Source organism: Cydia amplana, chromosome 13, assembly GCF_948474715.1.
Source record: "Cydia amplana chromosome 13, ilCydAmpl1.1, whole genome shotgun sequence".
Lineage (NCBI taxonomy): Eukaryota > Metazoa > Arthropoda > Insecta > Lepidoptera > Tortricidae > Cydia > Cydia amplana.
The window spans coordinates 15,534,642-15,598,259 of record NC_086081.1 but is presented as its reverse complement, the minus strand read 5'-3'; the positions used below and the strand labels follow the sequence as shown (position 1 = coordinate 15,598,259).

The 63,618-nt window shown below is 39.9% G+C and overlaps 3 protein-coding genes across 4 annotated transcripts; 2 read left to right on the top strand and 1 right to left on the bottom strand.

Annotated features, from left to right (window-relative positions):
* Positions 1–11,264: 11,264 nt before the first annotated feature.
* LOC134653556 (RUN domain-containing protein 1-like) lies at positions 11,265–14,201 on the top strand. The gene is made up of 2 exons (XM_063508938.1): positions 11,265–11,829; positions 12,709–14,201. Exons 1-2 carry the CDS (start codon positions 11,381–11,383, stop codon positions 13,898–13,900), a joined length of 1,641 nt encoding a protein of 546 aa, XP_063365008.1. The 5' UTR covers positions 11,265–11,380; the 3' UTR covers positions 13,901–14,201.
* Positions 14,202–17,167: 2,966 nt separating this feature from the next.
* On the bottom strand, positions 17,168–46,522 carry LOC134653606 (fumarate hydratase, mitochondrial-like). Of its 2 annotated transcripts, none has more exons than XM_063509004.1 (10): positions 46,306–46,522; positions 41,058–41,174; positions 37,668–37,749; positions 35,411–35,532; positions 31,841–32,073; positions 30,824–31,029; positions 29,328–29,531; positions 27,332–27,493; positions 18,328–18,458; positions 17,168–17,300 (listed from the first exon to the last, which is right to left on the bottom strand). In XM_063509004.1, the coding sequence occupies exons 1-10, from the start codon at positions 46,417–46,419 to the stop codon at positions 17,169–17,171; spliced, it is 1,503 nt and encodes a 500-aa protein (XP_063365074.1). In that variant the 5' UTR covers positions 46,420–46,522; the 3' UTR covers position 17,168. The 2 variants fall into 2 exon arrangements, with proteins under 2 accessions (XP_063365074.1, XP_063365075.1); XM_063509005.1 differs by lacking the exons at positions 17,168–17,300; positions 18,328–18,458 and adding exons at positions 24,452–24,626; positions 25,757–25,887.
* A 357-nt stretch (positions 46,523–46,879) lies between these two features.
* Positions 46,880–54,828, top strand: LOC134653539 (plexin A3). The gene is made up of 3 exons (XM_063508916.1): positions 46,880–47,177; positions 47,618–47,708; positions 48,598–54,828. The coding sequence occupies exon 3, from the start codon at positions 48,660–48,662 to the stop codon at positions 54,345–54,347; it is 5,688 nt and encodes a 1,895-aa protein (XP_063364986.1). The 5' UTR covers positions 46,880–47,177; positions 47,618–47,708; positions 48,598–48,659; the 3' UTR covers positions 54,348–54,828.
* The last annotated feature ends 8,790 nt before the right edge of the window (positions 54,829–63,618 follow it).

The following is a 63,618-nucleotide window of genomic DNA, read 5'->3' as shown; positions in this document are numbered from 1 at the left end:
AAATCGGAACCAATCCTTGGCTTTATAAATCGGTGAGAGTCAGAATGGCGGGTGTATGTAAACAAAAGTAAACAAAAAGCATACCATATTTTAGTACCTAATTTGTACTATTTGGTACCTCATATAAAAAAATTAGTACCTCACGGTATTTAAAGTTATTACCAAAAAACGTTACACCCGCCAACCTGACAGTCAGAATGGCGGGTGTATTTTATTACGCTATGATCCCGCGATTATTGATAAATTCTATAAAAGCCAAATTTTAGTACCTTTTTAGTACTTTAATATTCAATTATAAATTGAGCCATTTTATTTGTGGTTTCCGAGTTTTACACATTTTACACTTTGCATTGCTATTAAAAAATTTCAGGCGCTTTAATTTTTCACCGTATCGATATCGTTTTTAAGAAAAAACGCTACGCTACAACTATTTTGATTACGCCAGGATTTAGTACCTTTCATGTTTAATCTGTTACCCTTTCACGGTTAATCTGTTAGGTTCAATTAACTATGAAAATTACGTCTTACAAATGGCCAGGCGCCATGTCAAAGGATTCTTCCTAAAAAGAAATTCCGCTCTTCATTGTGCATGTAATTGTGTACCTAATACCTATTAACAATTTTTTCAATTTCAAAATATACTTTATTCATGTAGGCCTAGCAACAAGCACTTATGAATAGTAATTAGGTATTACATAGGTACATATATATTATCTTAATCTAATTATCATAGCAATTTATTGATGTTAACCTACTACTAACCCACTCTTAAGTACATGGTGATTAATCAAATAAAACCCGCAAATTATGTCTGTTTGTCGGTATGTTAGTCTGAATAGTGTGATGTACATCCGAGATCCCACAAAGAAGTATATACTTATAAGTATATCTCGTAGTTTCTTAACTTATACATAACTTATACATAAGTTAAGAAACTATAACCAAGACGATAGTTATGTATAACTAACATCATACCACACCCGGTGGTATTTTCATGTTTAATTTCCAAAAGGTTCTATGTCGAGTACCTGCTAATGTAATTTCAACTCTATTCTTAAAACAGTAAGGATGTTATCTGTGTGGAATCATTTGTGACGTCCCACGGGTAAAGGTACCTTATGGCCGTTGGCGCTTACGCTATTATAAACGCCGCCCCGCCGCCGCGCGCTATTATTTTTGCTGCGCTATGCGACGTAAGCGCCAACTGCCATAAGGTACCTTTTGCCGTGGAACGTCACATTGGTTGTTATTGCATTTCATTTTGCACGCGTAATTAGCGGTTGGGTTTAACAAAGGATAACAATGCGATTCATCGCCAGGTAATCTCTCTATTATAAGTATATAGTAGATTCGGGCATTTTAAAACCATCCTACTATACGTGTCTGAACATCAACAATTTAAATTTAAAAGTGGAAAAATTACTGTCTTGGGTGAGACTTGAACTCACGGCCTATGGATCGATACTCCAGCGCTCTGCCATCTGAGCCACCAAGACCTCATCCATAGCCAGCAAATCTTTCCACCATATGGGTCAAGGGGACCCGAGTAGAGATGGGCGCCGGCGGGTAAATACCGGGAAAATACCCAAAACTACCCAATCTACCCGATATTTACCCGTATCTACCCAAATTGTTGGGTATTTAAAATTTGTTCGTATAATTGAAGAAATTCATTATATAAATAAGATATATCAACATTATTATCGTATAAATATGAAAATAAGTTAAAATAAAGTACACAAATCACAATCACACAACTTTTTTGTACACAATTAATCTAAATTTTTTTCGACGAGTGCATTTTGTTCACTGATTTGTGTAATTTGTGTTGTAGGAATGTTAATTTAATAAAATTAAGCTATTGTATACCGTATTATTTACATTTCTTTGTTAATTTGTGTACCTATTATTATTTTATGTATTTATATTTTTCCTTTTTTTTTCATTTATTTTTATTTTACCTACTATTTTTAAATTATTTTCATAATTTGGATTTGATATTTCTACATTATATTTTATTTATTGTTTAATACAGTAATTTTATCGTTAGATATACGGCCAAATTTGATTTACTGAAACCGGTATGGATGAAATTTTGTCTGTATCTAGATTGTTTTAAAACACAATATGATCCAGTAGGTGGCACTGCTATAGGTATATAGCCAATTCATGAAGTTATATTTTTTAAACTGGAGCGAGTTGTCACTTTTTTTGCCATACTAATTTGAACCTTATCACCGAGACAGAAAGTTGTTCGTACCAGACTAGAGAAAACGGTCCACTTGAGATAGAAAAACCCGAGCCCTGTGTCTCACTCGCACATGTTGCCAATGTTAAAAAGATACCATTATGGTAGAAATTATATCAATAAACTACTGAATTTAATTACCTTCTTATACAATTTTAGTGCTATATTCAGACTACAGTTCTGATATCTTTTAAGTAATTTGTAAATAATTATGATGCCAATTCTTGCTTAACTGATTAAACCAAGCGCATACACAGCAAAAAAAAACTAAATTTTAGTATGGCAGAAGTTGTAGTAACTTTAAATATTAATTGGTATCCCCAACTTGATGACATTTCTTCAAAACACGTGAATGCGAAATTTCTTAAAAATTGTGAAGAAATGTTGTGTTAAAGGTTGTTGGAGTGAAATAATAGCTAATTGTGGAATATTGTTTCACAAGAAAGCCACAATTATTACATTTTACTATAAAAATACAAGACAACATTGTCAAACTCATTAGGGTGACTATGATGTCGGCACGTTTTGAATCGGTCTCACAGAATTCTTATTAGTTATTATTAACGTAGGTAATGTAAAAGTAAGTTTAACATAATAGGTACCTTATGTCTTTATTTCGGCATGTTTAATTTAAGATTTGTTGTAGAACAATTGAAGGGATGTTTACAAAAACAACATAACTGCTTAGACCGGTTGACACTTTTTTAAGAACATTGTTAATCGTTTCAGGTGTCAACCAGTGTAGTCAGGTATGTTGTTTTTGTAAACATCCCTTCAATTGCCAAAATTTAAAACCAAAGTGCTTAACTCCTTAAACATTAGAGACTCTCATTTATACATAATATTTTGTTAGGTGTGTTAAACTGTTTATATATGACATCGATTCTTTATAGGTAGGACACATTTCCGTCAATAGAAAAAAGGCACCAACTTTAAAAAAAACGTCATATTTGCTAAACAGATCTTCAATGACGCTTATACTTAAAAAAAACTGAAGTGGACAAAAGGGAAGCCTACCTTCATGAACATACCATGAGTGAGTGCGAAAGAGGCCGACTACAAATGAAAAAAAAAACCTGACCACTTAAAATTTCACTTTATTTAGAAAATGACACACCCTACTGATATATTCCATGTTATCCTAATATCCCACATACAGATGTCTTATGGTCACCCTAATTAGAACGAGATGCAGGGCTCTAGTTTGACTTCTCATGTGGACACACTTTTTGGTCAATGTACTCGATCCAGTTTATTAACTCTAAATCCGTGAGCCAATTAGATATGAGCGCCGATAGGCATTTAGCCGGCGGCGGCGCGCCGGTCAAAATTGGTCGGCGGCGGCGGCGAAACGGCTTCGTGGCCTTGAAACACCTTCGATTAATGAAAAAAGAATTCAAACCAAAATTTTACCGACAAAACATGTCTTTGCTGTAAGAAAGTCATGAAATAAATGCATTTTTTATTTTCAATGATAATTTATTGAATAATGGTACGAAAAAAATTGATATCGTATAAACTGTGGATAAACGGTATCGCGCGGCATCAGAGGCGGTCTTAACCTTGGCGAGGTTCTCCGGAAGATCTTAGCGAGGCCCTTATCTTTTGTGCTAAGTTAAAAATTGCGGATTGACTGTATCAGGGAAACGTCTTGTCGACAGTCCAAAGAAAATCGAGATCCGTCATTAACCAATATCGATTCAACAAAACCGATTTATGTCAAAAAGTGAGGCCCAACGCCGAGCTCCATGTAACACCGAAGACTTGATTTCGACGCCTCCCAATGCGAGGCCAGAGGTCATCCTCTGGCCTCGCATTGGCAGCTCATGCTGCAGGTAAGCATACAGCTAAGAATCGAACGTCAAGTGTAAGCTTGGCTGACGGCCGAACGCCTGGAGCGCCGATTGCGGCGCGCTTCTGTGCGAGGCCGAGCTGCAAGAGAGCAGAGCGAGGGCGCAGGCCGATAAAGACTGAAGCCATAGTGTTAAAGATCTGGAGCTTTCCTGCGGGCGCATTCGTGCGACGCCAAAGGCCGAGCTGCAATGGAGCTAAGATCGGATAAGGACCAATGCTCAAGCGTTTTAAAACAGGCCGAAAGTTGAGCTCCAAACAGGGCCAAAAACTTGCAGGTTCAGATAGCGGCTTAATTCCATGCGAGCGATGCAAGGCCAAAGATTGAGCTGCGAGAGAGCAAAGCTTGAAATTTGAACAGTGGCCAAGTTTAATTGAGACCCGATTCCGACGCTCTTCCAAGCGAAGCCAACGGCCGGACATTTGGACGTGGAAACGCTTAATATCTCAAAACTAACCCCATTTATTTACAAACAAGATATATACAGTGTATTACTAAAAGAAATTAAAAACTAGCTTAAATCTAAAATAGGCCCTAGACCCCATTTTATACCTTTTAAAGACGTTTAACCATGCTTGCAATGGTTAAATTCGCGGTAAATGTAAATGACTGACGGCGCCGCCGCCGCCGACAAAATTTTGTCGGCGGCGGCGGCGCGCCGGCGCGGCGCTCATATCTATAGCCAATAGTGTCATATCTATAGCAAATATATGCACAAAATTTCATCCAAATCGGTTTCATTAAATAAAATTTGGTGATATACCGACAGCAGCGCCACCTACCGGGACCAATAGTTTCTTCAAACAATCCAGGTATCCGTTGGAATATTCCAACGGATACCTGGATTGTTTGAAAAAACTATATAAAATGTATATACATATACACAAAATTTCACCCAAATCGGTTTCAGTAAATCGAATTTGGCTATATACCGATAGCAGCGCCACCTACCGGGTTCATTTGTTTTCCCAACCCTTCAGGAGCCCATTGAAATATACACACAAAATTTGATCCCAATCGTTCCAGCCGTTTAAGAGGAGTAGAGTGACAAACACACGTATTGTAGAATGTATGTATTAAGATATTAAACATTTGACAAATTCCTTAGTCAATACAAATATTATACATTTTATAGAACTACATGAGTATCAAAAAAACTGTTATTTACATTATCTCAATTCAATTTATTACTCCGTTTCCAACTTTTATTTATACCCACTCATTTGGGTAGAAAAGGTAAATACCGGGTAGATTGGGTAAATACCCGATAAATACCCGATATCTACCCCGGGTATTTACCCGCCGCCCATCTCTAGACCCGAGCGATATCTACCGTAAGAGCGTAAGACAGTAATTTTTCCACTTTTAAATGTATTCTAACCTTAATAGCATGGATCGCAGACGTTTCTGCTTGTTAAAAATTAAAAATCAACAATTTAGTCGAGTAGTCGGCGAATTATTCGGGTTGGTCTCGGACTGTCTAGAACACAAAATGACTAGTGTAATATTTTGCCTATGTCCCTTTTAGTCTACATCGCAAACGGTCTAGAACACAAAATGACTACAATTATTTAGACCTTTATTTACCTACATTTCGTCGGTTTATCTTTACGTTAGCGATGTCGACGGAGCCTATTTCTGTGCGGTTTGGCCTTCGGCCATTTGAAGATACCTAACGAACCTAACCTACCTATATGTAGTCATTTTGTGTTCTAGACCGTTTGCGATGTAGACTAAAAGAGATATAGGCAAAATATTACACTAGTCATTTTGTGTTCTAGACAGTCCGAGATCAAAGCCCACTAACTCTTACTAGTCTCGACTAGTTCGAGTAGTTGCTAGTCTTAGTAGTCTTAGTAGTCGTAGTTTGTTAGTTAGTGGTCTACTGGACTACATTTTTGGTGTTCAGACACGTTTAGTAACTAAAATACTCGCCACTTGACTAAATTAACGTAGTCTTTACTTACTTGTAACTCGTTCATCTGTAGCGCGAACGATTTTTGGTCAGTTGACCGATTTTAGTCAACTAAAATACTCGCCACTCGACTAATGTAGTTCGAACTAGGCTATAGTGAAATCTTTTCAAAAAACTGTTTTAAGGCATAGTATGTAGGTACATGTACAGGCATAGGCTATCAGATTTTGGAACGTTCTCCCACTCTCTATCGGGCAAGCGCAGACCAAATTCACATTCAATTCAAGCGCATGCTGCGCAAGCATTTCCTTGACAAACTTTCTTCTTCGTCAACTTTAATTAATGATTCACACTAGCACTAGCTAGGTATAGGTACATGTTGGCCTAAAAATAAGTGCATTCCCGTTGCCAGGGAGGTTTTGGGATTATACTGAGCAACTTTTACTGATAGAACCAACCCCGAAAACGAGTTATTCCCACTAGTTACCACCAAGTCGTTACCGCTGGTAACTACTGGGAAAAATAATTCCCAATAGTTACTAAAAAAAAAAAAATTAAAATTGAATCTGTTTATTTTCAATCAAGAGGTTAGTTGTACAATCAATCTCAGTTACAATCTCTATATTTGGAGATTACACATACTACCAACTCGGTTTGGTGGTACCTACTGAGTAGATACCACTGGAACACGCCATACCTACATCAAAAATCATTTGCGTTTATATTATTATGTGTGCACGACACGTCTGTACATGCGTCATTGTGTGGGTAAGTAAGTCGCTTATAGGGCTGATGAGGGCCTTTCATCCCTTGGTTAACAATCTACTAGTAACACACCTTTGTTTTTATTATGAAATGATGTAAAAAAATACCCCGTTATTTGAAGTCGAGTGTGAAAATTATTATTTCTTGTAAAGATTAATAGAGTCTGTGCGGAAAGAGAAGAGTCGTGAAATGTATGGGCTCCCTTACATTCCACGACTCTTCTGCACAGACTCTATCGACTAGTATGATTCGCCCGGATTATCCTGACTGACCATAATCAAAATTGCATATAAAAGTGCCAAAACGCTGAGCGTGACGTGCCTATTTCTGTAAATTTAATGAATGTATAGAGAATGTATACTTAGTGAACAAAAGCTAGGTACATTTATTAAGTGATTGTTAATAATAAATAATTACAGCATTCGTTTATTTGATTTGATTTCTAATGGTTTAAGTATATTCCTAGCGTTGGTGTGGAAAGAAATGTTTAATTTGGTAGCAAAGGTTTTTTTCTAAGCCTCATGCTCTGAAGTTGAAACCCTCGCAACTTTCAAGATTCCTGTACTTTTAGAACCACGCGCTACGCTCATGGTTCTATTTTTGGAACTTTCACTTACTCGTGTATCAATATTAGCACGAGGATATAAACAAGAACTTTGCCCCTTGTAAAACAATTGCACATTAATGTGCCCAATAGGACGGATAGTTATTGTATATTATTATAAATATTATAACGAGCCTTAACAAAACGATCACGTGTACTTTAGGCATTCTTATTGGAATAATTACATCTATCCATTTTCGGGAAACTTTCTGCTGAAAGGGACGGAGAAAACTACTGCCCCTATTAGCAGCAAGTTAGCAGAAAAGTGTCCGGAGGAAGGTTGTATGTGTAACATGAATTATTATTTTTATTATTATAAGCCTATACAGTGTCCCACTACTGGGCAAAGGCCTCCCCACGATCTCCATCTTATTTGATTAATCACCATGTACTTAAGAGTAGGTATTATAGGTACACAATTACATGCACAATGAAGAGCGGAATTTCTTCTTAGGAAGAATCCTTTGACATGGCGCCTGGCCATTTGTAAGACGTAATTTTCATAGTTAATTGAACCTAACAGATTAACCGTGAAAGGGTAACAGATTAATCATGAAAGGTACTAAATCTTGGCGTAATAAAAATAGTTGTAGCGTAGCGTTTTTTCTTAAAAACGATATCGATACGGTGAAAAATTAAAGCGCCTGAAATTTTGTAATAGCAACGCAAAGTGTAAAATGAGTAAAACTCGGAAACCACAAATAAAATGGCTCAATTTATAATTGAATATTAAAGTACTAAAAAGGTACTAAAATTTGGCTTTTATAGAATTTATCAATCATCGCGGGATCATAGCGTAATAAAATACACCCGCCATTCTGACTGTCAGGTTGGCGGGTGTAACGTTTTTTGGTAATAACTTTAAATACCGTGAGGTACAAATTTTTTTATATGAGGTACCAAATAGTACAAATTAGGTACTAAAATATGGTATGCCTTTTGTTTATTTTTATTTACATACACCCGCCATCCTGACTCTCACATAAATCGGTTTCAATGGCCAGTACCACTGACTTAATATAAAAGAAATAGACACACAAAGCAGAACAAAAACGTCAAGAAATGTGGATCCCAATGACGTTTCGCACCATTTGCATTGATGATAAAAACGCTTTCGTAAATTTTGAGTTAAGATAAATGTTTCGTACAGAAAAGAGCTTAATGTCGTAAGCATTAAGTGTCAAATTTGCAAACATAAGTACCAACACTGTTAAAAAATTTAGTCCGATGGCACTAAACGTAACGTATTTACGTCAAACAACGTCAAACGAGAATAATGAACGAATGGAGTCACTTTGGTACACTTTAATATGTATTACTGTACAGGAAAACCAATTGAAGTAATAAATAAAACAAATTTAATTTAATCGGGAGCTCAAATAAAATTAATTCGTGGTTCAAATTCAAACAAATTAAATTTTTAATTCGTAAGTATACGTCTTTAAATACTAATTTCCTTGAAATAAATTCTACTTATTAAATAACTGTGTATTTAAGATCTACATTTACTCATAGCGCGGGTGCACGGGGACATTTAGATACTGATTGGATTTTTTTTATAAAGTCTACCTATACTTTATAAAAAAAATCCTGTGGTTGTCACTGTGTTCCGACAGGTTTAGCATTTACAGTTAGTCGATATAAGCCCTTATTGGTGGTGTATATGTCGGAAACAGGGAAATGAGCCGGACACACAAGTGCCGTTTTGCCTTGTTTAAAACTGCATCACCCCTATCTCTTGCTATAATTAAATAGCAGTCCACTTTGCACGTCGCATAGGTTTTCTTGGAAATCTTGAATTTAAACATAATATTATTTCTTATGAATTCCATATAAAAATATAAAAAAATATTGACCTCACATCGACTCATTAGATTTTTGTTCCTTAACATCCCTTCTTTGGTACTAACAAATTAATTTATTCAAAACCATAAAATTACCACCAGATTACATAAATTATGTAATGCTATCCAAAGAACTAACCGAAAGAAATACATTCCATCCTTTTTCCTTGTTTTATCATTGTTATTTTTACATATTTTAACGGCACATTTCGTAATTGTTGACAACTTCACATTTGAGCGTTTCAAACAAGACTAAACGAAAAAGTAATGCATGATCTGTTTTGACATCACTTTTGTGGGGCCATTTTTGGCGGCTGATTGGGTATCCAGTTCTTTATACTATATCAATGGCCAGTACCTTTTAGATGTATATTAATTAATTATTATTATTATGTACCTATTTGTATAAAATAAAATATAGAAGGATAAAGTCTCAAGGATAAAGTACCTATCTTGAGTTCAAGTTTGACCCAAAAATTGAAAAAATAATAAACATTAACATTTTTTTTTCGTTTTTTCATTAATTAGAACTCTCTGCTGTTAAGTAGGTACCTAATTACTTAAGTACCTAGATCTTTAAGATCCACTCAAGGTGATTTCAATGTTATTTATAAGGGGTCATCCATTAATTACATCACACGTTTAGGGGGTGGGAGGGGGTCAAGAAAATGTGACATATTGTGACATGGGGGAGGGGGGAGACACAAACTTTGTGACGTCACTTTCGTTTTTACACGACTGCTCAAAAAAAGGAGTGTACCTATTGTTTTTATTCGTTTAATTTTCTTTCCTAAGCAGTTTTGGGTTATAAAATTACTAATAATATTTATATCGTCAAAAATATTTTGATAAAATATTAATAATACTTAGGTAAGTACTTACTTAATTCGATTTGGCGATTTCGTAGAAAAAATGTGACGTCACACTAGGGGGGAGGGGTTTGCCAAATGTGACCAAGTGTGACAAGGAGGGGGGGGAGGAGTCAAAAAATCTAGAAATTCGTGTGACGTAATTATTGGATGACCCCTAATGTCGTAGAAATTAAAGATACCTAATTTTAAAGGTTATACCGTGAAAAAATTGGGTCAAGTTACCAGAGTATACGGTATGTTCTCAAGAACACGAACCTACTGGGCCTTAAGATACTACTTAGGTAGGTATGTCAGTAATAAATAGCTATTGAGAAACCTATGAAGTCGATTAATGTTTATTATTCGGTAGCTTGTATTGGTTGTTAGAGCCGGAGACCGGATTTCGAATTTTCCTTCAATTTTGCACTGAGAAACTGAGGCGAATCGAAACATACTAGTGACATCTATATGCGGCAATATAAAAGTCTTGGCGTCTATAGGTACTCAACATCCAACTCATTTCCAACCATGTCGTGGACCACAAAATATTTCTGAACTTTGTCGTTAGATGGCGCTATTTAACATAATATGCATAATTATGATGTAAAAAATCATGAATATATACTTGGTCAACCAGATCTTGACAGTAGAAAAAGGCGGCAAATTTGAAAAATGTAGGCGCGAAGGGATATCTTGTCATAGAAAATTTGAATTTCGCGCCTTTTTTTACTGACAAGATTTGGTTGACCAGCTATAGTATTAAACTGGATTGGGCACGAGTGGTGGGGATAACTGACAGAACGGGATAGTCTTATCTTATGTATCTTTCACTTCATTTCATCACTTATTTTTTTATTCTCCACCGTAAATTAGATGCATGATTGGTCGAATTGATTTGTTGCCCACCATAACGAATAAATTCCACCATTCATAGCGTTGCAAGCGTATTTCTTTTAAAATAGGTATTGCCAACACTTTTTTTAAAGTAAGGTAAATTTAATGGATACTGAACGCGACTTTATTGACATTACATAAAAGTCATTCGTTCACCAAAGTTCAAACCATTCACTCATTCGTTCAATTATCGAGTGACGTCCGTAATTTTCAGTGACGTAAATCGTTTTCTTTCAGGTTTCAGTTCAGGGTTGTTTTCAGTTTCTGCTTAGCTAAATCAGCTGAAAAGTCTAGTTTTATCCTAAAAGACATTACAAATGTGTTAAATTATACTCCAAGCAAAATGCTTCCAAACACAAACACGGCAGTTTTATGATTCATCCGAAAACTGTGAGCAAAATTAAGTCATGGATGTAAGCGATAGTCCCAGCGATTATGATGACGGTGGCGAGATCCCTATCTGGCAGGAGCCCCGTCGGGAGCCCCTGGGGGCTCCTAAGGAGACGTTATGCGACGAGATGCAGGCGCAGAACTCTGGGGACAGATTGCACGCATTGGAGGAAGAACAAGAGATACTATCTTCGTCCGTGTTTTCGTTGTCCTCGCACCTAGCGCAAGTGGAGTTTCGTTTGCGACAGATATTGAAAGCGTCGCCGGAGGAGAGGGATGCTATGTTGAAGGAGTTGGAGGAGTTTACGTCGCGCGGAGTGCCCGGGGCGAGGGCCGCGCCGCAGGGGAGCTCCGGGGAGGCGAGTTGCGCGGAATGTGTGGAGCTGGAGACGAAGATACGTCGACAGCGCACCAAACAGGCGCATTTTATTGAGAGGTTGCAGACACAGCTGAAGGAACTCGAAAGGTAATAGTGGGAGTGGGTCCACTTTGAATAATTTTACGGTTAAGACTCACTTGTTTTAAGTTACTGTTTCGGAGAGCCTAGGTACACGATACACGGCCGTCGTGAACGCTGCTCACACTTAGTGCTTGAGAAAGGAAACCTAGGCTCTCCGAAACATGTTGCGCAAGTGACTTAACACAAGTGAGTCTAAACCGTAAAATTATTCAACTTTAGTATGTCTCACAACAGTTTAAATTCGATTGGGTCCACTTTTTTGTCTGTCAATAAGGATGAAAGATGATGCCACAAGCGCCTTTGTTCTCAACTGAAAACATGGATCCTAAGCATGGCTCTATAGGTTTTTTTACATTTATTCTTACAAAAAGTGTAATTGGTCAGAAATTAGTTATGTAAAGATATTAACCTGTCATATCCCAAGGGCTCAAATAGGAGCCGTAAATAAATTTTCCAGATTTACCACGATATTCAAAATTTCAACTCCCACGGCTCAAATGTGAGCCATACTGGGAGACAACGACAAAATTAGTTTTCGGGTCGCGGGATCGGACAAGTTAAACAGATTTTTATGCTAGAGAAGGCTGTTTTGGAAAAGTTTGCAGCTAACTCTTTACAGCCTTCTTGCCCAGTCAGTAGTAACTTGGTTCAAATCCCGGTAAGAGCATATTTTATTTGTGTGTTCAAGAATATTTTGTTCCTAAACTATGGATGTTATCTAATCTACGTATCTAAATATGTGTTTCTCTATATAAGTAATAATGTAGACAATAAATATTAAAAGTAGGCATTTTTTTTTTCTTATATAACAGTGTGTCTACTTGAAATAAAAACAAATTAATTTAATTTGTTCTAATACTTCTATTTTTTTTTTCTTGTTTACAGGTTTTCTGCTGATCCACAAGCAAGTGACAAACAGCACAGAACTCTTATAGAGCATTTACGATCTGAAATAGACCGCAGTCTGGAAGAAGGTTGTCACCAGCCACTAAGCGCCGAAGAGCTTAGACATCAGATCAACTGTGCCGTCCGACAATATGTTGACAAACAGCTTTCCAAAGAAGAAATTATCTGCAAACTACAAGGACATATCGAAGATATGCAGAAGTTTATAAAACTCATGAAAAATGAAGATTTGAAAAACTCAAAATCTAAAACACCAGAGCCAAAGAGTACAAAGTCGCAGAACTCTTTTGACAAGACATTTAACAAAAACAAAGCTAATAATGATGATCTTCGGACAGAGACTATTAATTTAATGAGGAAAGCAAGTACACTAATTCAAATTTTCACCGTCTCACAGTTTGGTTGTTCACCAAACTCAAGTAGAAAAGTCGAGAAGCAATCGTCAACTATTGTCACACACTGGGGTAACCTCAGAGCGAAGCTAGAAATGTCTATTGATGCCGTTCTCCATCTAGTCTCCCGTAACAGACAAAATCATAACATAATGGACACATATGACAGTGAGTCCGAAGAAGGCGGCATTGTAATCAATGATATACCGTTAACAACAGCAGTAAGAAGACATTTAGCTGTCAATATCCGTGATTTGCTTCAACACGGCCTAACAGGACCGGAGTCCAATTCTCTAGTCCCTATAATAGGTTGCTTCCCTGTCCGGAGATCATCTAGTGCTACACATGTATGGGATCTCATCTTGCGTTACTATGACATCAATGATGGTGACCGATTCAATTCTACACCTGCGAGGAAACTAAGTCAGAGTTTTAACCTAGATATTGTCGGTGGAAATGCTATTTCCAACAAACAAAGTCTATTAAGCGCTATTGGCAGTATTATAGCTTCTCACACACCTTATAAGAGAAGTTATGATGCTCATTTTAAAGCGTTTGTCTGTGCCGCTTTAAATTCTCACAAACTAGTGTTATGGTTGAATATTATACTTAAATGCCGGTCTCTGGTTGATTCTTATTACTCGTCGACCAGTTATGTTGTCAATACCGGGTTTCAAGACGCTCTGCAGAGCCTAGACCGACTAACCCAACACAACTTTGACCTACCGGTCGATCTCGCTGTGAAACAGTTCCAAAATATCAAAGATGTATTTATGTAGATTATTTATTTTTAAGAATAATTTTATACATAATCAATGAGTAAGGCCTGCAATGCACATATTATGTACTTAGCCTAATTGTAATATTGGTTCTAGTCCATTTTAGTATTCCAAGTACATATTATTAGATTTAGAAATTTGTTCTGGCCACATCATGACGGTTTCACGTATCAGAATTAAAAAAGATGTATATTTGTTTAGTAAATAGGTACTAGTCTAGTACATGGATCTGAATTGCTCTCTAATAACCCTTTCAATGCCAATGACGTGTAATCACGTTACAGAGTGATATACACAGCGTCGTAAAGTTGTCATGAAACGCTTTCAAGTGTGTTTTCGTGTAACAAATACGTTGACAATGAATGACATATATGCCTAATAGCGGCGAAAGGGAATGATAAATGTTCTCTAATCATGTAATAGCAGTTTATAAATTAATCAATACATTCCAGTATTGTGATATAAATAGTATTTTACTTATACTAAGTTACCAGACCGTACCAAAGATGTACCAAAGTACCTACTTGTTAAGGGAGTCTGTAAATGACGGAATATTATCGCTAAATATAACGGTAGCTAAAGCATCTATGTTTATTTTATTCTATCGGGTCCTATTTTATTTTTTTAGCAATAAAATTACAATTTCAATATTAACGCTTTGAACGCCATGAATACACTGCGTGAATGTTATCGTGTCCATACATAACATAGCTCCGAAAACGCTGTGTTATGGTGCCAAGATGCCATGCCCTCAAAAAGGCTATCAATAACATTGTACTAATGACAGGCGAGGCTCACTCCGCGATTTCGTCGCTTTGCTACAGGTAGCTAAAAGTACATCCGTTCCACACCAATTTTGGTGGCTAGCCATAAGCCGCGCGTGGCGCTGTCGCCACCACGTCGCCACCTAGCGGCCATATCTGTGCTGATCGTAACAGACGCGTTTTGTTAGAGAGTGAGTCTTCTGTACAGTACTATTATTCATTCTGTGCTAATGATTTACTTCCTAATTCGAACGTACATTGACATAAGAATGATATTTGAATCATGTTTGTTAGTTATCGTGCGTCTTGCCCGTGCCAATACATGTATGTACGAACAACCGATAAGCACAGGCGAAATGCACGATATGTACTGTGGGTACATACGATAACTAAATGACATAGAGGCATGTGCGTCCTGCTATCTTCCCGGATCCCAAAAGCTTTCGTTTTGTCATGAATTTGGAACCTTATATTATGTACATATTATAAGGTTCCACCTACCTAAAAATAAATGTTGGGATTTGTTTTTTACAAACATCTCTGGGATCCATTAGGTATTATAATTATAACTTTACGACGCCATCTTTAGGAGTCTTAACAGCCCACGCTGCCCTCGCTGTTTACTTAGCCAAGTTTCGATCGGTCGGATAAGTATAGTATAGTACGTGGGTGAGAATGTCAGAAATACGATATCGTGGGTGTTATTCACCTAAACGTTGTAGTAGGTAGGTACAGTCGCCATCAAATAATATCGGAGCGGCCAAGGTGTTCACAATATCTGAACACGCACTCTAACGCCTTGACAATAGAGGCATGTTCAGATATTTGTGAGCACCTTGGCCGCTCCGATATATCTGATGGCGACTGTACCACAGATCTACAATATACAACATTGCCTGTGAAATATCGAAAGTGCGACCAAAATCGGAATGTGTGTAGAAAATATTTGACGTTGCACGGGAAAAGGTACCTTATTAGCGGCTGGCGCTTACGTCGCATAGCACCGCAGTAGGTAGTATAGGAGCGCCGTTATTATATCGTAAGCGCTAACCGCCACAAGGTACCTACAGTCAACACACGGGATTGTTACGCCATTTAGGGTCCTAGATAAATTGGTTGAATATACTTACGCTATGGAATGTACCTACAATTTAGCTAGAACCCTAAATGGCGTCACGTGAGTTCGTTCCCTTTCGCCACATATGAAAAGTTAAAGTATGTAGGGACCTACCTAAAATGTGCGAATTTACTCCATACTTATCTACGGTTTCTCCCTAAATCAATGTATTAAAATACTTACCTACAGAAGTTGGAAAAGTTAAACTCAAAATAAATAAAAAACCATATATTTAATGAGTAAACATACAAAAAGCTTAGCAGTATATTGACAATAATTAATATGTACAATAACAATTTCAAAACATGCTAACAAAACAATACCACTGTATGTAAACAACCAAGGGCCGGTACCAGAGCCTTGTAACAATGCATGCTTAAATAAATGCTATATTGTATTTATCACCACACCAACTGTTAAAGGCTCTCATGATCAAAAACCGATAGCAAAGTTGCATTTTATTCACATGTGAGGCCAAAAGTAATCAAATGAAAATGTTTAGTTGTTTTCTTATGTTTGCTGGTTGAATTGACTTTTATAAATGATGATTTTGAATGATAAATATTTAATACCTAACATTAAGTTGGATTTGATTTGGTTTGTTTTTGTTTGATATCTTACAGTTAATATTTTCTTCGGGTTGGTGTGGTGAAAAATGTTGTGCTTCACTCGGAGGCACATTTTGTTTAACCCTCGTGCTTTGAAACCCTCGCAACGCTCAAGATTCCACTTTTCGATTGGACCAATTTTGGAATCTTTCGCTTGCTCGGGTATCAATATTAGCACGAGCGGTTATACAACAACTTTGCCCCCTTGTATAAAACAAATAACTATTTTTATAATTCGCATTCATATTTCACTAAAGTGTCATTCAATAGAACTTGCTAACTATGTAAACAAACCGCCATACTAAAATTGACTCTTGAGTGTCAATTTACTAGTAACTTTTGTTTACATAGTTAGCAAGTTCTATTGAATGACACTGGGCCCGATTCGGATTTTTTAATAGACATCTATTAGATGTCTTTTAGACATCGCCAAGATACGATAACGATATGTTTAAGATCTAACCTGTCAAATTTGACATTTCCGGGATTCTGGAGATACTCTTGAACGATTTCCACAAGATATTACTTGGAGATCTAATTCACATCTAATAGATATCTAACACGATCTATCGTAAAAGTGACATTGGTTGCCCGAATTGCGCTGTAAAAGAGAACTAGTTGAAATCTAAACTATAACGTATCTAGAATGGATCTAGTACGTGTCGTCTCTTGTGAATATCTTGAAGTTCGAATACGGCAGTTTATCACCCATCCTGTCCATAAGTTTGCCGGCCACTTACTACATTATAAGAACGTCTAGCACTAGCAATTAAACTAGTCTACTTAGGTCCCAGCATGTGCTCTGGTTTCACCCATTGGTCGAACTGTTCCGCCGTGAGAATTCCCAGTTTGATGGCCGTGTCTTTGAGGTTGCCGCCTTCCTTATGTGCCGTCTTGGCGATTTGAGCCGCCTGGATTAATTAAAATAAGATTAGGTAGGTAGGTACCAAACAACCAAATGGAAAGGCCACTGGGCAAACGACACTTAGGGAAACACAAAGAAAGGAAAATATGGGTTGACGACATCATAGCAATTGCAGGAAAGATTTGGAAGAATAATGCTAAAGTCAAATGGAAAAAGAAGAAAGAGGCTTTTACCCTCAAGGGATCACACGACGTGAAAATATAACAAAAGAAAAGTCATTTTTATAACAACTATAACTGATGTGCGGGAAATAAAGCTTAAATAATAAAGGTAGAATCAGCAGCAATAGTTGCTAAGCGGGCGATTTGTTCAAAATTACCTTGACGCGCTCTTATTCTCTTAACAATAAAGTCGCGTCAAGATCATTTTGAACACCTCGCCCGCTTAGCAACTAGTGCTGCTGACTGTAGGTACCATTCTTGGGCATAAGGTGTCCAACACTGATACTGACAAGTACAGTCACGCTCCGTGATTTATTCCGCTATTTAGGGCTCTTGCTAAATTGGACATTCGATAGCGTAAGTATTGAAGAACCAGTTTAGCTAGGACTCTATATGGCTCAACAATCGCGGAGCGTGATGGTAGCAGTGATATACAGTTAAATATACAAAAAAATATACGATAGGTCGAGATCAATTGTTGCAAAATAATCGCACAAGTTTTAGGTACGTTTTAAAATACCTACCTATAATTTTAGCCTCGATGTCGACTTAATAAGTTATAGAATATAGGTACTATTAGCATAATAATATATTGCCTACAATGTTACGCCATAGGTACCTTACGCTTAAATAAATACGTTTTAAAAACAAAAGTTAGATATTTAACACGTTCACTGTCCCAACTGTTAACTGTCAACCTTACGGCCTTTACGACCCATACGTGGGGCACGGGACAATGAACTTGTTAAATGTTCATCGCTGGGTTCAGTCTGTGTCATTTTCCTTTCTAACCCTTGATGTAGGAATATAGGAATTTTATTCGAAGCATTCGGCAATGATCTGCGAACCCACCTTATCGTATCCGATGTGAGGGTTGAGCGCGGTAACCAGCATGAGTGATTCCTGCATGATCTTGGCAATCTTTTCCTCGTTGGCTGTGATGCCAACCGCGCAGTTCTTGTTAAATGTTTGGCAACCGTCACCTATGAAGTAGTAGATATGGTAGGTAATTATTGAGAATATATAATAATAAATAAATAAATAAATATTATAGGACATTTTTACACAAATTGACTAAGCCCCACAGTAAGCTCACGAAGGCTTGTGTTGTGGGTACTCAGACAACGATAGATATAATATACAAATACTTAAATACATAGAAAACAACCATGACTCAGGAACCAATATCTGAAAGCTGGTTTAACTTTAATTTTACCAATGTCTATGTTTAGTGCGACAAAGTGTACCTGTGTCGTAAAATTCTGAAAGACGATTTTTTAGAGCCTTTTGTCATTACCAAATATGTGACGCACTACCCAACATTGAAATGAGCGAGCAAAAATAAACCTACCTGAAAGCATTAATAAGGCTACATTTCAGTGACATGGGCATTGGACACGACAACATAAGGGTTTCAAAAATAATGGCTTTAGAACCTTGTTTTAGTCGAATGACGTTGGAGTGTGTTTGACATTATTTATTAGATTATAATAATTGTAAGGGGAATAAATAGGTTCAATTATTTCGAATAACCATAGTAAAGCATGAATATTACACAATCATGATTTACGCTAACAAAAAATACTCTGCTACCTACAACTGCGACATAAAGGCCACCTCACACTAGCGTCTAGCGTCGAGCAGCAGCCATAGTTGACTAGACGCCGATGCTCGGGAGACGCTAGCGCGAGTAGCCCTATATAGACATGGGTAACTCCGGAGTGATAGATAAAAAAGATATATATCTTTCTCGTTTCATGAATCACTCTTCTTGTCTCTACGAATCCGAATGTATCAGTATATCCGTACGTCTCACTCCCTCGACAACGATTTATGAAAGCGATAAGCGACCGAAGTAACACGAACGTGCGACAGCGGTCGTTCGGACGGATTCGGACGCGTCATTATAATTAACTACTCTCTCTCTCATGACTCAAAGTCAGCAAGTGCCGATTTTGCGAGCAGGACGACTGTCACACACGGATATAAAGATATAATAAAAGAGTGATACATATCCCAATGATAAAAAGATATATATCAATCTTTTCCCTCTACTGACACATTTCGCCCATGTCTAGCCCTATACTTGAACGCTAACCAATAAGCCTAATAGACCGCAGCACGTTAGCCACCATCACGGGTTTGAACACGTTAAGCTCGAAGTGTCCCGTGGCTCCGCCCACGGTGCAGGCCACGTGGTTGCCCATCACTTGCGCCGCCAACATGATGAGCGCTACGCACCGGGTGGGGTTCACTTGGGCCAGTAGAGTAAGTATGACATACCGATAAGCCTAATAGACCGCAGCACGTTAGCCACCATCACGGGCTTGAACACGTTAAGCTCGAAGTGTCCCGTGGCTCCGCCCACGGTGCAGGCCACGTGGTTGCCCATCACTTGCGCCGCCAACATAGTTAAGGCTTCGCACTGCGTCGGGTTCACCTTACCTGAGAATATTTGAGAATTAACCTGTGAAGCAAGGGCACATTTCCACAAGATATTACTTAGAGATCTAATTCACATCTAATAGATATGTAACACGATTAAAAGTGACATTGGTTGCCCGAATTGCGCTGTAAAAGAGAACTAGTTGAAATCTAAACTATAACGTATCTAGAATGGATCTAGTACGTGTCGTCTCTTGTGAATATCTTGAAGTTCGAATACGGCAGAGTGTCAAAAGCCGGCCACACACACTAGGTTATAACCGATGGTTATGCCTGCACAGTTTACTTGTGCAGGCATAACTGAACGTGTGTATGACATGACTCCTTGCCTGCGCAAGCAAACTCCTTGCCTGCGCAAGCAAAATTGAAAATATCAAAATTTATATTTTTTGCCTGTCGGTTGTGCTTGCGCACTTCGCTTGCGCAGGCATAACTGAACGTGTGTGGCTGGCAGGCTTGATAGGCTTCAGTTATCCAGTGATTGCCGAGGGGATAGGTCGCAAGTCACTGTGCAACAATGTCGTCTCGCAAACGAAATGCAATTGTAGAGGATTTTTAGTAGATTTTTAGGGTTCCGTAACCAAAGGGTAAAACGGGACCCTATTACTAAGACTCCACTGTCCGTCTGTCACTAGGATGTATCTCATGAACTATGCTAGTTAGACTGTTGAAATGTTCACAGATGATCTATTTCTGTTGCCTCTAGGTACAACAAATACTAAAAAACCGGCCAAGTACGAGTCGGAGTGGGGCTCCCATGATTTTTTTTCCGTTTTTATAGATAATGGTACGGTACCCTTCGTGCGCGAGTCCCACTCGCACTTGACCAGTTTTATTATTTTTTAAGTGTGGAGTGGATTCATGGTTTGTATGCGTGTATGGCTGACGAAATATAAACCTAATAGCGCTATTGCGTCGACGTCAACGACCGCTACCGGTGCCATGATGGTTTGAACTGAGAGTTTGTGCAGGTTTGTCGTTACGTGTGTGTGCCCTATGGAACTCGGTCGTGCCTGTTGGTTTTGCTTGCACAAGCAAAACCAACACGCAAAACCTAGTGTGTGTGGCCAGCTAAAACTGACATTTACACTATCGAGAACGTAATTTACGTTTGCACAAAATATATACGAGTACGAGCGAGATGTATAGAAAGTAAATTACGTTCTCGACGGCGTTTATGTCAGTGCCAAACTGATGGTAGCCGTACAGTACAATTTGACAATGGGTTAACGGTTTAACCGCTTAACCCTGGGTTAGTGGGATGGCGCAAGTGGCCTTTAATGATTACCAGGGCGAGTTATTAATATTTTTTTACGTCAAACATTCTCTAAAATCTGATTTCAGTCTGCATGTATGTAAAGTTGTAAACAGTTATTATGTCAATTACTCGTAGATTTGACATTTTTACTTTAGCCAGTAGCCAATGTCTAAATAGGCGCTAAAAGTGGAACAAAGGAACGATGCTGCTAAAGGTACAGATTCACGAAAGCTGACACGAATGGAATGAACGAAACTTTCATTGTATGAGTGACACCTGTATCGGTATATACAGTCAGAGCCAACATTTTATTGGTTAATGTGATACACACATAGATATTTTCATTTACTCATTCGTGCCAGCTCTTGTGAACCGGCCTGGGTGCCTAGCCAAGGTGACAATCGTTTGCACTACGACAACGAAACGCTTTGGGTCTCTCTATCACTCTTCCATATCAGTGCGACAGTGACAGTTGCGTTTCGTTCGCTACGGAGCGTAAACGATTGACATGTTGGCTACGCACCATGTATATACCGACAAGGTAGTTGAAACTACCTTTCCCTGACCCCTTTTATTGACCCCGAATAAATCAAATGCACTCAGTAACTTAGACAAATATATTGCTTACAAATAATTATTATCCTTATTGGTGTATAGTAAATAAAACTCTTAAAGAAAAAACAAAATGAGGATCAACAAAATGTACAATACAATGAGTTGGAAATAATCGAAAGACATATATGTACAATAAATACAAATACAATACACTTAATTGTCGTTGTAGTACGTACGGTACGGTACGTTGTAGTTTGGAACCATACCTCAAAAAAAGCGGCCAAGTGCGAGTCGGACTCGCCCATGAAGGGTTCCGTATTTAGGCGATTTAAGACGTATAAAAAAAAAACTACTTACTAGATCTCGTTCAAACCAATTTTCGGTGGAAGTTTACATGGTAATGTACATCATATATTTTTTTTAGTTTTATCATTCTCTTATTTTAGAAGTTACAGGGGGGGGGGGACACACATTTTACCACTTTGGAAGTGTCTCTCGCGCAAACTATTCAGTTTAGAAAAAAATGATATTAGAAACCTCAATATCATTTTTGAAGACCTATCCATAGATACCCCACACGTATGGGTTTGATGAAAAAAAAAATTTTGAGTTTCAGTTCGAAGTATGGGGAACCCCAAAAATTTATTGTTTTTTTTCTACTTTTGTGTGAAAATCTTAATGCGGTTCACAGAATACATCTACTTACCAAGTTTCAACAGTATAGTTCTTATAGTTTCGGAGAAAAGTGGCTGTGACATACGGACGGACAGACAGACGGACAGACGGACAGACGGACAGACAGACAGACATGACGAATCTATAAGGGTTCCGTTTTTTGCCATTTGGCTACGGAACCCTAAAAACAGGTAGGACACAGAAATAACCCAAAGAAGAAGACTCTGTAATATATTAGTTAAGTTAGTTGCATGGTAGATTTAGTCCTTTAATTTTAAGTTTTTCATTTGATATTCGCACGCCAGAAAAGGCGTAATATGTGGAACTATTTTGTACCTAATACTTAAGACCACTATGTAACCATATTACTGCGAATAAACCATTTGTATTTGTATTTGCAAATTACATATAAATGCGAACACATTTACTTTTGCTAAATTTAGCAATACACCCGGGCTAGTACAAGATTGGCGTGACAGTATTTCGCGGCGAGATAAGACTACCCGTCCCTCTTTTATTAACATACATATTTAGCAAAAGACGGGTAGTCTATCTCACCGCGAGATACTGTCGCGCCAATCATGTGCTAGGGGTGTTGGTACAACAGTTCTAAATTCTATACATCCAATTCATGATTTTATAAGCTACTTAATTTAGATTTTATCATAGGATGCTTATACAAACAAAATACTGGGATATTGAAGTCCTCGAGATTTTCAAAAGATTACGTTCACTTAAATTTATTTACGGTATTCAATACTTTTCACCCCTTTTTATATTACTAAAATTGGCAGTTATCTTGAAATGGGAAAAATATTCGTTTTTAACGTTTTGAGCTAATTTAACCGTCAAATGATGTTTACAGAAACAAGGTATCCTTAGCGCCCTAAGTTATCAGACTCTCGAAACAAACATAATTACATAATTCTTGTCGTTATACGGATTTACATTTACGGTTGTCAAATGTGTAATTGCATAGTTAACACGCCAAATACATTTTGAAGCACTTTTTCACACATTCCTTTTTTTTTACAGTGCTTTTACGCTTCGATTCAAACACTGACAATCCAACCTCTAGACTGAGCTTAAGCCAATTCTTTCATGAAACCGATGCTGCCAAAAATACGGGGGTGCGGGGGGACGAGGTGAGCGAATCCCGTGCCGTGATTGGTCCGTTCAAAGACACGGACCAATCACGGCACGGGATTGACTCGAAGATGGAGTAACGCTACCGTATGTGTGGCAGAGGGGGTAACGCGACTATGCTATGTCTAGAGGTTGGATTGTCTGTGGATTCAAACATCAATTATAGGGGCATTCCAGAAAAGTGTCGGGTACGTGACGCTATTTTTTAACACTTCTGATAAAGCTAAGAAGCCGATATTGGCATTACAGTAGGGTTGATAATCCGTACATAGGCTAATCCGAACTGCCGAGTGACCCCTTTCTCTGAACTGACGATAAGATCATAGCCCAATTTTCGCAAAAGACTGACGAATCTGGATGTGACGAGTCTTTTATTGACGATTCCTCGGCTCTTAATGTCAAAGAAATTCCCTACTCGCAAGCTATATCGGCATTGACCACTTGTTTGGACTGGGCTGATGAATGATGCTACGTAATTTGAGGGACAAAGCCTTTGCTCTGTCAATAAATAGAACCCGGCAGACTACATTAGATGAGTTCTTAAAATGATTTGTTCGCGATTATTTTGTGTTAAGGTATTTTCTTGATTAATTTCGTTGTTTTTTGTTACTTTGGAGTCTCAATAAATACCTATGTTTTTTTTTAGAATATACCATTATTTTCTTTATAACATACTATAATCCGAACGCTTCGCCAGTCCGTACAGGGGGTATTTTTTTGAAGTTCGGATTATCGAGGCCCTACTGTATAACGTTTAATAACTTAGCTTTAAATTCAACGGTACCTATATAATACAGATTTCTGCACGTTACTAAGGTAACTGTGCAATCGTGTCACGTCCCCGACAAAGCAGACCTTTTTTGTGGAATGCCCTTATAGCTAAAGTATTTCTCCAGTATTTCAGCACCCTCCGTAGATATTGTTTCTCTTGATTAGTTGTTTACTTGGGTCCCAGCATGTCTTCGGGTCTGACCCACTTGTCGAACTGTTGCTCAGTAAGGATGCCGAGTTTGATGGCCGTTCCCTTAAGGGTGCCGCCTTCTTTGTGAGCGGTCTTGGCGATTTGGGCCGCCTGGAAATGTAAATGTAGTTTATAGTTAGAATAGAAAAAAAAAAAAAAAAAAAAAAAAAAAAAAAAAAAAAAAAAGAATAGTAATATTTATTAATTTACTCATTGACATAGTACCAATGTACCAATAGTACCATGGCATGATATTTGTATAAGTATTTAGCTGTAAGATTAGTTTTAGTATTAATATTGTACTCCGCATCGCGGTTGATTGTGATGATTCTACCTTAACATAATTTTAAGATCATTGTAACTCACAATATGACAATAAAGATTTCAATTTCAAGACAAAATATAAATAAGAGGAAGGAATTTTTAATTTTTATAAGAGTTTAAAAAAAGGCCGTTTAAAATTTTGTATGAAATCATATTAACTCACATTTATAGACGCGGGTCTATCGTGAAATTTATTTTATTACCTTCATTTACCGACGTTTCGACACAGGTGTCACTGGTCGTGGTCGCGATAGACCCGTTTATAAATGTGAGTTAATATGTGTTCAAACTGCGAAAGTTTTAAATGTTATATTGTATGAAATCAGTTTTTTTTTATTGCTCCTAATTTTGTACCATAATCAGAAAATCGAAGAAAGTAAAACATAGGGGTAATGCTATTAATATACATCCAATTATGTTATTTTTCCATAATGTTAATCCAGAGAGGAAAAACCGGCAAAGTGCGAGTCGGACTCACGCACGGAGGGTTCCGCACCATCAACAAAAAATAGAGCAAAACAAGCAAAAAAACGGTCACCCATCCAAGTACTGACCCCGCCCGACGTTGCTTAACTTCGGTCAAAAATCACGTTTGTTGTATGGGAGCCCCACTTATATCTTTATTTTATTCTGTTTTTAGTATTTGTTGTTATAGCGGCAACAGAAATACATCATCTGTGAAAATTTCAACTGTCTAGCTATCACGTTTCGTGAGATACAGCCTGGTGACAGACGGACGGACAGCGGAGTCTTAGTAATAGGGTCCCGTTTTTACCCTTTGGGTACGGAACCCTAAAAAGCGACTACGTTTGTATAAAGAAACGGCCGGCCCCTTTCCAATATAGTAGTCCGACTTTCAATTCGGAGGTAGTGGATTCGTATTCGAAACCTGAGAGTTTTTTTTACACGCTCGTCACCTTATCGTATCCGATGTGAGGGTTGAGCGCGGTGACCAGCATGAGGGACTCGTTCATGATCTGGTTGATCTTGGCCTCGTTGGCCTTGATGCCCTTGGCGCAGCCGTTGTTGAAGGCCTGGCAGCCGTCACCTGGAAATTATAATAATAATCCATACTATATAATATTATAAGCTACCTCGCACAACGTATCAGCATTGCGATACAGCGAGGAAATGTCGCCAGCATCCTTGGTACAATGATTTAAGCTAGTTTTTAATTTCTTTTAGTAATACACTGTATATATCTTGTTTGTAAATAAATAGATAAAATATTAAATAAAATAAAATAAAATATTATAAATGCGCAAGTGTGTCAGTCTGTCTGTCTGTTACCTCTTCACGCTTAAACCGCTGAACCGATTTTGTTGAAATTTGGTATGGAGATAGTTTGAGTACCGGGGTAGTTTTTATCCCAAAAATCACCCTTTAAGGGGGTGAAAAGGGGGGGTGGAAGTTTGTACGAGGAATCGTTAAAAAGCAGATTGGGTAAAAACAAGCTACCCAAATTACTAACTCCACGCAGACGAAGTCGCGGGCAAAATCTAGTATTATTATAAATTTCATTACTTTTGTACCTATTAAAGAAATTCCTTTCATTCAGAACGCTTCCGGTAGCTCGGATAAAGGAATGGTACTACATGACTTCACCCGACCTTAGAATACGTCTAAGCGAGCTTTGCACCAACTTAGACGCGCGTGGAAGTGCGATTATAAACGTCATATTTTCTGTGAATTCGATTTTATTGTGATATTTCCACACTATGTTACTAGCAAAGTCAGAGGGTACAGCGCGAAAAATCGAAATTGTAGATAAGTAAGAATAATAGAGAGGTAGATAACGAATTTTTGATTTACTATTTTCGCGGTAGGCCCTCTGCTTTGTTTGACTTTAGGCCAGCACGTTAGCCACGATGATCACGTTGAGCTCGAAGTGTCCCGTGGCGCCACCCACGGTGCAGGCCACGTGGTTGCCCATCACATGCGCCGCCAACATGGTGAGCGCTACGCACCGGGTGGGGTTCACTTGGGCCAGTACAGTAACTATAACATACCGATGAGTCTAATGGACCGCAGCACATTGGCCACGATCATGGGCTTGAACACGTTGAGCTCGAAGTGTCCCGTGGCTCCGCCCACGGTGCAGGCCACGTGGTTTGTTGGCGCTTCGCACCGGGTGGGGTTCACTTGGGCCAGTACAGTAAGTATAACATACCGATGAGTCTAATGGACCGCAGCACATTGGCCACGATCATAGGCTTGAACACGTTGAGCTCGAAGTGTCCCGTGGCGCCACTCACGGTGCAGGCCACGTGGTTTGTTGGCGCTTCGCACCGGGTGGGGTTCACTTGGGCCAGTACAGTAAGTATAACATACCGATGAGTCTAATGGACCGCAGCACATTGGCCACGATCATAGGCTTGAACACGTTGAGCTCGAAGTGTCCCGTGGCGCCACTCACGGTGCAGGCCACGTGGTTTGTTGGCGCTTCGCACCGGGTGGGGTTCACTTTGGCCAGTAGAGTAAGTATAACATACCGATGAGTCTAATGGACCGCAGCACATTGGCCACGATCATGGGCTTGAACACGTTGAGCTCGAAGTGTCCCGTGGCTCCGCCCACGGTGCAGGCCACGTGGTTGCCCATCACCTGCGCCGCCAACATGGTCAGCGCTTCGCACTGGGTGGGGTTCACTTTGCCTGGAATGTTAACATTCTTGTAAGAACAGTGTATTAAAAAAACTGTGGGTGTCCGCTAGCTGGCGCGATTGCACGGAGCGGGTGAGCGGGTTAATAAAAATAGTGTGAGCTCTAACTAGGGTTTGCACGACGGATCCGAAATGTATGGAAATATCCGCGGATCCGGATCCAGATCCGGATAATTTCATACATTTCGGATCCGGATTGCAAACTCTAGCTCTAACTGACGCGGACGCGTGCGACGGATTTCAGCGCGCCAGCTAGCAGACGCCCTGCGACTGCTACATAATGAAAGGCATTAAAATACACGAGTGAGTTTATGAACGAATGAAGTGAGTTTCATAAAAGGACGAGTGTTTTAATGCCTAATTGAACTTATACTCGAATAAGTCTAATAGAATAAGATTATAAAAAGTACTAAGTAAAATGGACTAAAATATCTTGAACCCGATCTGTTTTCCCGAGTTGTTTCAAATAATACTAGGCTAGTAATGATGCAAATGAAATGTAGTAATGTTTTACACAATATTGAAAGTAATTTACATTTAATCTAATTAATTTTATATGACTTCTAAATGTTGATACAGTTTTGAAGTTTACAAAGAATCAACAATATTTACCCAAATATTATTCTTGCAAACGAAACTTTTCAGATTTTCTGTAAACGTCAGCATGCATATTAATTTTTTCAACACTCAGGTAACAAAAGCCGTTATTATTTATCTTCATAAAATCACATTTATAAAAGCTGTTAGTCAAGCAATCAAATTAAAAATAAAATTTAAAAATAACATCACAGTTCCTATAAATTTGACGGTCGTGTCTGTTTGAAGTAACCTACGAAGCTGATTGCAGTGGGATGAGTATGTCAGTGACGAAAATAAGTTAATTGTCAATAATTTTATTTTATTACACGTTGATTTTGGCCTGTAGCCGCGCGCGTCGGTTGACGTCTTTGGCGGCCAAAGGTTACTAACATTTCGTAAACGAGGATCCAACATGAGCTCTCCTAACCCGCACCTGGGCCCAGAAGCGAGCAACCGTATGTCGTTGCCGATCTTCATGAGCGAGCAAGAAATGTGTCAGCTAAAATGTTGTGTTATGTGTTAACACGATGGTTGAAATCTTACATACCAGGCATAATGGAGGATCCAGGCTCATTCTCAGGCAGCATGAGCTCTCCTAATCCGCACCTGGGCCCAGACGCGAGCAGGCGTATGTCGTTGCCGATCTTCATGAGCGAGCAAGTAATGTGTCAGCTAAAATGTTGTGTTATATGTTCATACAATGGCTGAAATCTTACATACCAGGCATAATGGAGGATCCAGGCTCATTCTCCGGCAGCATGAGCTCTCCTAACCCGCACCTGGGCCCAGACGCGAGCAGCCGTATGTCGTTGCCGATCTTCATGAGCGAGCAAGTAATGTGTCAGCTAAAATATTGTGTAATGTGTTCACACGATGGTTGAAATCTGACATACCAGGCATAATGGAGGATCCAGGCTCATTCTCCGGCAGCATAAGTTCTCCTAACCCGCACCTGGGCCCAGAAACGAGCAGCCGTACGTCGTTGCCAATCTTCATGAGCGAGCAAGTAATGCTAATGTGTCAGCTAGAAATGTTGTTATATGTGTTCACACGATGACTGAAATCTTACATACCAGGCATAATAGAGGATCCAGGCTCATTCTCCGGCAGCATTAGTTCTCCTAACCCGCACCTGGGCCCAGACGCGAGCAACCGTATGTCGTTGCCGATCTTCATGAGCGAGCAAGTAATGTGTCAGCTAGAAATGTTGTTATATGTGTTCACACGATGACTGAAATCTTACATACCAGGCATAATAGAGGATCCAGGCTCATTCTCAGGCAGCATTAGTTCTCCTAACCCGCACCTGGGCCCAGACGCGAGCAACCGTATGTCGTTGCCGATCTTCATGAGCGAGCAGGCGATGGTGTTGAGCGCGCCGTGCACCTCCACCATGGCGTCGTGGGAGGCGAGCGCTTCGAACTTGTTCGGCGCCGTTTCGAAGGGGATGCCTGGAAATAATAAGTATTGGATGAAAACATTAATCTAATATAACTGGATCAGGCATGAGGGGTGGGGGGAAATGACCGAACGGGATAGTCATGTAGCTTTCAGTAGGAGTAGCAGTGAAAGCGATATTATTGTTTGTCCTTGTTACAGTCTCGCATTTTTTTTATTCCCCACCGTAAATTTTGTATGGATTATGATGGGCAACAAATAAATTCGACCAATCATAGTTGCGTTGCGTATGTTTTGTCCCTCACGGACGCACGCGTATAGGACATCTATTAGGATCCTACCATCTATGGATGAAACACATCCTTCTAGGGGTCAAATATTGCCAGTCAAAAACTACCTTGAGGACATTTAGAATTGGATTTAGATTGCCTTATGAGCTGTATGAAGTTTCAAATCTTCCACTCATTTGCTCCAAAAGTACCAGGCGATCATAAACAGTATTGAGTTTATTACCAGTGAGGGAAGCAATTTCCGCAGCACATTTCTCAGCTAAGGCTATGCGAGTGCCAAGGCCTTACCGCATTACCGATGCCGTTGAGGGTCAGTTAGTGTAGGTGGGGTAGGGTAACCTATTTATTATGTCTTAAATACTAGAATGATCAATCATTTCAGTATAAAATTGACACAAAGCAGGATTTAAACCTAAAACATAATATTCACTGAACGCATGTACCAGGCACCCATAAATAGCGAAAAGCTTACCAGTGAGCGAGGCGATCTCCGCAGCACATTTCTCGGCGAAGCCCACACGGGTGTTGACGCCCGTGCCGACCGCCGTGCCGCCGAGCGCCAGGTAGTGTTGGCGGGGTAGGGTAAACTATTTATTATGTCCTAGATACTAGAATGATCAATCATTTCAGTATAAAATTGACACAGAGCATGATTTAAATAGTAAATTGATCAACCTAGATATCGTTTTCGTACCTAGAACATAAAAACACAGCTGTCCACTGAACGCATGTACCAGGCAAGCATAAGTAGCGAAGAGCTTACCAGTGAGCGAAGCGATTTCCGCAGCACATTTCTCAGCGAAGCCCACGCGGGTGTCGAGGCCCGTGCCGACCGCCGTGCCGCCGAGCGCCAGGTAGTGCAGGCGGGATAGGGTAAACTATTTATTATGTCCTAGATACTAGAATGATCAATCATTTCAGTATAAAATTGACACAGAGCATGATTTAAATAGTAAATTGATCAACCTAGATATCGTTTTCGTACCTAGAACATAAAAACACAGCATGTTCACTGAACGCATGTACCAGGCAAGCATAAATAGCGAAGAGCTTACCAGTGAGCGAGGCGATCTCCGCAGCACATTTCTCGGCGAAGCCCACGCGGGTGTTGAGGCCCGTGCCGACCGCCGTGCCGCCGAGCGCCAGGTAGTGCAGGCGGGGGAGGGTGGCGCAAACTCTCTCGATGCCGTAAGTCAGTTGCGCCTCGTAGGCGCTGAACTCCTGCCCGAGCGTCAGGGGCACGGCGTCCATTAAGTGGGTTCTGGAAGTAATCAAAAGAAAATACAAAAAATAAGAAATTAAAAAAAAAAACCAGAAGGCGTAAAAAAAAATTTAAGTGAGAAGTTGTAATGGTTACTCAAAGTAAAAATAATCATCACAGAAACCGAAAGATGATCTCTAAATTCCAATAAAAATAAGCTTAAGGTGAGATTCAGTAGCTCAGTTGGATAAGCCTGAGAGCGATCAGAGTGGTGTACCGAAAGGTCGCAAGTCGAGTCTTGCCCGAAGCGCTGAGTTTTTAAAATTTTTACTTTTACTATAAAAATTTGTAGAACCGCTCGCAGAGCTTAATTAAGTTAAGTTACCTACTGTTTATAATTATTCCCGATTAGGACAGTAGTGTTAAAATAGAATCAATAGCGTAGCAAGGGGTTTTAAAGAATACTATAATAGGAGGGTAAGGGCCCGGGCACACGTCTTTCGAGCGTCGGCGTCTAGTCAGCATTATGGAAAATGGCGTTGCACCCACGTTGCGTCGAGCAGCAGCTATAGAGTTGGCTAGACGAAAGACGCTAACTGTGCCCGGGCTTTTAAAATGCAATGCTGAGTGCATCTAAAGCAGTGGTTCCTAACCTTTTCAGTCCGATCACCCCTATGACTAACTAGGGAACCTGATTTTACCCCTCCTCCCAATGGTAATAAAAAATAAAACCGTACACGTTTTTTGTATTGTTATATTAGGTTAGCTTATTACCCCCGTAAAATACCAGTTTTACCCTCACGGGGGTAATTACCCCCAGGTTAGGAACCACTGATCTAAAGGTTCCAACTCCTTGAGACCTAAATCTCACCTGCCGATCTTGATGATCTTGCTGAACTCCTTGGACTTGGCGGCCATTGTGTCCCTCAAGGCGACCAGACCGGGCATGAGCCGGTCCCTCAGCTCCATGGCCACGGCTATGTGCATGGCCGTGGGGTACGTGTCGTTCGAGCTCTGGGATTTGTTCACGTGGTCGTTGGGGTGTACGGGGTTTTTGGAGCCGAGCTGGCCGCCGAGGATCTGGATGGCCCGGTTGGCAATCACCTGGAGATGGTGAACTGTGGCTTAGTCACAGAATAAACACAAACTACTACAAAACTTGTACCCCCTAAAACTTACTTACTTACTTGGTACTTGTGTGTTGTTGTTGTTTTTGAACATGACTTACGCTGTTTGGCCTCTCCTGGGGCCAGTTACAGCTCGTGGTATGAGTGGGATCAGTGTCGCGGCCTGTCAGGCCACTGCCAAGTTCGAAAATTAGAGAGAAAGGAAAGGATGAAAGAGTAAAAGATGAAAGAGAATAGAATAGAGGAGAGAAGTTAACAATTTGTAGCAGAAAACTAATGACGCTATATAAGTTAACAATTTGTAGCAGAAAACTGGTACTTGTGTACTAGCAAAGAGATGGATAGCTATGTGCACGACTGGTGCTGCCCTCATTTTCTCGGTATCATCTTGGGTCGTCCCATTCGTTTTTCGTCAAGTTCTTAAATTAGTCCTATTCTGCTTTGGTCACCCATTCTACATTCGTCACAATCGTCAGTGGCTTTCAATGTAGAATGAGTGACGAAAGCAGAATAGAACTAATTTAAGAACTTGACGAAAAACGAATGGGACAACCCAAGATGATACCATTTTCTCGGACTTTCTACGTTAAATCTTATGGAGTAAAATTAGTTCAAGCGGCTCCCGCTAGTACTAATGTCGGACATTCCATAAGATTACCTGTGTTTGTGACGATCAGCGCCACTTCCCCCTCCACCGACTTCGCACGGTGCCAATAAATTTTGTAGTCACAGTAAATTTACTGCCATCTATCGACACACGATTAAAACTCAAAATAAAACTATCAAAAAAATAATATATGTATATGGATAACTGATTTTATTATTTTTATATCATTTTGACCCATTTTCTTTCACTGATACCTCTATGTGTTAAAATTGTTAAATATGAAACGGTGTCGTCAACGCCATCTAGCCGAGCATAGGCCAAAGGTGTGTGCGCCATCTATCCGAGAATTACTTTTTCTTGATTTCCGAGGCACCGTATTTCCTTAGACTTTATTCATCTTATACGGAGTTACATATGTCTTTGGTACTATGTACAGAAGATTCACTCTCTAACAAAACGCGTCTATCACGACAGATATGACCGCTAGGTGGCGCAAGCATGAGCAGGCGTCCGTTCCGTGGCGGTGCGCGGCAACTACTATGGCTACACCAAGATTGGTGTGGAACGCATGTACTTGTAGGTACTTGTAGCGACGCGACGAAGAACAATATAAACATGAAACAATGAAGTATTTTGCAGCATTGTTTGCGGCATCGGAATATTTCTCTTATCGCTGTCATTCATCGCATTATTTATGGCATCACAGTAAAACAATAAAACGTTATATAATTCAATACATTATGTTCTACTGAAGCTCACAGTCGGTCACTTGTATTCGATACATATAGGGCCAAGTACATTTCTGTATAATTGGTTTAAGGGAAAACTTGTTTAACAAGAATACAGGATTTTTTTTATGTCTGATCATACTATGAGGGGTAAATGAATGAATATGTAGATTGTAGGTCATACAGAACCACTTTTAGGTACTATGGAGCCAATCCCGAAATCGCGAAAAAAAATCTTCGTTGTTTTATTATAGTGTTCCTATGGCCACCTGTGTGTGGTCTATCATCAGATCAGCTCGATTGGTACAGTCAGCAGCAATAGTTACTAACCGGGCGAGGTGTTCAAAATGATCTTGACGCGATGTATAGTTAAGAGAATTAGAGCGCGTCAAGATAATTTTGAACACCTCGCCCGCTTAGCAACAATTGCAGCTGACTGTACAATAAAATTGCATTGTCACCCAACTTACGCAAGTATGTAAAGTTACAGCTCAATTGAATAATCGGATGTGGGTCTAATTTACTTTTAAATGTAGTATGTTCAGCGATTACTCCGGCATATTTTTTTGTTTGGAAGAAGTTACCTCCAAGTTGGTCCCATATTAATTTGGTTCTGTTTTGATGGGGTCCATGAGGAATAGAGGGAACTCCTCAATTTTTAAAGGCACATGCATGGTGATTTGGGTATTTTCTTAAGCAACTCAAGCATTTTCTCCCGAAAACCACAAATTCGATGAAGTGGACCTGATGATGATGATTGTTTTGATGATAATTAGGACGATTTCTTAAAATGTAGGACGTTCAGCGATTACTTGGGTAATAATTGTACCATAATTTACTTTTCTGTACATGTGTTCGTTTGTCTGTCATTTCATTTGTCTACTCTCAATTGCTTTGCAAAAAGGTTGACTGGAAGAGATCCCTTATGGGGATAATTTCGCCTTTGTACATTGTACACACATACATACAAACATTGCAAGTTAAGAGCCCGCGCAGACAGACTCTGGAGTTCCGAGTTATTTAGAATGTACGTGAGTTTTTACGATAACGCACACAGCAGGCGGTCAGAACTCCGCTTTGACCGCCGCGTTCTGACCGCCTACTGTGTGCATTATCGTAAAGACTCACATACATTCGATACAACCAGGCGTGGCTCACTCCGCGATTTCGTCGCTTTGCTACAGGTAGCTAAAAGTACATCCGTTCCGGCCCCAATTTTGGGGAAAGCCATAAGCCGCGCGTGGCGCTGTCGCCATCTAGCGGCCATATCTGTGCTGATCGTAATAGACGCGTTTTGTTAGAGAGTGAGTCTTCTGTACTTAGTACTATTATTTATTCTGTGATAGAACGCAGAAATCTGAACGCGGAACTCGGAACTCCAGGCCGCTAAATAATAGTATTTTATGCAACCGTTGTTTAAGAGGGGTCAAAAAAGGCGAGTGGCGTGAGTAACAATTTGAGGCGAAGCCGAAAATTGTTAATAAAGACGCCACGAGTATTTTTTGACTCAGTTAAACAACGTTGCATACAATACTTTTTCTACGACCAAGCACTTACTTTGAAATAAAATTGTAAATTTAACAAATATTTTTCATTCAAGAAGTACTTAGCAAAAATGGAGAGTACGGGCGGAAAAAGAATGAATGAAATTAAAAAAAAAAACATGTCTATGGCTCACTTATTTGTCAGAGATGACATTTAAAATAAGGTTGGCAACATTGTATTTTTATACAATATTTTTTAAGTGATTATTACACGAAGTATCGTAAAAGTGCCAAAAAGATACTGCGTGTATGCACAAATGCAAAATTGCAGGGAGTAAGCCAGGAAAAAAATAAAATGCTTTTTTAGGGAATAAACTAAAGACTTGTCTTGTCAACTATAAGGTAGGGTTTTAAAGGTGTGTGCACGACTCTTTAAATGACAAATAAAAGTACGGGAGTAGAAAAAATCTTGTAAAAATGGAAAATGTAACCTACCTCATTGGTGTTCATGTTAGACTGTGTGCCGGACCCGGTCTGCCAGATGACGAGGGGGAAGTGCCCCTCGTTGTACAGCTTCCCGGAGATCACGTCCTCGCAGGCTTGCATTATGGCGTCCGCTGGATTGCAATTTAAAAATACAAGTTGGGATAAATAGTACATCCTCGACGTATAGCGGTCCTCGCTTCGTCTCGGCCGATAAATTGCCTCGGATATGGGTATTAATTAATGCTAGAGTTATAGGTATACTACGCTTTTCACTTCGATTGATAATTCTCGTGGAATTTTGTGAGCAAGTTCGATAGATTTTTGGTCCATTCTGTTTTTGGAAATTTTTCAAAAGGGCTGAGCCAAGGGGTTTCGCGAGGTCAAGCTAGCTCATAGAGTAGTATTAGCTCATAGAGCCACTAGTTTATTTCTAGACAGAAGACAAAAGCGATGTTCTCCGTTAGGCAAAATGCTTTCGTATGTCCTTCTGTTCTGTTCTCTTACACAGTTCGCATTTGTCAACCAATTCTGTTGAAATTTGGTGGGCAGGTTCGATGATTGTATGGAATTTTATATCCATTCAGTTTTTGGTTTTTATTTTTTTACAGTATATATGGTACTACTTTACCGCCCTAGTGCGGTAATTACCACAATACGTGCCTATGTTGACAATTTAAAGGGCCATATGTACTGTAAAACGTTGTACAATACACGTGCGAAAAGGTAATTCGCAACTCGTGTCGATTTAAAACGCTCCCTTCAGTCGTACTTGTATCGTAATGTATTATTACAGTACATATATGGCCCCATTTTTCCGCACTAGTGCGTAAATTAGTACTTTTCCTGTGTATGTCAAAAGTTTAAAGGGCCATATGTACTGTATAACGTTGTACAGTCACCAGCAAAAATATATGACTGTGGACAGCCGTGCAAAAATATCTGATGCTCCATTGGAGGCATAAGTATATGACGACACTACCTCGGTAAAAATATGTGATGCTTTGTGGTCGGCAAAAACATCGTTACTCTGTATCCGCATAAATATCGGATCGGATCGCTTAAAAATATTTGATTACTCATAAAAATCAAAATTATGTGATTACTCTCATCTGGCATAAATATCTCTCCAATGTGAATGCAAATACATCGGATGGCAGACGGACCGCCTATATATCTGACACGAAATTATGAAATATGTCATCAATCGGCAAAAACGAACCATACCTGGATAGCATAGAGCCTTACATTGTTTGAAGTGATTTGACAATTCACGAAAAGAGTGCAGACTTGTCATTGCATATGTCTGTCTCACATATTTCATTTGCAATTTTAAATTGTGACATAATTCAGGTAGACTTTTAATAGACAATGTGTAATAAACCTCCTTCTTACATAAAAAAGAATGATGAAGAGGTAAACCTGTGAGACTGACAAGGACAAACAATAATAGCGCTTTCGCTGCTACTCCTACTGAAAGATACATAAGACTATCCCGTTTTGTCATTTCCCCCACCCCTCATGCCAGATCCAGTTATATACTAGATTTATGATTGCAATACGTTACAATTCAAAATTATATCCAGTTTATTCCGTCAAATCGATGATAGAATATAATGTGAGACAGACATATACAATGACAAGTCGGCACTCGTTTCGTGAATTGTCAAATCACACAATACAATTTACGGCTCTATACCCAACATGTATGGTTCGTTTTTAAAGGTCGATAACATATTTGTGATTTTCCAACGTGTCAGATAAATAGGCGGTCTGTCGTCCATCCGATGTATTTGCTTTTACAGTGGAGAGATATTTATTCCAGATGAGAGTAATCACATAATTTTGAATTTTATGAGTAATCAAATATTTTTAAGCGACCCGATCCGATATTTATGCGGATACGGACTAACGATATTTTTGCTGGTCACAAAGGATCACATATTTTTGCCGAGGTAGTGTCGTCATATACTTATGCCTCCAATGGAGCATCAGATATTTTTTCACGGCTGCCCATAGTCATTTATTTATGCTGGTGACTGTACGATGCACGTGCGAATAGGTAATTCGCAACTCGTGTCGATTTAAAACACTCCCTTCGGTCGTGTTTTAATTTATCGCCACTCGTTTCGAATTTCCTCTTTTCCGCACTTGTATCGTAAATAACTATTTCGACATCGTGGAGCCTACAGGTCTACAGCTAATAAAGCCACTAGTTTCTTTTATCGTATCTAGCCACCCAGAGACCTTTAAAGAGGCACTTACTTACCGATTTTTTTATCAAGACCGAACTCGATGTTAACTTTGGCGGCGGCCTTCTTCAGGATACCAAAAGCCACGATAACGGGGTACTGAAACACAAAAACAAAAATCATAAAACGTCACTTCCACCAGTTCCACGGAGTTCTACCATCATATAACACTCAAGGCGTTCAGAACAAAAACTAGATCTGGGTTAAGGAAACACTTGTGTGATGGTCTGATGGTACAGAACCCTCAGAACGCGAAAATAACACATGAATAAATGTAAATCTAGAACAACTATTCATTATCAAAGTCCTAACCGACTATTAATAGATACAGATGGCTCCCAAACCACAAACAACATTTCCAATCAATTCTAAACCGATTTCATTTGATATAACCGCTGCATCTAAATGTGGTTAGTTTTAATAGATAGCTTGTGGCCGCTGCGTTTGGACCCAATTGTTTTGTATTACGTCACTTGTTTTTGTATATTGTGGAAATATAACTGACCTTACGTTAACCTTTTGTTGAATAAATTGATTGTCATTATAGTTCGTTTTTTTTAGCATTAGTAAGAAGGTAAGCGATTTGACATGTCTTTTAATTGAAAAACGCTTTTTAAAAATCAGTAACTATTACTTATGAAAGCAGAAGAATATAAATGATCGTATTCGATTCATAATTGTTACATATTTGCCATTATTTATTTTTAAAACGTGTTTTTCAATAAAAAGACACGTCAAGATTGTTTACCTTATTTCTAATGCTAAAAAAAAAACGAACTATAGGTAGCGATGATTTTAGTGTTTCGTACATAAATGGAATCACATCTGCAATAGGATTGTATTAAATACTTTGTACCTAAAAGACATGTCGACTGTACGATAAGTCGTACAGTCGACGTCAATAATATGTATACACTTTTGCACCTTACTTTTTGGTAATAAGGCGAAAAATGTAAACATATATAGTAGGCCTTGAGGGCTAAAGGTATGGTGCAAACTTTTCGGGCGATGGCGCCATACGCGCCATACCTTGGGCTTACTGCCGAGTAGATGGCGTTAATTTTTGACATTTAACAAATTCACACATATCAGTGAAAGAATAAGGATCAAAGTCAAATGGCGTTCTAAAAATTTTAATATTCTGTCGAAAGATGGCAGTAAATGTACTGTGACTACATAATTTACCATGACAGTAACTCTCTATACACTCTATTCTCTTTGTCTGAGGGCCTACCACGAACCACGTTCGACGTATCGCCTCTCTGTCGCTCTTGTAAATTCGCACGTAAGTGTGACAGGGAGGCAACACGTCGAACGTGGTTCGCGGTAGGCCCTCTGTATTAATTTAAAACCAACAATTCTTTATGTACCTACTTTATTAGATATAAGGGGCCCTAACCTTAATATCCCTTACTGTAGTCGGATAAAAGCGGCCAAGTGCGAGTCGCACTCGCCCATGAAGGGTTCCGTATTTAGGCGATTTATGACGTATAAAAAAAATACTACTTACTAGATCTCGTTCAAACCAATTTTCGGTGGAAGTTTACATGGTAATGTACATCATATATTTTTTTTAGTTTTATCATTCTCTTATTTTAGAAGTTACGGGGGGGGGGGGGGGACACACATTTTACCACTTTGGAAGTGTCTCTCGCGCAAACTATTCAGTTTAGAAAAAAATGATATTAGGAACCTCAATATCATTTTTGAAGACCTATCCATAGATACCCCACACGTATGGGTTTGATGAAAAAAAAAAATTTGAGTTCAAAGTATGGGGAACCCCAAAAATTTATTGTTTTTTTTTTCTATTTTTGTGTGAAAATCTAATGCGGTTCACAGAATACATCTACTTACCAAGTTTCAACAGTATAGTTCTTATAGTTTCGGAGAAAAGTGGCTGTGACATACGGACGGACAGACAGACGGACAGACAGACGGACAGACAGACAGACATGACGAATCTATAAGGGTTCCGTTTTTTGCCATTTGGCTACGGAACCCTAATAAAAAGTAGTAAAAACTATAGTTATTAGTAGAAGCTGTAGTAGTAGCTGGTAGGTATACCAGCTATAGTTAGATGCGATGTGGTTAATTTATGTGTTACACAATCAGGGATCTCTGTCCGAGTCACATGACAAACAGTAGGTATGAAAACATGTAGCAATACTGTCAATTCGTCATGTCATGCGTACTGAATAGCAAAACACGTTATAATGCCGATAGAAAGTGGGGCAGGGTCTATAGCAACACACAATTATAATCAAGGTGACATTAGGACTATAGCTTTGATATAAAACGAGTTTTTTTATAGTAATTAATAACTAACTAACTAACTGTAATAACTAACATTATAAAATTAACTACTATTCAAGGCGTATCGTTTCTTCAAAATTAGCCAACGACGGTAAAAACAATACTAACACTTTTATTTAAAATTGTAATCAAAAATTGTGTCATAAAACGACATTTGAAATAAAGATGAAATTTTTACCAACGACGAATAGATAAAAATGTCACCTTTATTTCATATTTCGTGTATACCTAAAACCTAAACGAAGACAGCGTTACAAATATTTTTGTAGCTTGAGCTATATTGAGTAACGAAAAAGAATAGTTAAGACCGACTTGATCATTATTTCTGCTATCAAGAGGCAGTAGTTTGTTTTTCGGAGATGTTTTAGGTATATAACATATTCAACGACAGAATATACTTATACTCAAGGACTAACTTTAGTATAAAATGTCATAAAATAGATTTTATGTCATGGGCATAAAGTACACGATTCCTTACCTTTTGTTTGAGTTTACGATCGCCGTAAATTTCATTTAATGACAACATTGGGATGTTTGATGTGTTTCAATGAAGGTATTGTCGAGGCTTTGGCTAGTAAGTGAGACGATTCTCATTGTTCGTTTCTGGCAAAAGTGCAGAGGATGTTTTTAAATTAGTCTGTTTTAAATTAACCGCTACAGCACATGTGTACTTTAATTAAGACTTACGCTTACGTTCGAATAAGTAATACGAGAAATTCATGATTGATCTGACGGTCTGGGCTCCTCTCTCTGGGCTGACAGCTCTATAGCTGTCATCGCGGACATTTAGATCGCCCATGGTGTCTTTTTACTTTAGACTTACCGGCATACTTTCCTCAATACCGCCGATGGGGAAATTCATGATTGATCTGACGGTCTGGGCTCCATAGAGCTTGTCATCGAGGACATTTAGTTCGCCCATGGTGTCTTTTTACTTTAGATTTACTTTAGACTTACCGGCATACTTTCCTCAATACCGCCGATGCGGAAATTCATGAGTGATCTGACGGTCTGGGCTCCATAGAGCTTGTCATCGAGGACATTTAGTTCGCCCATGGTGTCTTTTTACTTTAGATTTACTTTAGACTTACCGGCATACGTTCCTCAATGCCGCCGATGGGGAAATTCATGATTGATCTGACGGTCTGGGCTCCATAGAGCTTGTCCTCAGGGACGTCTAGTTCGCCCATGGTGTCTTTTTCTTTGCGCTGCGGACAAAAAAGATTTACATTGTTATTGTAATGTACTATCATAAGTGTTTTAATAATTTGCCTAATGTCAAGAATACTGGGACCGTTAAAGGCGATTTTGCGACCGATGCATCACTCCAAACATGTGTTTTATGTTTAATGAGTAAGACTGACATTCTTCTATCATTTTTGTATTGTGAGCCCACGTTACGTGTCAGTTCCTGTTTCTGCCACCTGAAAAGTGCAGGGCTATAACCGCGAAAATCGAAGTTCGCAAATTGCGGGCATTTTTCTCTGTCACTCTAAAATCTATTTTTTTATTCGGTAGACTGAAATGACAGTTAATAGTATGAAATGACATTTCATGTTCATACTATTAACTGTCATTTCAGTCTACGGAATAAAAAAATAGACTTTAATTACGCCTTCATGGAGTAAAAGAGAAAGATCCCCGCAATTTGCGAAAAACGGTTTTCGCGGTAGCCCCTCAGGTTCGAAGGAGCACCCCACTCCCGCGCATCCTATCTAAGGGGCATTTCACGCCAAGCAGGCAGCGAAAAAAGTGTCAGGTCATAGAATTTGCTGATATTTGGAATAATCATACTACTCTATGTTTTAAAAATACGCATTCTTTTAATTTTTTTTTATTCGGCACCGTTTCCGGTTTGGAAGCATTTAAAAAATGGACGAAATTTGAGGAGAGCATTTTTCAAAAGCTGATGCAGCTATTATTTAATAAACTGAAAAATAAGTTGAATATTGGTTTGTATACAATTTTAATTGCTCTTTCTTGCAGTTATAACAATTTTGATTTTTTTAAATTTTTTCATACAATAAACCGGAAATGAAAATTTTAAATCGAATTTATATAAAGTTCGGTATTTTTGAAAAAAAAAATATTTTTACCTCTAAATGTAGCTTATAGTTCATCATAAATACCTGGAAAGTTTGAGAATGGGATCTGCATTAGTTTTGGAGATACATGAACTAAAGTGCAAACGTGCCGGTCTGAGCGTCGTACTGGCGATTCCTTAGTTACCCAGTCAAATAAAGACCTTGGAATGACAAACAATAAGCTGGAAACTCGTATAACTACATCTTCGTTTCGGCGGTCTATAAGTTACGTTAAAAGTCACAGAAAACCTCGTGTTCCCGCCGGAGTTTATTCAAGGTCAAAGGTCACAAAAATTGCTTTATCACGAATATCAAGGTTTCCATAGCTCCAATGACGTTTACATATGAATGAATATTGTAGAGCACACAATTAGCGACAAGTCATGTTCCGGGCATTTTTTCAGATCCTCAACCTTTTTGTAGGAATTGAATGATAGACGACGCCGAACGCGTAGCGGTCAGCCATACGCTCCGTAATGCAAGTTCACCGTGAATTCCGGTAAATAATAACTTCTATGAAGAATCTTCTAAGATGCTATTTACGGAGCATACGCTGATTTTATAACAAAAGTTGTCCCTACCGAACTTTATATAAATTCGATTTAAAATTTTCATTTCCGGTTTTTTGTATGAAAAAATTTAAAAAAATCTAAATTGTTATAACTGCAAGAAAGAGCAATTAAAATTGTATACAAACCAATATTCAACTTATTTTTCAGTTTATCAAATAATAGCTGCATCAGCTTTTGAAAAATGCTCTCCTCAAATTTCGTCCATTTTTTAAATGCTTCCAAACCGGAAACGGTTCCGAATAAATTTTTTTAATTAAAAAGAATACGTATTTTTAAAACATCGAGTAGTATGATTATTCCAAATATCAGCAAATTCTATGACCTGACACTTTTTTCGCTGCCCGCTTGGCGTGAAATGCCCCCTAAACAGAAATATTTACTGGATAATACCTACTGCGGCGAAGCATCACCACTAAAGGAAGGAGCCAAGAATGTTGAGATTCGTACACAAAGGGTTTGTTGATATAGATATGTGTTCGGCCCGCATTGGCACCTGCAGGAAAACCGGCACAATGTTTACGAGAATTGTTTTAAAATCGCTCGATTGATGATGAAACATTGTTTAACCTAAGCAACATACTCACAATACTGCCTTTAATATTTGTATCTGAATTTAACTTCATATTTGTAGATAAGTTTTCTTTCTCCGACGAACAACACAATGAATACATCACCACTTGCAGTCTAGATTGTAGGGGCCTAATTAGATTTAAATTTTAATTAGGTTTTAGTAATGGAACGACGTGTTATCGGTGCACAGTTAATAGGCATAGGCAATGTGCATTTTGTAATGTGAATTAGATTTTCCATTAAACTCGTCAGCACTCATTATTCTAAAGTGAGATGGTAAGTAACATCATCCTATAGATACTAGGATTACTAGGTGTTTTCTCACTGAAGCATACAGTCGCCATCAAATATATCGGAGCTGTCAAGGCGCTCACAAATATCTGAACACGCCTCTATTATCAAAGCGTTAGAGTGCGTGTTCAGATATTGTGAACACCTTGGCCGCTCCGATATATCTGATGGCGACTGTACATCAGCCTTCTGATTTTGCAGGACTGCAAGTAGGTAGGTACTTAGGTTTTATGATCAAACGTCACTTTGGACCTAAAACGGTAAAAAATGCACCTTTTTTTCTTATCATTCGTTCATTTGACTTGACGATACATGAACATTAAAATTAGTTATTTGTGTAGATACTGACTGATAACAAAACATTCCTGTTATTGTAGCCGAGTAAAATAAGAATATATTCTGTAATAAGGCGGAATAATATACAATTGAAGTGCCGGTGACCAAACAAGTGATATTAATAGTTACCATGTAAGAATACATACCATTTTGACCGGCTTGCCGTCGGCACGTAAACACTTCGTACACGCCATTATTATTATTTACGTAAATATTACCCCAAAATTTCACACAACACGATTTATTGTTAAAAATACACTAAAAATTTTCAAAATCGCTGCAAAAACTGACAGCGAGAGCCAAAAAGACTTTAAAATTTGAATTTGTCAATGACAATTTGATTTTTTTTCTAAATACGACGCAAGTCCGCGCGCAGACAAGACGCGTTCAAGTTGCGAAGATATTTTAGTCCAAATGGGACTAAAACGAGTTTCAATGCTGGGAGAAAGGAAAAGAACCGGTTTGCGCTCTGATTCATTAATTATTTGGCCACGTACGTCGCAGTTGAAAGCCCGAGCACAACTGGCGTGTGATCTTGAAAACTTTACCAAGATAACAGCTTATCAATTTACATATGGTGACCCCCTCGCAATTTACATACATAATTTACTTTATAGTATGGTGTGAGATAATAGAATGATTGCCAAGAATGTTTTGTTTGGTTTAACATAAGTTTGGGCAGTTGTTTAAAAACTTACTTTAAATAATGAAGTTTAAGTATCATAATTATTCGAAATGTATTTGGATCGGTTTGATAAGAGTATTACCTTATAGCCATTAAAGTAACAAGAATTGTGCAGTGTAGGTAATTTAATTTAACCTGCAAAACTTAATGAAGCGGAAATCCTTAAAGGGAAAGATAATATTTATCTAATAAGAATAAATACATTTTGAGACTAGGTATTCCTGCTACTGCACTTTGGAACAAAATGGAAGTACCGTAAGTAGGTACAGTTGTGTGCAATATAATAGCAGTCAATAAAAAAAATGAAAATTTGGGGAAAACTATAACTTTAGATCAATTATATTCGATCTTTTTTTGTAATTCTTCTGCATTACTTGACATTGTTTCAAAGTTAACTGTAACCTTTCATTATAATTTTGGAATTAAAAAAAAATATCATGAATACCAGCTTGTTTACTAACTCGCGGTAATTCTTATAATAATGTACAACCCTATGAAAGAAATAAAATTGTAATTTAGTATCTTGCCTATTATTTCCAATTTAAGCTTTACATTTAAACCCATGTCATCCAGAGAAAAAAAACGTATAGTAGTCCATAATTTGGACTTTGTTGTTGATTTTTGACCGACTTAGGGCTCATGAACACATGAAATAAAATAGAATAGAACGACTTGAAGAGTGCCCACAATTGTCACGACCCTCAGCCATGAGGTTAAGACAAGGGAGAGAGAGAAAATAAAATAAATGAGGTGGCTAGTTATTGAAACCTTATACTAAAATGAATTCTGTTTATAGGTGAATAGAATACATTTTTAGTTTAGGGTGGCCAGTTATTGACGATTAACCCTGTATTTTACTTAAATGTTCATGCCAAGTCATGTTATTTTGTTGTTTTAAAATTAGAGCATAACTTTAATAATTAACTAAAGTTATTATTCCAAATTCCAACTACACAAAGATAGCCGAGTCCACGCACAGTGAGATTACGCGCGAGGCAATTTCCTCACGCACAAAACGGCCAGCGTAGATGTGCCCCGCCCGAGGCAATGCGGCCGAGGCATGTGTCGGTCTCTGTCTGGACCTCGCATGTATGAATATAAAAACCCCTCTATTATTTAATCAAAAAGATATTAATGGTAGTGACGTAGAACAGTAGCAAGCTTTTCTTGAATTATCATTAGGTGTTCTCCTCTCTGGAACATTATTAAACCATTTTATAAATGAAATTATCCGAGGAGATTTCCTTAATTATGTACCCCACTCACTTGATTCCGCAATAAGGAAACAACATTTATTTCAATGATGGGATATGATTTGTACAGTTTCTTTTATTGAGATGTGCAATTGAGTATTGCATTGAATTGTATATGAAAGCATATAATATTCCAATATTATCCTTGCAAGGAACAGGATCAACACAGTTCAATGAGAGCAATAGGGCAAATAATGCTAATTTCTTTAGATTTTACGACAAAGAGCGTTATTACCAGGAAAGGAGTACAAAGTTAATCCATGTAATTAATTAAAATTCCAACAGGTGGTTTTCATGGTCAATAAAACACCTGTTATTGTCGTCAAATACAGTAAATTATGCACGTAATTTTGCTATCTTGTTGTGGAAAGAGGAAAGTTAACCTCAAACACTACGAAAAGTTAAGTTACTGAAAACACCAAATGATTACAACTGCCACTACGATAAGCCTGGAAAATTGCAGGATACCGGCGTTAGCTAAATTTGACTGATGGACTATACTACCTATAGGACCAATGTTATTATAGATCATTGATTATGCAACTTACCGCTACGACTTTTGTTGTGGTGAAGTTTCGCTGGTCCGCAAGTCGAACGACGCATCGTAAGTTCTTTGATGAATGAACCAAGGCAGATGTTACTTTGAACATGGACATCGCCATGATTTAGTAAGAAAAGTATTATAAATAAATTTATAATTGTCTTTTTAAAATTTTGAACGCCTGCCTTCTATTTTAGTTTGACATTGACAATTTATTTTGTCATCTGTTTAGTTTTTTTCATTCACTCATTCAATCTATAATAGTCTTTGGATATAAATTCATTCGTTCTTTTATGTAATGTTGCCGACGTAGAAAATAAATGCGGTATAAAATTTAATCAATCATATCAAAATGAGGTGTATAATTGTTAATCTTTCACAATCTTAATTCTAAAATGTGACGCAATCGACAAAAAGAAAATAATTCAAATCTAATAATCATTTAAATAATTAAAACATTAAATTTTTATTTCTCCATAGACAATGCTTTATTTTGAACGCATGTTAAGATAGTGCTGCCTCTAGTGGCGTATCAAGAAACTATAGCTTCGCCTCGGCAGTGTTCGGCTTTTCTCGGCTCAGTCACGCCTAGACTTGTTCGAAAAGGGAAACCAAATTCATTCCACGGCGAGCGATGTACGACGGCTGATGCCCTTGTCGCGGACTCATTGTGCAAACGGGCTCCTCTCCTCGGAATAGGATTTTTATAAGTGTAATGTTGTGAAATAAGTCGTCAATAGTGGTGTTTAGTGTTTGCATTACAATAACAGTGAATTATAGAAATAATTGTGCTCAGTGGTTAACCTAGTGTTTGCAGTTCAATACCGATCGTGGATTCCAAAGGATTGTTTCTATAATCGAGAGATTATCAATACCTAGGTGAGTTTTAGTGTTAATCTCGCTTTACTGCAGTGAAAAATAGGTACGCGTGGCAATAATATTGGAATGGCTTCCGACTATCGACTCGTGTGCGCGATAATGGCTGACTTTTCTCCGTTCCCTGCGTCTCGAATGCATTCGTAGTTACAACGCGCCCGTTTAGCTACTTCGCAATAGTAGCGCTAGTGATAATTGTGTAGTTTTTGTATCGGTCCGCGTGCGTAGGTGGTTAGATTAGGTCGAGTGGGTGGGCAGGGAATGCAGCGAAGTCAACAAACGAAACTACGACCGGTTGTCGTCGGTCGTGGTGCGCTAGGTAGTTATAGCGGGCAGTAGGCGGCGCCGGGTCCGCTGCGCTCGTGGCGTGCATCGGCGGCTCGCGCCAGCGGATCGATCGAGCGTCCAAGCGGGTCCAGCTTTAAAATGATGTTTGTTTGCAGGTCTCCCGCTCTGCTGTCCTCGCACTATGCTAGTGCTGTTATAGCGAGCCACCATACATATCGAAGCTCATTATTCCGCCATGGCAATCCTGTGAGTATTCGTAATCGGTGTACTATCGGTGTATTTAGTTGATCCATTGTTTGTTTTTATCGTTGCCACGTTGAGTCCCGTTACGAGCATGCCATATCGCACTTTTGTTTTATCCCTCCCCTGTCTGATAATGCTGACTGAGGCTTTCGTCGGTGTGACCTTATAAAAGCACTGACCGCGCCGGGACAGCCGTGACCGAACATTCCAACGACCAACCTATTTTCGTTCGGTTCATTGATTGAACGTCTAATAATAATTACAATTCGCTTTGAATTGTCAAGGCGAGACGCTACTATCAGCCGTAAGCTGCTTTAATGATGTGAGAACAATGAGATGATTAATAGACGACCGGTCATGACTAATTGATATTCGTAATTTATCAGCTAGTAATGCATGCCAGAATAGGTTGTTAGCCGTCGTTGGAAGCGGTCACTAAGCGTCGTCGCCTGATGTCGCGAACGCTCCGATCGCACTAGACCTCTCCGAACTCGAAACTCGCGCGGACAATCGTAACACACTCGAATATAGGCTCAAACACACGAGGGCTTCGCCGGACGCAAATATAGGTGTATCGAACATTTGTACAGTCCCGCTGCATCTCATGAGGGCATCTGACTTCTATTATAGGTATATAAAAAACTGTTTACTTGAGGCGACATCGTTTGGTCCTGTTCAGATGCTGCGGGAACCGCGCGGTTACGAAATAGCGCGATTCCGATATATTTTACCATCCTAGGAGCTCTATGCGTCCTCGCGGTTGTCTCACTCTGAACGGGACTCTGGAGTCAGACGTCGCCGTGAGATGCACGTAGCCGAGTGACAGGGTGTGGAGCGGTGCGGTGCGATGGGAAGCGGACGCGGCCCATGCTGAGCGGTGTGTCGCTTGCAGGCTCCGGGGGGCTAGCGGCGGGGGCGGCGCGCCGCGGTAGGCCGGGCACATGCGCGCGCGCCATGTGGCGAGCCCTGCTGGCCCTGGCGCTGGCGCTGGCCGCCGCCGCCGAGCAGGACGTGGTGCGCAGCTTCACCGACCCCTCGGCGTCCACCCTCTTCAACCACCTCGTCGTCGACCGCAACACCGGCCGCGTCTACGTCGGCGCCGTCAACAAGATCTACCAGCTCTCCCCCGACCTGGAGGTCGCGCAGTCGATCGTCACCGGCCCCGTCAACGACTCCGCCCAGTGCACCTTCGACTGCCCGCCCAACTTCATCAAAAAGCCGACCGACAATGCGAATAAGGCGTTAGTGATCGACTATGCCACCAGCCGACTCATCACCTGCGGGTCCGTGCTGCAGGGGCTGTGCTCCGTGCGCAATCTGCACAACATTTCGAAGGAGGTGCGGGAGGTTCGCGAGCCGGTGGTCGCCAACAATGCGTCGGCGTCGACGGTCGCGTTCATCGCGCCCGGCCCGCCGAACCCGCCCATGACACAAGTTATGTACGTCGGCGTCACCTTCACGGGCAACTCGCCCTATCGCTCCGAAGTTCCTACTGTCAGCAGCCGCTCGCTAGAGGAGGACCGTCTATTTATGATAGCCCGAACGGCGGTCACGACCGGCACGAGAATGTTCGTCAATTCACTATCCCGAGAACGCTATCCCATAAAATACGTGTACGGCTTCAGCTCAGAGGGGTTCAGCTACTTTCTAACCACGCAGCTGCGAGGCGTGGGATCCGACAGCTATTACAGCAAGCTAGTGCGAGTATGCCATGATGACGAAAATTACTACTCGTATACAGAAATTCCGATGTCTTGCACGGGCGAAGGCGGACGCAATTTTGGATATAATCTAGTGCAAGCGGCGTTCGTCGGGAAAGCCGGCTCGGTGTTGGCGGGCGAGCTCGGTATTACGGCGCAGGATGATGTATTATTCGCCGCCTTTAGCCAAAGTGAAGATATAAATATGAACACGCCGTCAGACTTGTCCGCTTTATGCGTGTATTCCCTCAAAGCGATTCGACGCAAATTTATGCAAAACATAAAGACGTGTTTTAGCGGCAACGGTTCTCGGGGCTTGGATTTCATATCGCCATCCCATCCTTGCATCGGAACTAAGTTACAGTCTATAAGTGAAGATTTCTGTGGCTTAGACGTGAATACTCCTTTAGGAGGAGAGCAGCCGGTAGAGGCGGTCCCGGTGGCCGTGTTCAACAAGAGGCTTACTGCTGTGGCGGCCACGTCCACGGGCGATTACACTGTAGTATTCGCCGGAACGGCCGAGGGACATCTGAAGAAAATCGTCGTTGAGAGCGCCACTTCTGCATTTGAATATGGCGACATCGTCGTGGATGAAAAGTCACCAGTTAATAAAGACTTATTCTTTGATACTCAATTGATGCATTTATATGTAATGACTGAACGTAAAGTGTCTAAAGTGAAAGTTCAAGAGTGTAGCGTCTATAAATCGTGTTTGACGTGTCTCGGAGCCAAAGACCCTTACTGTGGATGGTGTTCTCTAGAGAACAAGTGTAGCCTCCGATCGGACTGCCAGGACGCAGCCAAAGATCCCCTATATTGGATCTCGTACCGCAGCGGGCGTTGCACTACCATAACTCAAGTGACACCGAATCAATTGCAACGAACGACTGCAAGGACATTAGACTTAGTTATCGAAAACTTGCCTACACTTAATGGACAATTTCTGTGTGCATTTACAGCTTTAGATCGTACTTTAATAACCAATGCTACTAGGAAGCCTTACGGCGTTAATTGTACTACTCCGCGCACCGACACGCTCCCACCGATCCCCGCGGGCCAGCACCACTTCACGGCCAAGCTGTCGGTGCGCACGACTCAGGGACCCGATTTTGTGGCGACTAATTTCACGTTCTTCGATTGCAACACGTACAGCTCGTGCACTCAGTGCGTCAGTTCCTCGTTCCCGTGCGACTGGTGTGTCGACGGACACCGTTGCACTCACGACACGGCCGAGAATTGCAGAAACGATATATTAGTTACCGGTGTCAGCAGAATAGGTCCCAGTTATCGCTCCGGGCCCGGTTTCTGTCCCACTATAAACTCCACTTCAGACGGCTCGAACGAAATCCTAGTTCCTTCCGGCGTCAAAAAAGCAATTAAAGTTAAAGTACACATAATCGGCCAATTTATAGTCCAGACTCGATTCGTTTGTCAGTTTAATATCGAGGGCCGCGTAACCCATGTGAATGCTCAACTTCTTGCCGATACTATATATTGTGAGCCCGTCGAATTTACCTACACGTCCCGCGCTCCTAATATTACCGCGTCTTTCGCCGTAATCTGGGGAGGCTCTAAACCGTTAGATAATCCGGATAATACTCACATACTCATTTATCGTTGTAACGATATGGCGGATAATTGCGGAATTTGTCTTGCGCTCCCTGAGAAATTTGGATGCGGCTGGTGCCAGGGTTCGGATAGGTGCGAAGTTCAGGAACAATGCGGCACGCCTAGTGTTTGGTTAAATCGTACTCAAACATGCCCTAACCCGGAGATTCATTCGTTTAGGCCGCAGTTAGGTCCGTGGGATGGAGGCACTAACATCACTATTGAAGGCATAAATCTAGGTCGCAATATATCCGACATTTATAACGGCGTCACTATTGCGGGTATTAAATGCCAACCAATTATAGAATTGTACGTTAAAACAAGGCGCATTGTTTGTACCGTAGACGGCCCCGGCGAAGAAGTACCCCGGGATGGCCCTGTTGTCGTCAGAGTGGCAGATTATCGCGGGGAATCTAAGCATCATTACGCGTTCGTCAATCCGAAAATAAACTCTATTCAACCGAAATACGGCCCGCAATCAGGCGGCACTATTTTACGTATCACTGGCGAGTATCTGAACGCGGGAAGTAACATTCAAGCTTTTATCGACGATTTGCCTTGCGCTATTCTGACTGTGACTCACGAAGAAGCAGTTTGTAGGACGAGTCATTCTTATCAGCTTAAAATGGGTACATTGCGTATGCGTTTCGACAATGGTATGCGCACTTTAGAACGCGAAAAGTTTGAATACATAGAGGATCCCGAAGTGGTTGCAGTCGAATCTGGCCCGCCACTCGCGACACAGCGCAAGCAGCCTAAAGGAATTCCATCCGGGGGCATAAAGATTAAAGTAATGGGCCGTAATTTCCATTCTATTCAGTTCCCTCGGATGTACGTATATCACGACAATCGGCCTTACATCGCGCCTTGCCATAGAGTCGACTTTCAAACTCATCTCATTTGCGAGTCTCCCGGTATTGAAAGCGCCGGGCTCAGCCTAGATCCGGATAGGCCTTTGGAATTAGAATACGGTTTTTACATGGACGACGTGCAAAGCGTGCAGAATCTTACCAGCAAGACGCATGACGCGTTCCTGCTTTATCCTGATCCGTATTATGATAAATTTGATGAGGACGTAAAGTATTATAAATCAGAGTATTTGACGATAAACGGTCAGAATTTAGATAGGGCGTGTACTGAGAGCGACGTGGAAGTTCACATAGGAGAAAGCCTGTGCAACGTGACGTCACTCGCAAGACACCAGTTGACTTGTCGGCCTCCCTCGCGAGACGAACTGCCCGACGGAGTCGACACACCCGAGGTGGTCGTCAAAGTAGGTCGCCATCTCATGTATAAGATCGGCAAGTTGTCGTATTCCTCGCAGGCGGGCCTACAGGCGGCTATCGGAAAGCCAGTATTATTCGGCGTAATCGCCAGTATAGTTATACTCATATTAGTATTTGTCGTGTTTTTAGTTATGTATAGGAGAAAATCAACTGAAAATATTAGGGTACTGAAGAATATGCAGGAGCAAATGGATATTTTAGAGTTAAGGGTAGCTGCGGAATGCAAGGAGGCGTTTGCGGAGCTGCAGACTGAGATGACAGACTTGACGGGAGACGTGACGGGCGGGATCCCCTTCCTGGACTACCGCACGTACGCCATGAAGATCTTGTTCCCCAACATCGACGACCATGCCGTCCTACAGTGGGAACGTCCAGAGCTTATTAGGAAAGATAAAGGCCTCAGAATGTTTGGACAGCTTATTATGAACAAAACATTCCTTTTATTATTTATTCGTACTTTAGAAAGCAATAGATATTTTTCAATGCGCGATCGTGTCAATGTTGCTTCCCTTATTATGGTAACTTTGCAAAGTAAAATGGAGTATTGCACTGATGTCCTGAAAACCCTGTTGGCGGAGCTTATTGAGAAGTGCATGGAGGGTAAAAGCCACCCTAAACTGCTATTGAGGCGAACCGAGAGCGTTGCTGAGAAAATGTTGAGCGCCTGGTTTACTTTCCTCTTATATAAATTCCTCCGCGAATGCGCTGGCGAACCGCTCTATCTTTTGTTTAGGTCAATGAAAGGTCAAGTAGACAAAGGCCCCGTAGATGCAATAAGCTCTGAGGCGCGATATTCGCTTAGCGAAGAAAAACTTATTAGGCAGTCGATAGATTTCAAACCGATAGCTGTGAGCGTGTCCATATCCCAACAAACGATCTTCGTGAGCGGCTTAGACGCTACGACGGAAAACGTACAAGTAAAAGTTCTCGACTGTGATACCATAAGCCAAGTAAAAGAGAAGTGTTTAGATGCCATTTACCGCGCTACTCCATATTCGCAAAGGCCGAGTCGTGACGAGCTAGACTTGGAATGGCGCACGGGCGCCTGCGGTCGATTAATTCTGTACGACGAAGACAGCACTACTAAATGCGAGGGCGAGTGGCGCAAACTTAACACCCTCAATCACTACCGCGTACCAGATGGCGCTTGCCTCAGTCTAGTTGCTAAACAGAGCTCCGTTTATAATCTGTCAAACATGGAGAAAAACGATAAGTCGCACACTTATGAAACTCTCAATAGGGGTAAATACGGCTCCGCCAGTCCGCCGGCGAGTCCTTTCAAATACGAACACGGCGGCGGCTTCAAGTACTGGCATTTAGTTAGGCACCACGACGGTGACGCACATAAGGAAGGGGAGCGCGGAAACAAAATGGTCTCAGAGATATATCTCACCCGGCTCCTCGCCACTAAGGGTACGCTGCAAAAGTTTGTGGATGATTTATTCGAGACTATTTTCAGTACCGCGCACCGCGGCTCCGCGTTGCCGCTCGCCATAAAGTATATGTTCGATTTCCTCGACGACCAGGCCCTACAGCACGCTATCTCCGATCCCGAAGTAGTACACACTTGGAAAAGCAATTCGCTACCCTTACGCTTCTGGGTGAATCTCATTAAAAATCCTAATTTCGTGTTCGACGTACACAAGTCTAATACGGTCGATTCGTGTCTCTCGGTAATCGCTCAAACGTTTATGGATTCGTGTTCCACGTCCGATCACATTCTCGGTAAAGATTCGCCATCCTCTAAGCTTTTGTACGCGAAAGACATTCCGGTATATAAGGAGTGGGTGGAACGGTATTACGCGGATATTAAGTTGATGCCGGCGATATCGGATCAGGACATGAACGCGATGCTAGCGGAGGAGTCGCGCCTCCACACGAAGGAGTTCAACACGAACTGCGCACTGAACGAGCTTTACGCGTACGCGGTGAAGTATAACGAGCAACTGATGGTGACGCTCGAGGAGGACGAGTTCTCGCAGAAGCAGCGGCTCGCGTACCGCCTCGAGCAGGTGCACGGCCTCATGACGCACGACTACAACGTGTAGGCTCTCGTGTCTGCTCCGCTCGCTCGGGTAGTCGCGCGTCGGCTGCCAAGCCACCCACCGCCATGTATATAACGCCCTCGCACATATCTATGCTGGCAACTTTTGTATATATTAGATAGTGTACAGTCTTAAATATTGTAATTTTTGTATAATTTCAGCGGTCCGATGTCGTTTTTTAATTTTATATAATGAACTTTGTATTGTTTTTACACGACGAACTCGGCCGGCCCCGGTCGTGCCACAGTATGCATCGTAAAATAAAATTGTGTATGTCTGTCTATGTGTGCTCGCGTCGTACGAGTTAATGTTACGTCGAATCGGTGTAAAATGTGTGTCGCAAACGAAATCGCATGTAAGCTCGCCGGCGAGCGCGAGGTTCGCTCGCCGACGGGCAATTTTTAAATTTGTACTTGCAGTCTACTTACGAAATAACCGACAGTGAACCGGTGAACGATTCCATTAATAAATATCGTCGAATGTACGTTGTGTTTTGATTGTGCACGGCGCAGCGCCAGGTCCGCAGGCCGCCCCGAGCCCCGACGAAAGCCCCCGCGGCAGTATCAGCAGGGAGGACGCACTGAACCGTCTCGCCCGGGCCTCTCGCGCGTAACCAAACCCTCGGTCTCACTCTGTGGTGTTCGCACGTCACTGTCCTCTCACATGGTCGTCGCTTTGTGTCCGTGTCGCGCGGGGCCCGGCGTGGCGCGTGCCGTGACGTGACGTGTCGTGGCGAGACGTGAGGTGACGCAGCCCTGCTGTTTCAGCCGGTACGTGCGGATCGCGGCGCGCACGGCATTCGCGGTCGTGAACAACTTGTACTGCATCCCCGCATACGTGGTGTGGATGATGGCGCTGCGCCTGATCAGACCCTTCTGCGCCCCCCTCTATTGGAAGATCGAAGGGCTAATGTACCACTGGCTGCTCGCGATGGTGGCGCTGTGGTCGTGGACGGCAGGATATGAAAGTAAGTCATTTTCACCTACGAGCGCACGCCGAGCGGGCAACAGGAAATCGGTCACCATAACCCGCGGCTAAAAATAATTGCTCCACCCTGAGGATGCTTCCAGATGTGATGAATTACACTTTTAGTCACACTATACGTAATTTGAACACAACTTTCTTAGAAAAGAAACTCCTCGTGGTCTTAATGACGAGGAAAATGTAGTCTTAATTTAGCAGAAGTAATCAACATTAAGGCACTTGAATTTCATAGTCATAAAATTGATATTACGAGCTTCTATTGCAGCAATTCAAGTATGCTTCATAATGTAAGTTTTTAGCCATATTTCTTGTTCCTAAAATAAACTGTAACATGTGTTGTAAACTGCAAAGTGAAACGCGATCCCGTTTCTGTAGAATAATCTACGCTTTTTTCCTTTCGCTGTAACTTAGTCTGCCCGGGCACTAATGCTCGAATGGCGTTCGAAGGTAAACAGCATTGCATTGCACTTTTATGTAAACTTAACCATTGTTCGTGAAAAACTGCATTGTTTGCAGGAAAGATTCTATTACAGTTTATCAGCTCGGCGTGCCCTCAACTTTGCAGTTAATAAAGTAAACAATTCACATTTGCCGACAAAAAACAGATAAAGATATAAATCATATTTTTTAAATTGCCTTCGCAGCAATAAACCGTCGCTTTTCGCAGTTAATTAATTCGTAATGAGCTCAGAGTGCGATAAAGTAAATATTTCTGTAAGCCGAGTCGAGCGGATGTCAAACAAAGTGAACAATAAACTGCGCTCGGCCGTTTTGTTTAAAATTAACTGATACTGTTATCTTATTAGTCTCGTAGCTGATGAATCAGGCCAATACCTACCTTCACCCTTCACACTATCTATGGAGGTTCATTTGACTGATAAGTACTTTTTGTCGGAATTTGAACTCTATTTCTTGTAAATTCACCTTAACGTGTAAAGGAATTTGAATTATGTACCATTTCGTACCTTGTCACAGTGACAATTAGTATGAAAGTTGGGATCTCGTATGATATTATGATTACGTATCACTGTGATGATAAGGTACGAGGTGGTACGGAAACCAAATTTCTTGACCGTATAATGGGCTAATTGATCAATAGTACAACCACAGGGAAGTTTGGGACGGTTGCCAATGAGTTGGCCTTGTGGTTAATATCGCATTATGTCATTACTGGAATGTTACATGATTCCTACACGAATATGCAGGTTTGATGCAGAAATATGATACTAGACTCACCTTTATTTCACTAACATGATACCAACTGACATTTCTTTGTCTATAACTACTTTGCCACCAAGAAATGTATCGATCAAGTTAGCGAAATACAGGCCTTGCGACTAAGGTTAAAACCTAACCTTATAGGTATAGGTTCCAACAGCGGTACTTAATGTGTCTACACTAAGTTCGACATAAAGTGTTACGGCGTTATTCATAAACATCTGCTAAGTTAATTAGCTCATGATCGTCGTTTGTCCCTCTATGGTCTATGGCATAACGACAGATATGGACAAACGACGATCATCAACTGATTAAGTTAGCAGCCGTTTATGAATAACGCCATAAAGTCCTTTAATAGCTAAAGTTTTATCCCCGACCCAGACGTAAAAAAGATGCTATTGGCGCAAGATTATACATTCTATAGGTTTAAAAGGCAGAAGGCCAGTGCGGCGTAACGCAAGCAAGTTTTTTTGCTACAGCTCCATTTTTACTCTCCATTTTAATACTAATAAACTTGCTTAGTTTAACCGTGCGCTGCAGTGGGGTTCTGCCTAAAAAGATTCGTCGATGGTGAAGAAGAAATGATCGCGGTAAGGTAAGTACCATTTATTCTTACATTAATATCTTACAAGGTCTCATGATGACATCATACGTACTATAAGCAGGAAAAATATGACATGATTTTTTTGTCGTTTTATCATCCAAGTTATCGTTATCACGGCATGCGTATGCTTGGCCACCGTATGGTATAATATGTATGCATAGTTGAGTGAGTCATGGGGTCAGGTGACGTTCAGTTAGCAGCTGGTCGCTCACACAAGTTATTAAGTATTTACAACGTCGTAAGGCTGGATGTTACGGTCAATATTGACTTATCCTTTGTCAATGTGATGTAGCATACACACAGAAGACTTACATTTAAAACGCAACGTTGATACAATGCAAATGTATGCTGAGTATCAACACTTTGACAAGAGTTAAAGTACAACTTGATGCTTACAAACGTACGAGTAGATATTTTATAATCTTATTCATAGAAATATGCACGCTTGGCGAAGCGTTCCAAATAACTCTTATTCCATTTTTGTATGAATAATTAACCAAGCGCTAAAAATGTAAATTAGGTCATTTTCTCTTTCACGAATTGTCTGAGAGACATTAACAAATGTAACACGAGTAATACATCAATATTGCCTCATGCTGATGATTACCGCGCCAAACCGAGTAAAAGAGGCTTAGCGACATTTTCGACGCGTGACAATACGCAGACAATCTAATTTACAGATATCCTCTTGCGCAATACATTAATAGATCCGTGTGTGGGCCCATAATTGGTTTTCGGGTTACGAACAATAGTTGCGAAAGCATTGGGTTCAGTTCGGTCGTATTGACCTTATGCGGCTGCGTAGTTTATGCGCGCCGCGCGGAGGACGGTCGATGACCGCCCCCCCACTCGGCCGTCCTGCTAGGAATGCCGTTCCCCCTCGTCATGTCACGTTGCATTTCGAGTGGCGAATTTGCATGCCACCGACTCCGTGTGGTCTCGGCTTCGTGCTGGTGAAAGTATTGTATCATGTTTCTCTAGAGGCTCTTCGTCTCCGCGACCTCGTTCTAAGTGATTGATAGTTCACTTTATTTTCAATCTTTTGTTACGTTAACGTTGGGCTGATTAATCAGAACTTTACCCCTCGCTTGACGATGTGAGTGAAAATGAGCATTTGGAATTCGAAATTGTTTACGTCCGAATTAGGAGCAATAAAATTAGACAGTCGCGTCACGTTTGAAATTAACATTGAAAGACAAAAGTGAAACAAATGTATATTCGAGGGGTGTCCGCCTACGTGGGCATTACTTTGATCGTCGCGTGTAATAATTCAAAGAGTAAATTCCTTCGGCCACATCCTTCGATTGTAGTTTCAAATTGAGATCTTCCTGTGGTTATAATCAAGCGGAACGACTGTGGAAATCTGTCCCTTATCGTTGTTTGCTTGCACAAGTGTTAAATAAAATATACAGCCGCGTTTATTGAGGTCGCGGTGCCAGATGTCCGAGAGAACTTTTTGCAGCGGCCGGCAATTACATTAATACTGCTGTATCGAACGGGAAGCACGAAAATTCCGGGCTGCACTTTTTGTAAAGTTTTGCGACACTGTAATTTGACTTTGTACCGTGAATCACATCCGTTCGGGAATGAATCAATAATCAACTTAGTATGTTAGCTTACTTCTGCGAGTCCTGCGTATATTCGTGAGTCATTTTCCTGTTAAGATAACGTATGGTAAGCAAACACTTAATAGATATGCTTATTATCTTTTGTCTTCATGTTATGCTTACATAAAAGCTTGCTTTTATGTAACGTAACTTACATTCAGTATCTAACATTAAGTATATGTGTAAGTTTATCAATATAGTTTATATTCATAATGATATAGTCTTGTTTTTCAAATTAATTTACTCCAAAAGACACTGCACCTACTTAATCTTTCTGGTCTGACCCATTGGTTGACTGTTAGAGAATGCCTTAAGTAAGGCAATAAGTCCGCCAATATTGTGCAATAAAGATTAAAATAAATAAATAACTATCAACTTAGTACAATATTATCCAATTTAATCATACAGTAAGTATGGTGCGTGCTTAAAAAAAGACAATGGAAAAGTGAAGCGCGCATCGGAATAATAAACAAACAATACATTCCCACAAATTTAGAATACGTAACAATAAAATTTACGTTGGCAGATATTGCGTTAGGCTAGCGTGGCACATTATGAATTGGGGACGAATTCTCATATAGAATATTCCGTAAAGGCCGTATAGCTGGCGCCTATGAATTATTAATAATTTACACATGTAGCTTCCAAAGGTGTCGCGATGTCCTATCTCTACCAATTGCATTTACAATGTAGATACCATCGGGATTTGTCGTTTCCGCCTCACCGACTTTATGTAGCGTGTTGTAAAAGCCGTGCTCGGTCTAAAGCAGCAATTTCTGCGCAAGGACGTCAAGCCCCCTACCACGGGATTTAAACATCTCCCATATAGATTACAAGCACACATTTAACGGTTAGAGTCCTGTGTTTGAACGGAGCCTGCGATGAATGTGGTAATCGCAGCATTTATCGGCCAGTCTCGTAGTGCAGGGTCAGACTTATACTATTTCATACTCGTGTAACAAAGAACTGGTTTTCTCGTTGAACAGTGAGACTTTGGCCCACTCATCGGACAACGAAGACTAATTTTAGATCACTTTTATGCGTCAGCTTGCATTTATTTTAATGAGTAATTGCCCGCTGAGACATTTTACACTTTTTAGTTTTATCTTTTATTTATACTATGTAGTCATAGCCGGGTAGTTAATATAGTGCGTCAAGCAAATCTTGTCAGTAGCAATGTACTGCAAATTAAAGTAGGGTAACACTCAAAGAGCGGAATTGCGCTAAGAAAAGCAGCAATGTACATCGAACCAAAACGTGTTTATTTTTCCGCCCTTCATACGTCAGTTCGTGTGAATTATCATAACCTCAAATTTTAGTAATGTTTACCGTCAACGAGCATGATTGTACATTGTAGGCACCTTAGCTTTGCTTGAGGTCATGCATAATCTTGGTATTTAATGGTGACAGCAGAAATTTATCTTGAAATAGAAACGATTCAGAATGTAAACAATAAGATGATGGCTGTCATTCACGATCCACATTCCACAGATAACACACAGATGATACGCGATTTTGGAATTATCCGAACACAGTGTTGCTAACCCGCGATTTTTCAAATTTGCCGCCTTTTACTACTGATATTTACATGACATTCATTCATCCCTTTTATATGTAACATTGTAAGTAACTTGGTAAACTTGTGTACCTACCTATACCGAGTAAAATCCTTATTAGTCACATAAGTCACATTGGCAAGGAATTTGTTAAACATTTTCTCTTTCGAAGACAATATAATAACAAGCAAGCAAGGAAGTTTGTTAACAATCAATATACATATTTAAATCCTTCCCGTGTCAAGACCGTTCAGTATTTGTTCAGTAACATTTATTTAATTCAAGGTTGCGTAATGTAATCTAAATCTATACTTCCTTATCAAGCGAGTTCGGACAAAGCAAACCACATGATTAACACGACACTTAGGTACGTATCAAATATCTACAACAGTTGACATATTTTAGGGTATTTTATTCGTAATCAAATTTATGATGTAAGTATTATAATCAATTTCACATGCCAAAAATAGATAATATATAATTGCTGTTCTGATTAATGTCACATATTAATGATGAATGCGTGAGAATAGAATTCACAACAAAATCACTAGAGCCTGGCGCAGAATCGTGCCACTGCCACCCGACCGCATTGTCAATGACCAATGTAACGATGCGTACTCTGTAACAACCGATTATCTACTTTATATCGAAGAGAGTAAGACCTTTTTTTATTCGTGCTAGCTAGTAGGTGGTAATAAAAAAAAAAAAAAATGGTAATGTAGTCTATAATACATATATTGTGAGTGTTTCACCCGCGGAAAACCAGTATAATAACTGTAACTTCCAGATCTGTAATTACTGCGTAATCAGAGCTCATACATAAACTGGTCCACCTAAGGTGCACAATAAATGGGTTTTAGTAATTATTCTGCTTGAGAAGAACCAATAGTAACAACTCGTGGCTTGTGTGCGTGTGTCATTGTTTGTGGCCATCGTTCTGTCACGAGCGGTCGGTTCAAGTAGATGTTCTTGAGGACAATTTGAACTTCCATTTTGTCATTAAAATGATGTCTGTCCGTGACCATGCATCTCGCACGCGCCAGTACAGTATATTATTATGTATGAACGAGTACGTGTGAAATGCCCGCGTGAAGGATAACACAGTTTTAGATATCAAAATGTTATTTTTAATTGGATGTTCGTTATTTACTGCAGGGAGTTTCAGCTTTATCAAATTATCACAACAGGAAAGAATCCAATTTTAACAAATCGTCATTTTAATGGGTTCCGCAAAATCAGTACAATTTAAGAATCGTCGCCCAAAACCCTATTAAGAGAAGGATTTACCCGTTTCAATTTCACTAACTGTTTCAGAAATTAAATTGTGACACTCGGAAATGTTGTAATTTCATTTTCACGAAAGCGAGAAATGTGACAAGCCAACACAATTCCTACTTTATTACCACTGCAATAGGTTGAGGATGCTCTGTACTGGTTATGACACTAATGAAATGGATATCGATTGTATGTATAAACAGCGTACAATTTTATTTTCACCTCAGCAGCTCGAACAAGGGTACTTTGATTCTTAAAAACAGTGAGCAAAATGCGATTTTGCTCACTGAGTGAGACAAAATGACATTCAAGTGACCTTTATAGTCAAATGTCATTTCAACATGCGGGGTCTAATAAAAGTTCGAAATACTTGGGTTCTATTATCTCTGTCCCTTTCACACTGTTAGCAAAAAGAAACAGACAAAAAAAAGTTAAAACGACATTCAACAGTATATTCACGGTTTATAATAGACCCCCGAAAAACTTCAGACCGCATCGTTCCAAACCACGTACGAGTATGAATTCTTAATAATTAATAAATAAAAATAAAGTTTAAGATTTCATAAAAACTGATAGAATACTATATTTTAGGTATTTTATTGTACAATTAAAATAACGAACTCAAAAAATACACAGATCATCACGCAAAATTAATTATTTTACTTTTAAGAATTTTTACCATAGTTGACAAATAGTACGTATCCGCAATTCGGACCGTATCTTACAAAGATTTTTTTTGTTGTCAAAGTTGGCGATTGAAGTGTCAGTTAATGTTTGTTATTTCTATATTATTTTACTGGAATTTATTATTACGTTTTGTTTTTGTGTTCCATTGCGGTAATTAAACTTAATTGTTTGTATATCTTAAGAAAACATGAGTGCAGGTATTAAGTGATGAAGAAGGATTACATTTTTCAAGCTGTCTAATAGGTATGTTCTCACTGCGCTGGGGTGAAAAATGTTGTGTACTACACGAGATCAAAGTTATTTACATCTCGTGCGCTTTGGAGTCCCTTACTACGCTCAAGATTCTAAATTAGATTCACTCGCTACGCTCGTGAATCTATTATAGAATCTTTCGCTTGCACGGGACTCAAAATAAGCACTCGAAGAAATATCAAACTTTGATCACTTGTTGTACAAATAACTATTACCAATTAGTCATTGGTCAAGTGGGTTGATTTGATAGCCAATGATGATTGACAGGAAAGAATTCTACTTATACAACGCACACTGCTAAAAATATATATGCTGCTGATTCGATGCTGACTCTGCTTTCCGAAGTAGGTATAACAAAATGTGGCTTTCCATTAGATAAGGGCCCTTATGCTTCATGTGCTATAAGGACCATTCTTTCAGAATTTCCGCTCGAATAACAGATAATAAGGTCCTTATTGCACTTGAAGCATAAAGTCCCTGTGTTGGAAAGCCACAAAAGTTCAAACAGAGGCCCTACTTAGATCTTTTTGTCCACTTGAGCTAAAAATAACATCACAAACACATGTTTCGGATGCCCCGGACCTTGCGAAGCACTGTAAATCACTTGCTCGCAGCACAAAATAAGAGAAACATTGTAAAGTGTGAATCATATTGTGGAACACAAATTGCCTCGTGCCTGGCTTCTGTTTTATTAATTAGGTATAATATTGTAGTGGATTTATTTAGCGCTGTTTAAACGGACTTGTCGTATTATTTAGATCTATATTAATTGGTATGTTTTGTGGAACAAGCAATTTGTATGTCATTGTTTTGTATGCGATGCGTCACTTGCAAAATGTTTGGTTTTAATAGTTGGTAACTTTATTGTACTAAACACAGGTTTACAAAAGATATTAGGTAAAGTAGTTGGAGTACAAAGGCAAACTTATCCCTATCTTTTCCAGCATACCTTCGATACGGTTTTATTTGAGACAACCAATATATGTATTTTTTTACGATTTCAGTTAAAGTTATGATTTCACGGTGAACGTTTTATGTAGGATGTAGCACAGTATGGATGTAGGATGCACAGTATGGATGGGTAGTTGACA

Excerpts from the sequence above, each read along its gene's own strand:
- LOC134653539 (XM_063508916.1), top strand. The coding sequence starts at position 48,660 with ATGTGGCGAGCCCTGCTGGCCCTGGCGCTGGCGCTGGCCGCCGCCGCC.
- LOC134653606 (XM_063509004.1), bottom strand. The coding sequence starts at position 46,419 with ATGGCGATGTCCATGTTCAAAGTAACATCTGCCTTGGTTCATTCATCA. Across the intron at positions 31,030-31,840 it reads AAGATCATCAAGATCGGCAG|AACCCACTTAATGGACGCCG; the intron begins GTGAGATTTAGG and ends GATTACTTCCAG. Across the intron at positions 18,459-27,331 it reads GCGGTCCATTAGACTCATCG|GTGACGGTTGCCAAACATTT; the intron begins GTATGTTATACT and ends ACTACTTCATAG.
- LOC134653556 (XM_063508938.1), top strand. The coding sequence starts at position 11,381 with ATGGATGTAAGCGATAGTCCCAGCGATTATGATGACGGTGGCGAGATC. Across the intron at positions 11,830-12,708 it reads CAGCTGAAGGAACTCGAAAG|GTTTTCTGCTGATCCACAAG; the intron begins GTAATAGTGGGA and ends TCTTGTTTACAG.